Source organism: Pinus tabuliformis, chromosome 2_2 (assembly GCF_031772625.1).
Source record: "Pinus tabuliformis cultivar Carrire ecotype Pingquan chromosome 2_2, CPIR1, whole genome shotgun sequence".
NCBI classification, from domain to species: Eukaryota; Viridiplantae; Streptophyta; class Pinopsida; order Pinales; family Pinaceae; genus Pinus; species Pinus tabuliformis.
The window spans coordinates 1,079,711,753-1,079,783,841 of NC_142300.1; positions in this window are offsets into that span (position 1 = coordinate 1,079,711,753).

Below are 72,089 nucleotides of genomic sequence, written 5' to 3' on the forward strand. Positions count from 1 at the left end.
ACACAGTTCGAAGAAAAATCGTCCCTTATGTGTGGTGAATGGTTTGTTCCTTGGAATGACTTCTCGACAAATGATGGAGACCTGATATTTGATGATATGAAATGGCTTCATACCTTCTGATATCCATCATAACTCTTCTGCTTAGATATCTTTGAACAACACTTTTTCGTGTATTTTCCTTTGCTGTTCCCTACAAGGAACAACATTTTTTTGAGTGTTTTTGTTGTTCCTTCAAAGGAACAACACTTTGGGAGTATTTTCAAGAACAACCCTTCCTTCCTCTTATGGGATTATTCCTAATTCATCTCAACCACATTTTACTGATTCCCTTTCATGGCATGAAGTACACTACTTTTATGAGGACAAGAATTATGGATTCTATTGAAGCAAGTTAATATCATTCATGTTATGATCTTTAACAGGACAACTCCTTGATGATAGATTCTTTTCAAAAGGGACACAATTATTTATATACTACTTTACTGCATTGTTTTCTGTTGAACATGATATTGATTGATCATCTTAATACCATGCTGGTTCCACCCTTCCTGGTTATAATCTTCTCTGTCTGTAATAAATGAGATTATGGGTATATTTTTTTCTATTGACATGTTCAACTTCTTCCACCATCCCTGCTCTTAAGGAGCACTGAGCCTCCCTCTTTTTATCATAAAAATGTGTAATAACAACAAAATTTTGTTTGTAGATGGAGGATAGGGGGTCTCATTACAAGCCAGCCTACCATGTTCATAAGGCTGTAACGAAGTGACATTCCCATTATGGCCACCACACCAGGGTTATGACCCATTGGATAGCCAAATTATCCTTGGAACAGGAGGTCTCATCACGAGCCAGCCTGATCACTTTTGCTACATCCCAGTGAATGGCAGTGTGGTTATTTGGTTACCATGCTAGCACACTGATCTATTCTGTAGAACAACACTGGAACTCTCCATTTCTAAATTGAGGATCCTGTCTCAAACCAGTTAAAAAGCAACCCTGCCGAGGTTATGGATGCATGCTGACAGCAGAGGCTCTGCTTATGGTATTGAAGTTATATGTTATCGTAAATTAATACTATAATACCATTTTCTTATTTTATCTTTTTATCAAAGAAGTTATTTTCTTAAAATTTTCCCTGTTTTGAACCTTTATGCATGAGAAATTTTTTTCCAATCAATCACATCATTTTCAGCTAGAATACCATCAACAAAGTATCTTTTTGGCATATTGCTGTCTTTTTCTTTTTTCACATAACTTATCATCAATCCAAATCATCCTATCTCTTATTCATAACTATGTTTACACACTCTGCTCTCATTATAACCATACCTCTTGCTGTCCTATTATTGATATGTGCACTCTGCTTCATTTACTGCTGTATTGTTAATTCCCTTGCCTTGTCGTCAGCATAACACCTTTTATAGACTTCATGGTCATGGAATCCCTTTTCCAACTAGAGGGGGGAATGTATGCATTATGGGATAGCATGCGATATAAATATTGCACTCTACCATAACTTGTTGATTTGACACAATATTCGTATTGCATGTATACAAAAATTTTTCTGATTGAAATTTTTGCATGCATCTTATCTGTTGCTATTCAAAACTAACACTGTGGATTCAAGAACATTGTATGCAAAATAATGATTTGTTTACAGGAGAACAACAAGTATAGGGGGGAACTCTATTCGTAGCATGACCAAATTATTGCAACTAACAGAAGAGGCTCGAGCAACTCGTGAATGCGAACAATTGGTCAGACTTGATGTGCTTGCCTGGATTCTACCTTTTGCATCACTTTCAGCATAAACTCTACCTACATCAGCTTCAACAAATGCTAGTCCATACATGTCATTTCACATTTTTCTTTTTGGAGGTAAAACTTGAGGTAAAATAACATAATTTTCTGATTTAGTACGAATTTAGGAGAATTTCATGAAAATCCTTTGAGCATTATTTATCATCATTCATTCCACATCTTTACCATTTTTCAGCGACATATCATCTTTCAGTTTGGGGGAGTGTTGCTTTCATTCATTTCTTTCTTATGACCATGTCATTAATATTCTTTCTCATCCATTGATATTCTTATTCATTCTTAACACCTCCCTTATTCCATGTTGTTTTACATCAAGCATAGAATTCGACAAATGGTAGCAACCACCTCAATTTGTTTTCTAGCATTGCATGAGGGCATGCTAATTCTTCAGTTTGGGGGAGGAATTGCTACGCATGATGGATGTTTTCTACTTTCTTTCTCATTTAAGACATAATTTCATTTTTATACAGTGAAGAAATTAATTTCCATATATTTTTAAAACTATGAAGTCAATTCTTGTGATTCCTGGAAAACACAGACGTATCATTAAAATACACAAACCCAGATAATTTCAAGCTAAATTAGTTCATAAAACTTTGGAAATCATGCAATATCACCGACATCCATTTTGTTTATATCTCATGATCCGTGCATCAAAACGATCTGATTTTTGGATCATAGAAGCATTAATATATTATAAATCTACTTGCAAAATTTCAGCAAAATCTGGTTTGTAGTTTTTGAGAAAATGGTTAATGAAGTTTGTTGTTACTTATATCATATTTTGCTGCAACTTCATATACACATAAGTTGAACATCAATGTAAAAATTGTTACGCCTTCATCAAGATTGTTAAAATTGAATATTCATTATTTGAGGAAGAATTCATTTGTTCCATCCATTTCATGAGATTGGATGACCAATTTTTTATTGCTTGGTTAGCACAGAGTCTTTAGGTTGCATGAGGACATGCAATATATTCAGTTTTGCGTTGCATGAGGACATGCAATATATTCAGTTTGGGGGAATGTTGGGCCGTTAATATGTCATTATTATTACCACTTTTTAACGCCTATTTCATCCATTTCTACACTTCTTTATCATGTCATTTATCATGGTTTATCATATATCTCCATCTTATAATTATTTATGCTCTTATGGATAAATATTATTTCTTCTCCTTTATTTTTAATAAATTGATCATTATGCATGATTTTACCAATGATGGTTTATTAATAAATTGGTTGTGACATCACTCGCCATTTTAGCCAGCAAGATATTTTCCATATTGCAAATTTGATTTCCAGCTCATCATTAAATGTGCCAACTCAGAAATTCGCTGGAATAAGAAGTTACAGTTTTGTATTAACTGTTCCGGCAAATGGAGAAGAATCTGGAAAAGCCGAAACATGGGTTTTGTTCAGAACGAACCAAATTAGTTTTTTAATGAGCCGTTTTCCCAAATTCGGTCTGTATTAAGAGAAATGGAAGGTTCTCTGAAGACGTTTTTCTCAGATTCGCTGTTGTGGCCGTTTTCCAAATTATCTCAGTTGCAATACCAAATTCGACCTGTTCCTGTTGAATGTTGATGGAAAGATATTTTAGATATGATCTTGTTGATCAATTTGTTGTGAACAATCCAATTTTGTAATGGGAATCACATTGTAATCATCTCTGTTGTAACTGCTCTCTGCTCTCTGTGTATTTAAATGAAAACAAAGATCAAAGCAAGGGATGGGAATTATGGAGAATTAGATGGATTATTAGATTAGAGATAGATAGGATAGGATAGGAGGAATGGGAGAATTACTATTGAAATTGTAACTTTGATCATTGACTCTCGCTATTGAAGCAGAGCACGAACTTGCTATAACGATTATGCAATGATTAATATATAAAAACAGTTGTTGTTTCTTCGCATCTCCTGAAGTAATCCGACGGTATTCACCGACGGCTAAGGGCCCGGCTCCTGGTGGATCTACTTGCTGTTCTTGTACCATACAGTGTGGTTTGCCTAATTTCTGATTTCTGCAAGTGTGGTTTGTTTAATGATTACCTTTTGCAATTGAATTGCGTTGTTGTTCATTTCCCTCATAACAAGATCATTGCTTTCTGCAAGTATATTGTTGTGCTGTTCATTCTAATTACAGAGCTTCACTGTTCATTTCAGTAACTTAGTTTTGCTGTTCATTGCAGTCACATAAGCTTTGCTGTTCATTTCTATTATATAGCTTTGCTGCTCATTTACTTTCTGCAATCATCTAGTTTTGCCTTTTAGCATTCTTACAGTTAACAGAATTATCTTATTTACATAATCTGCAGTGGTATTGTTGATTTACTTCATTGTCATTTCCAATTTGGTTATTTAGTGTGTTGTGTGTGAGATCAACAACTGTAAAGAACATTGGCTATTGCTGTCAAAGCTCTCAGATTAGGGATCTTATTTATGCTTGATTTAGTTTCCATCAGTTAAACAAGGAATGAGTTATTGCTACTGTATCGTTGACTGATAATTGCTGTTACTTTGTCGAGTAAATATTTTAGTTTTAGAGCATTGAGTTTCCTTTAATTGCAAGTGAGTTTTATTTAAAGCATCCGTTTACTCTTGTATTTGAAAGCATTGTACTGCAATTTAGAAACATTACTCTTAAATAAATAGCCGCCACAAACTGTGTACACTCTTGAAATAGAAAATCTTGCCTGGATTGATAACTAATGTGAAGATAATTAGGAGTTAAAAGAACACCTTTTATCACTCAACACCATAATGAATCATTTTTCCAACTAAATGTATCAGATGTATTGGGATCTTGCTGCAACTTTTGAATGAGTGCTCACACTTCTTCGTCATTCTTCAATTCATCCCTTGCTTCGGTTATCCAATTTGGTTGGATAATAGAAATGACACAAAGAAATGTTTCCACATCCTCGTCCTTTCTTGAGAGTGCATTTGCAACAACATTTTGCTTCCCTTTTTTTATAGATGATTTCAAAGTCATAGTCCAACATCTTTGTGACCCATTTTTGTTGCTATTCAGAAGACAATCTTTGTTCTAAAAAGTATTTAAGACTATCATGATCTGTTTTTATCTTGAAGTGTCTTCCTATTAGGTAAGGTCGCCATTTCTTAGGTGCATGTAGTATTACCAACATTTCCTTCTTATAAACAGCTTTTTGTAAATACTTTCCTTTGATTGGACGACTTTCAAAAGAAATGGGTCTTCCTTCTTATATTAAAACAACACCAATTCCATTTCCCGAGGCATCACATTCCATAATAAATGTTTTTGTGAAGTCTGGCGTAACTAAGACCGGTGCTTGGCACATTGCCTCTTTAAGATGTTCAAAGGACTTTGTTGCTTATGGAGTCCAAGAAAATCATCTTTATTCAATAATGTTGTTAGAGGTGAAACTATTCTCCCGTAATTCTTAACAAACTTGTGATAATACCCTGTCAACCCGAGAAATCCTTACAGATATTTTATGGATGTGGGGATTTTCCATTCCTTAATGGATTTAATTTTGATAGGGTCTACCTTAACACCCTCATGAGATACAATATGACCCAAATATTCCATCTCATGTACTGCAAAGAAACATTTAGAGGTTTTTGTATATAATTGTTTCTCCTCCAATAGTTTGAGCACCCTGTCAACATGTTGAACATGATCCTTCCAAGACTTGTTGTAGATTAGTATATCATCAAAAAATACTAACACAAATTTTTTAAGGAAGGGTTTGAAGATCGAATTCATCAAACCATGAAATGTAGAAGGTGCATTGGTAAGGCCAAAAAGCATGACAAAAAATTCATAATGACCCTCATGAGTTCTAAATGATGGTTTCATAATGTTTTTGGTCTTCATTCTTATTTGATGATATCTTGAATGAAGATCTGACTTGGTGAAGTAAATTTCTCCATGTAATTCGTCCAATAATTCATCAATGGCAGAAATGGGAAAATTATCTTTAATAGTGAGCTTGTTGAGTTCCCTATAATCCAGACAAATGAGCCATGATCCATCCTTCTTATGCACCAATAATATTGGAGCAGAGCAAGAACTTTGACTAGGTTGACTTATACCAACCTCTAGCATTTTTGCAACCATGCGTTCAATTTCACTCTTTTGAGCATAAGGATATCTATAACGCTTGATGTTTGGAGGGACACTTCCTGTAATCAAATGAATAGCATGATCATGATCACAAATAGGTGGGAGGCCTTTGAGAGTCTCAAATACCTTGGAATGATTGTCTAAGACTTTTTGGAGATATGGAGAAATAAATGATTTCGCTGTTTGAACCTCTAGTGAACATAATTGTGCAATTATGCCCCGTTGTTATTTCTTTAGAAGATTGGTCATGCCATTAGAGTTGATTATATTTCTTGGTTTCCCCTGCAATACCCCTTAATTCAACTTTATTTCCTTAAAAAAAAATCAAGAAAAGTTCTTGAAAATTAGAAGCTATTGCACCCAAATATTGTAACCATTGGACTCTCAGTACAACATCAACACCACCCATTGGAACGAAAAGCATTGGGCTATTCAATACATATTCTCCCATGGATAGCTTGATATTATGGCACTTTCCAGAGTAATTTATGGTTCATCCATTTGCAACCATCAGTTGGAACTCTAGTGCTGGATATAGGAAGCAATTCAATTCCTTGGCTATCTTATTATGGGTATTACTTGAATCAATCAACACTATTACCTTTTTCTTCTTGATATGTCCTTCTATATTGAGAGTTTGAGGAGTGGTAATTCCTGCCAATGCATTACAAGATATTGTCAAATTCATTTCTTCTTTCTCTGGGGTTAGTTCCTGGTGTATATCTTCCTCTTTTGATGTTTCTTGTTCCTTTTCTTCCTCCTCTTCACAATCTATGTAGAACAATTTCTTCTCAGCACACTTATGACCTTTACTATATTTGCTATCACAACTGTAACAAAACCCTTTTTCTTTTTTTTTCCTCCAATTGTTGTGGTGTCAACCTTGTAAGTTGTGGATGACTAGGACCAACAACACTTCCATCTTTATAGTTGTGAGTGGCAGACTTCCTTGTTGCCATAATTTTGCTTTCAGCTTTTCTTGCCACCTTGAATGCCTTCTCTAATGAATTAGGTTCCCAAAGGTGAACCTCATGTTGGTTGTTATATTTTAAAGTCCCTAATACATCAATCCTATGCTCCTTTGGAATATAGGTTACCCTAATATTAAATTTTTGGAAGTATTCAATGTGCTCCACCAATGAACCCTTTTGTTTGAAATTTATCAATTGACTAAAGAAGGCGTTGCTCTTTGTATCTTTGTAGTGTGTTATCATTTCCTCCATAAAAATTGACCACATGACAAGTGGTTTACGAGAACAAAGCCATCTATACCATACAAACTAATTGGGTTCTAAATATAATGATGCAATATGTACCTTTGTGAGGGTTGCACATCATGTAGATCAAAATATTGCTCCATCTGTAGTATCCAAGTTACTAGATCCTTGCCATCAAAATTCCTCATATCTATCTTTGGAATGTGGTGGTTCTTAAACCCCACATTGGAGTCTCTAAAATTGTAATTGATATTCCTTTTTTCTTCATCATGATTTTCATGGATTGCCTTGTCACCACTGGGACACCTTTCTTCTAGCAACTTTGTCAAACCTTCCTTCAACCCCTCTATCTTGACATTCATCATTGCTTCCATGTCCGCTTTTAAACCATCATTAAAAAATCCCATGTCCCTTTTTATACCATCTATCTTAACATTCATCATGGCTTCCAATTCATTTTTTGTTACTTTTTGCGAGAGGGAAATTTGTTGCACTTGGTCTCGCAATTTTGATATATCATGTTGCATTTCTTCCTCTTCTTCATGTGTCATAGTAGAGCTTGCGGGTTGCTTAATAGGTGTTTCCATTTTCTTTCTTAGGGGCATCAAATAATGATAATTATGCTTCATTATTCCCTTTGAATCACTTCAAACTATTTTTTCAAACAAAACTTATGCAAATTTTAATAACTACACACCTTTCTTTTTTGTTTTTGCTTTGTAGGAGTTCGATATTGAATATGTTGTATCTCTATAATTTTTTATCTCCAAGGTCTAAACTTTCATCTTGTGGTATCCCTATGAGTCCTCTTTCCAACCCTAGAAGTTTGATCGAGATTGGATTCTCCAAGAAAGAGTTATCCCCAATCTCCCATGATGGCCTGATTATAGACTAGTTCAGTAGAGAGAAGTTGTACAAAGTGCCATGTGTCACTGTTTAGACCTTCGGCCTTGAAAATACTAACCAACAAACTATATTCCATCCTCTTTCTGTCACTTTTTATGAAATTTGAATACGATGCTCAAAGAGAAAGTTATGTCGCTTTTCCCAAGATCACCTATTTGAGATGAAATTTGGGAGCCTGCAAAAACCCTAACTTCCTTGGATCACATCTTCGAAAATATAGCGAGACAATATCTGAAATTCGTACACAAGGTTCACCAAGATTTCGGCTCCAGTGTGTTTTAATTTCAGCTTTTAAAGCTTCGTAGAAAAAAATTATAGCAAAAGTGCCACGATGGCCTATTTGCAACAACAAAAGCCTAGAATTCAAAGCTATGATACCAAATGTTATGCAACCAACTCACAAAATAGAAGAAGAAATAAATCAACGACTTCAAAATTAGCCTCTTTAAGGGGGAAACCTCCTTTACATTACATAAATGTACAATTCTTGGATGATTCAAAAGACAAAACCTTCTTTCTATATATAAGAGTCTAAGGGGTCACAATATAATCAGAGTCGACATAACAATAATAATGTAAGGGCACAACAATAACAATAGTGGGATTCTATGGGGCACAATAATAACAATATGGGTACTACATGGGCACAAAAATATCAATAAGGGGCTACATGGACAATAACAATGAGGGGCTACACTGACAATAACAATGAGGGGCTACACTGACAATAAAAATGAGGGAATATACTAGTATTATATGGACCTAACACATTGAACCCTTTTGTTTGAGATTTATCAATTGGCTGAAGAAGGTGTTGCTCTTATTATCCTCATAATGTGCTATCATTTCCTTCGTAAAAATTGACCAATTGACAAGTAGTTTACAAGAAAAAATCCATCTATACCATGCAAAATTATTGGGTTCTAAATATAAATATGCATTGCGTACCTTTGTGTGTGTTGCAAATCATGGAGATCAAAATATTTCTCCATCTATAGTATCCATGTTACTGGATCTTTGCCATCAAACTTCCTCATATCGATCTTTGCAATGTGGTTGGTCTTAAACCCAACATTGGAGTCTCTAAAATCATAATTAACATTTCTTTTGTTCTCATCATGAGTTTCATGGAATACATTTTCGCCATTAGGAAGCATTTCTTATAGCAACTTTGTCAAACCTTCCTTCAAACCTTCCATGTTTGCTTTTAAACCATTCATGTCACCTATATTTCTACTTTTAAACCATCCATGTCACCTTTTATTTCTGATTTTAGACCATCCATGTCACCTTTTATTTATGCTTTTAAACCATCCATGTCCCCTTTTAGTTCATCTTTCGTTGCTCTGTGTGAGAGCGAAATTTGTTGCATTTGGTCCCATAATTTTGATAAATCATGTTGCAATTCTTCTTCTTCATGTGTCATAGTAGAGCTTTCTAGGGGCTTAATAGGTGTAGAATTCTTTTGTTTTGGAGGAATTTTAGAACCAAATACTGATATTTATGCTTCAATATTCCCTTGGAATCACTTGAAATTTATTTTTCAAACAAAAGTTATGCAATTTTTTAAGAAATACACACCTTTTTCTTGCTTTTAGGAGCTCGATCTTGAAAAATTTGTACCCCAAAAATTTCCTCTTGTGGTAGCCCTATGAATCTTCTTTCCAATGCCAGAAGTCTGATCGATATTGGATTCTTTAAGAAAAAGTTATGCCCAATATCCCATGATGACATGATTATAGATTGGTTCACTAGAGTGAACTTGTACGTAGTTCCACGTGTCATTATTTCAACCTTCGGCCCTAAAATTGATATTATAAAAACTACATTTTGTGCAATTTTAGTCACTTTTTAGGAAATTCAAATCCGATCCTCGTAGAGAAAGTTATGATGATTTTCCCTTGGTCACCTGATTGAGATTGAATTTTGGAGCCTGCAAAAAACCCTAACTTATTCAAATCATATCTTAGAAAATATAGCGAAACAAGATCTTATTTTTTTACATGAAGTTCACCGAGATTTCAGCTCCTCATGGTTGAAATTTCATCTTCTTAAGCCTCATAGAAAAAATTTATCGTGAAAATACCAAGATGGTCTGTTTCAAACACCAAAACCCTAAAATCCAAAGCTTTGATACCAAATGTTATGCAACCAACTCACAAAACAGAATAAAATATAGATCAACAACTTAAAAATTATCCTCTTCGAGGGGGAAACCTCCTTTACGTTACATAAATGAACAATTATTGGATGATACAAATGATAAGATGTCTTTGGTATATATAGGAGTCTAAGGGGTCACAATATAATAAGAGCCTACATAAAAATACTAATGTAAGGGCACACCAATAAAAATAGTGGGCTTCTATGGGGCACAACAATAACAATATGGAGGATACATGGTATTATAAGGACCTAACACAAATAGGGTGTTTTTAACCTACCACATCAACGACTGGATGTGCTTGATGTCAATCAACGTTGGATAGTTTACTATGGTTTTACAATGGTGTTATAAACTAGGTTGAAATTTCGTACCACCTTATTCATTTTTTTGAAGTTTTCTTTCTGATCTTGCCACTCTACAGTTAGGGTTTCTATGACAATATCCACCAGGTTTTCTAAGCTTTTCTGTTAACATCATTGTTTTTCCTCCACCCGTTCATTAACCTTTTTTACTTTTTGTTATGTCGAGAGAAATGATTGCTTGTCTTCAACGTGTCGAGCTTGGTTGATAGAGGTAATTTCTTACATAATCCCTCCTCTTTTGGAATTTGTATCTCTGAATTTTATAGTTTGTAGATATTTATTTAAATTATGTGTAACATTTTGTTTGTAATTTCTGCATTGTAGATACAACAAAGGGTTTCTCTTTCTTTTTTCTTGAAGTTGGAAGCCATCTCTATTGACAATCATCTCCAAGAGTTGTAATAGATTGATCTCGTTGACACCCAAGTGTTTAAATCTCCCTATTCATCATTTTGTGAATTCCTTTTTCTAAAAAACTCTAGCATTTGCTAGGGTTTCAAGGAGATTTATTCTTCTCGAGAATTCATAAGTTCTTGTGGTTATTCGACAGGTTTTTATTTTTAATTCTTGTCACCAATATTTAAATCCTAACAAGAGTTTTCAAGTTTTTCCTGTTACGGTTTTCATTGGTCTTATTTTAGATTTTCTTTATGACGATAACCCAATATAGACCGCTATTGATTTTTATATATATCTCATGAACTCCTTTATTTTATTCTCACATCAATTACTTTGTTCATTTAGGCATTTTTTTAATGTTTCTATATATCATTAAATTCTAACTCCTTCCCTCTATTTACATAGAGTACCCAAGAGCTATGACTACCATGCAAGGTAATGACTTGTTTTACACCCGAAATTTTCCTTTTAATATTTCTTTTCGAACTTCTTTGTATACGTTCCACTGTGTACTAACTTCCATATATTGTTTCCTTATGCCAGGTATTGTATGTCTAGGTTGTCTATGAACAACTCATTTTTCGTAAAGCATTGCTGGAAAGGGTACTCCTAGATTTAATATTAAAGAATGACTTATTCATTCCCTTACTAGGTCAGAGGAATACTACAACCCTTTGCTTTCTTCTTTCACAAGGCGAGGTCTTTCACGTGAAGAAAGTTTTTCAAAATTTTAGCCTTGTCTTCTTTAGTTTTATTCCTTGAATTCTATAGGGTATATAGTTCTCTCGGAAATAAAATGTTTTTAATGTTTTCAGGCTTAAAGCCTACACAATATTTTGATTTATAATGGATTAATCATAATTTTATTTGTATATGGAGCCTCCCTGAGAGGGTGTTTATTTCCTCCTTTTATAATTCGTATTTATAAAAGTTTTGTGACTTATTTGCAAGGTTTCTATGTATGCTTATATATATAAATCACTCATAGATTTAATATTAAAGAACGACTTATTCATTTCCTTACCGTCACTGAGATTTGTAATAGCTTCATAAGCATTTCTTGTTGACACCCAAGTGTTTAAATCTCCCTATTCGTCATTCTGTGAATTCCTTTATCTAAACAAATCTAGCATTTGCTAGGGTTTCAAGGAGATTTGTTCTTCTCCATAATTCATAGTTTCTTGTGATTATTCGATGAGGTTTTTATTTTCAATTCACGTCACCAATTTTTAATCCCGACGAGGGTTTTCAAGTTTTTCCAGTTATGGTTTTCATTGGTCTTATTTTGGGTATGTCTATGATAATAACCCACTACAAACCACTATCGATTTTTTTATATATCTAATGAACTCCTTTGTTTCGTTCTCACAACAAGTACTCTGTTCGTTCAAACCTATTTTTCCTTTTATGTTTCTATATATCATCTAATTCTAACACCTTCTCTCTCTGTACAGAAATTACCCAGGAGCTACAACTACCATGTAAGGTAATGCCTTGTTTTACACCCAAATTTTTCCTTTTAATATTTATTTTCGAACTTTGTATATGTTCTACTATGTACTAACTTCCATACATTGTTTCCTTATGCTAGGTATTGTATGTCTAGGTTGTGTATGAACAACTCATTTTTCGTAAAGCATTGTTGGCAAGGGTACTCCTAGATATAATATTAAAGAGAGACTTATTCATTTCCTTACCACGATGAAGGAATACTACAACCCTTTGGTTTTCTTCTTTCACAAGGAGAGGTCTTTCATGTAAAGACAAATATTCAAAATTTTAGTGTTGCCTTCTTTTGTTTTATTCCTTGAATTCTTCAGGGTATACAACTCTCTCGGAACTAAAATGTTTTTAGTGTTTTCAGGTTTAAAGCCTATACAATATTTTGATTTATAATAGATTAAACAAAAATTACTTCTAAATTCTGTATATGGAGCCTCCCTGCGAGGGTGTTTATTTCCTCCTTTTTAATTCATATTTATAAAAGTTTTGTGAGGTATCTGCAAGATTTCTACATATGCTTTTATATGTAAATCACCCCACTATACTTTGACAATCATTACAATGATTATATTATAGATATCGTTTCAGATTATTTTAGTTTTATTTTTCAATAAAATAGGGAAACAATACGTTTGTATACCGTACATGTTCATTATGAGTAGTTTGTTATACTATTACATATTCATTGTGTATATTTGATAGTGGTTAAAATCTCTTCTTTATTTGTGCAAAATAAAAAGAGTATAGTTCCTTGTTATACATATATGTGTGTGTGTATGTGTGTTAAGACATGGGTCTATATTTGTTTCTCGTATGGTCTTTTCAAACGTTCTAAGGTCTATAAATATTACAAAGGATTTTATTGTAGACTCTTAGTTCTTCTTTTGGTATGTAAAAGAGTCTAAATTTTTATATTCATACTTTGCATGTAATGTAATTTAATCCTCCATTGTAGAAAATAGTTCTCGCTCAAAATTCTTTACTATTTTTGAACAAATCTATCTAATTTGTTTATAATTTATTCTCTACTCAGGTCTCTTGTCAATAACACAATTTCGCTACAATTTGGCTTTTTCCTGTTTTTGCTTCTCGCCATATTAGATTTAGAAAACTTCATATGAGATATAAAAGTTTTCGCTTATACCATTATTAAAAATAAACATTTCTAAACCATCTTTTCTCAAATTATAGGATAAATAGGATTCCTTCCATCTCTAACAAAATGGACCCCCATATATATATATATATATATATATATATATATATCGTAACATTCATATTCACTCGAAAAAACGCGCGCGCTCTGCTCTGTTCTGCGGAGTTGGATTTAGGTCTGCAGCCGCCATCGCTTGGACGCTGCCATGAGCGGGCCTGGGGGTGGGGAGTCCGCTCCCACCCCTCCATCATCCTCTGAAGAAGCTTTCCGAAGACTTTTATCGCAGAAGGGGAAGAAACTTCAGACTGCTGATGTGCCGAAATTCATAAAAAAGATCGAAGAAATTCCTGAGATAGCACTCCCAGAGGAACAGCCGATTAAAATCGCTCTTGCTCTGTCTGATAGAGGCCTGGTAGGGCAGTTTATGGGCCGCTGGCCTTCCACTAAAACTACGGACGACTGGATTCAGCGAAACTGGAGACCTCAGTTGAAAAACAACGTGATTTGTTATGCTGTGGGACGAGGCTATTTCATTTTTGAATTTACCACCAAAGAAGATCGTGATCTGGTGTTCAGAAACGGGCCGTATTTTATGGGAAACCAGGGTCTGTATCTTAACAAATGGAGCCCTGACTTCGATCCTTCTGTCGATGTCCCTAAGGAGGCGCCGGTCTGGGTTCGACTACCTAATCTCCCGATACACTGCTGGAGCTATCAATCTCTGCAGAAGATTGGTAATGGGCTGGGTCGTTTCATTGACAAAGCTGATCATAAGGGCCAATATACATGCGCTAGAATCTGCGTGGAAGTCGATCTGGAAGCCGGTCTGCCAGAAGCGGTCAAACTTACAGTTGGAGAATGGCAGCATTACCAGAAGCTGGACTACGAGCAGTTGCCGTTCAAATGCCGAACCTGTCATGAGCATGGACACTTCCAGCGAAACTGCCCAAAAGCTCCAACAGGGAACACGGTTGAAGAAGAAGGATGGAAAGAAATAAAAAATGGAAAGGCTGTTCCAAAGCCCCCGGGGCAGAACACCTCCGCTCCAAAGGGGAAGTCTCAAATTAATTCAAAAGCCGCTGCTGCTCCTAAAGATGGCTCCTCCTCAGGAGAAAAGGCGGTTGTCATGGAGATCCAAGAGGAAACAGAAAAAATGGTGAAGCAAGCGAAAGAAAATGAAGTCGAATCATCTGTTCCACCAGTTGATGATTGTCAGAGGGGAAATGAAGGCAATGAAGAGCACATCAGTCTAGCCTCAGACTCTGAGGGAGAATCAGAAGAGATAGATTCAGAAACTGATAACTCGCTAGTCACTCCTATCAAGACGACAAGGGGGCGGAAATCCAAGAAGAAACAGAGAGAGGAAAAAACCTATATAGATGTCCTCCAAGGATCCCAAAAAACCCTCAAAGGAATGATGAATACCAGATCAGGGCGCAAGAGTAACAGGGCTCCAATAGGAGCCTCAACCCCCCAAATCAGTAAATAATGAAATACGTCTCCTGGAACTGCAGAGGATTAGGTAGCAGGTTGAAAGAGGAAGCCTTGAAAGATATAGTGAGAATATACTCGCCTGACATCCTCCTCGTCCAGGAGACAAAGATGGAGGATCTCCTTCTCCTCCAATCTAGTAAAGCTTTTTGGCAAAAAGGTCATGGAAGAGCGGTTAGTGCAAGAGGCGCTTCTGGTGGAATAGCCACCTTTTGGAACAGCGCCATATATGATTTTATTCAAGAAAAAAGTAGCCCCCACTGGCTTCTCACTCAGCTCCTCCACAAAGATTCTGGTCAACAAGTAAGTATGTTTAATGTTTATGCCCCTGTATTGCCAGGCGAGAAAAAAATTTGTTGGAATTCGCTTCATTCTTTCCTTTCAGAGCAAAATCCTGGAAATATCATTATTGCAGGTGACCTGAATGTCACCCTTGCTCTTGATGAGAAAAAGGGAGGCTCCATTGTCAGGGACCCTGCCAGAGAATGGGTTGAAGATATAATGCTGGGCTGGGATCTGGAGGATATTAAACCATCTTCAGGTAAATACACCTGGTCCAACAGAAGATTAGGCCCCAATCACATTGCTGCCCGTTTGGATAGATTCCTTGTCCATTCTTCTTTCCTGACATGCGGTCTTATGGCCACTTCTAAAATTCTTCCAAATCTCACTTCAGATCATAAGCCCATCCTTCTCGAGCTTTCCCGGGATGGTAATCTAGGCCCCATTCCTTTTCGTTTCAGCCCTCTGTGGATTCAGCAAGAAGGATTCCAAGAGGTGGTTTCGGAATCCTGGAATAGACCTGTCCAAGGCTCTCCTTTCTTTGTATGGGAAGAGAAAATTAGGGGCCTAAAAAGAAACCTTAAAGAGTGGGCTAAAAGATTGAAAACCCCTACAGCCAAAAGAAAAGAAACTCTAAACAGTCTTGCTGCTCACCAATTAAATATGGAGCATAGTCCTGTATCTCAAAGTCTTCTCCAAAAAGAAGTCGAGCTTCAAAAAGAGGTTCACAGATCTAGCAGGGAGGAGGAAGAATTTTGGCGACAGAAGTCTAGGAATCTATGGTTTGTAGGAATTTACAGGGTAAGTTCCTTAGAAAGAATACCAAAAGGACACCGCTCACAACCAGATCTCAAATCAATACACCAGTATTTTTGACGTGGTTAAAACCCTCAAAGTGCAAGGAGGGAAACAGTCCACGGCCTGTCCCAACGTGGGTACTACAGGCAATTTATTATTCAAAGAATGAAAATTTACATAAGCTTCTCGTATGCATGGATTACCCGAACAATGACCCTCCATGCGCTTTAAATAGAACTCATGGACCAATCGGGTGTCAAGCCACGGATCAAGTGTCGGTAATACCGAGGTGAGAGTGAACCGTCGGATCACTACATATCGTGACCGTCGGATTGTAAGTTACAAAATGTACAACGGTAAAGAAACACACTTTACCTAACTCTAACCTAACTTTATACTAGACCAAGTTGAACTTAACTATATCCTATGTGTCGGAATATCCTAACATCCCCCCTTAAGAACAACTTGGGATAGGATTGAAGGATTTACAAATATGACACAATAGGAGAAGGAAGGAGGCACTAGAGCCTATCCCCCCTTAGTGACAACTTCCTGAACTCCAAGCATATATCGAAGTTTAGTGAACTTCGCCTCTGTGAGAGCCTTTGTGAAGATGTCTGCAACCTGATCATCTGTTGGACAATATTGCACTTCAAGAACATGGTCATGAATGAGCTTTCTGATGAAGTGCATGTGTAGTTCAATGTGTTTGATGCGCTGATGCTGGAATGGATCTTTGCATAGCTGAATGGCACTTTGATTATCACACCAAAGTGTGTTGGATGCTGCTGCTCAAAGCCAAACTCTGATAGGATCTGACGAAGCCACAAGGCTTCCTTACTAGCTTCCACGGCACCACGATACTCTGCTTCTGCTGACGAAAGAGAAATGGCAGCCTGTTTCTTACAAGCCCATGTAATAGGTCCTGAACCAAGAGTGAAGACATAACCGGCAGTAGACTTCCGATCATCAGGGTCACCAGCCCAATCAGAATCAGTGAAACCAACTAACAGAGGAGCTGCTTTGGCACTGTAATGAATCCCAAACTGTACTGTACCTCGAACATAACGAAGTATTCTTTTAGCTGCTTTCCAATGACTTTCACGGGGGTTTTGCATAAAACGAGCAACAAGGCCAACAACAAAGGAAAGATCAGGACGAGTATGGGTTAAATACAAGAGTTTTCCGACAAGTTGACGGTATAAGGTAGCATCAACTTCAGGAGAAGTACAAGAGACTGAAAGTTTGACTCCAGACTGAAAGGGAGAAGGGGCTGGCTTACAGTCTTCCATGTGAAAATGACGAAGAATATCACAAGCATACTTGGACTGGGAAAGGAAAATACCCTCTTGGGATTGCAAGACTTGAAGACCGAGAAAATAGTGTAAGTGTCCTAAGTCTGTCATTTCAAATTTCTTTTTAAGGCTGGACTTCACATGGTTTATAAGGTTGGGATCACTACCAGTAAGAATAAGATCATCAACATAAAGAACAAGGATGATAAGAGAGTTGCCCACTTTCTTGGTGTAGACAGTATTGTCAGAATGACACCTAGAAAAGCCAGATTCTAAAAGAAAGCTATCCATTTTGGCATACCAAGCCCGAGGAGCTTGCTTGAGGCCATAAAGGGATTTCTTAAGTCGACAAACAAGGCTGGAGTCTGTTTGTATGAAGCCAATGGGTTGTTCCATATAGATTTCTTCCTGCAAGTCCCCATGCAAGAAGGCAGATTTAACATCCATCTGATGGACTTCCCATTTTAAAGAGGCAGCAAGGGAAAGAACAAGGCGGATAGAGTTCATTTTGGCAACAGGGGAGAAGGTTTCAGTGTAGTCAATGCCTTCAACCTGTGAAAAGCCCTTAGCAACGAGACGAGCTTTATGTTTATCAACTTTCCCATCTGGTCCATACTTGGTTCTGTAAACCCATTTACATCTAACAAGTTTGCGTCCCTTTGGTAGAGGAACAAGATCCCATGTATCATTTGTCATCAATGAATGATATTCTTCATTCATAGCTGCTTCCCAATGTGGATGGCCTGAAGCTTCTGCAAAAGTGTCAGGATCATGATTTACTGGAGCTTGAGCCAGTAAAGAAGAGGCTCTTTCAAACTGAGAACGTGTACGTCGCTGATCTGTAGGATCACCGGCAAGATCACCTGCTGCATCCCGAGTAGCACGGACCCATCTTGGAAGTTGAGGATCCTGAGAAGGTGGGGGAGGATTATCATCCTCGCTTTCATCATCTGAAGAAGAAATGTTTTCAAAAGTAGAAGAGATAGGAAGAGGTGGCACATCCGCCGGACTAGGCTCGCAGGCCGATTTATTTTCATCAAATTTTACATCTCTTCTAATGATAACATTTTTGGACTTAAATGGAATAAGTCTATAACCTTTTACATCTTCAGAATATCCAACAAAAGTACATTTCTCACTCTTAGGTTCTAAAGCTTTATGCTTTTCATCTGGAATATGGGCCCATGCTTCACTTCCAAACACACGAAAGTGACTTACATCTGGTTTAATGGAACTCCAAGCTTCTTCTGGAGTGATATTCTCTAGAACCTTAGTAGGAGTGCGATTGATTATATAATTTGCACAATTAATTGCTTCGGCCCAAAAACTAAGACTGAGTCCTTTAGATTGCAGCATACAATTAGCCATTTCCTTTAAGGTGCGATTTTTCCTTTCAGCTACACCATTTTGTTGTGGAGTGTATGGAACAGTATGTTGCATTTGAATTCCATTTTCGGTGCAAAAGTTGATGAATGTGTTTTTAACATATTCTCCACCATTATCAGTTCTTAGCTTAAGAATTTGATGTCCAGATTGTTTTTCAACAAAGGCTTTGAAGGCCAAAAAGGTGTTAAATACTTCGCTCTTGAGTTTTAAGAAGTATACCCAAGTGCGTCTGGAGAAATCATCAATGAAAGTTAAGAAGTACTTGCAGCCAGAGAATGAAGCAACAGGAAGAGGACCACATAAATCACTGTGCACAAGCTGTAAAGGGGCTGAGGCGTGCCAAGAGGCACGTTTGTCAAAACTGTCCCGATGATGTTTTCCGAGTACACATCCGGAACAAACACCATCTCTGCAAGATACCATAGGAAGACCTGTCACCATATTTTCTTTACATAGATGCTGAAGGGAGCGATAGTTTAAGTGACCAAATCGCTCATGCCAAAGTTTGCTCACTTCATCATTATGAGCAACAAATACTGAGGGAAGATTTGATGACCCAAAGTTGTGAAACTTATACAACCTTTTGGAATCATCAGCAAGACCAGTAGCTAGAATCTGTTTAGGATCTTTTAGATCCTTGATTACAACATCATGAGGTGAAAATTCAACAATTTTACCTTCACCTGAATGAGTTATCTGATAGACAGATAGAAGGTTGCAGGATAAGGTTGGAACACATAATACATCATTAAACTGACCATTGTCTAGATGAACAGTTCCAGTCCCTACAACATTAAGAGATCTATCATCACCAATATATATATTTTTGGTGTTACAATCATTTAAAGAAGAAAACATGGCTTGGTTTTTTGCCATGTGACAAGAGGCTCCAGAATCAATGAGCCACTCATGAGAATGAGAAGAAGAAGAAGATACATTTAATGCATAACCAGACTGAGATGATTGACAATGACATGCAGAAAGTGCCATTCCGGAAGTTGAAGTTGAAGTAGGCTCCACATGGATGTTATGTTTCTTCATTGCGGCTTCCAAGGCTTCCATCTTCTTAAAGCATTTAGATTCTAAGTGGCCATCTCGATTACAAAAGTTACAATGTCTATCAGTCTTCTTCCATTTGTTTTTATTGGTCTTATCATTTTGCTGAAATGATCTTTCATTTTGAGGCTGAGATGGTTTAGGACCATTCTTTTGAGGATATGACTTCTTAGGATTCTTTGAATTTGGTTGCTGCTGGGCGGCTAACGCTTTCGTGGAAGAGTTTCCAAGATTAAGAAGACCAAGGTGTAAGAGTTTTTCTTGTTCTCTTATTAAGGAATCACAAAAGGAGTCAAAGGAAGGGGCCTTGTAGTCTTGTCCTTGACAAATGAAAGCTTCCCTTGTAGAATGGAAAGTGGAAACAAATACAGAGTAGGCTGGTCCCAACTTAGTAAGGATGGAATAAATAAGGTTACCATCTTCTTTCTTAACTTTAACACCTTCCAAGAGATATTTAAGGGTCTTGAATTTGGACAAGAAATCTTCAATGCAAGAAAAATTATTAGGATCCAAAGTAAGCAGCTCATTTTCAAGTTGATGGGCTCTAATTTCATTTTTAATCCCAAAAACTTTAGCAAGTTTTTCTAATGCTTCATGAGGAGTCTCAAGTTCTGCAATGTGGAATCTAAGATCAGGAGAAATAGACATCCCTATCAAACCACGTGCTTGATCTTGTCTATTTTCCCATTTTGCCGCCTTGTCTTCATCTTTTGGTTTCTTCTCTTGGTCTGTGGCTATTTTGAAGAGACCTTTACTTCTAAGTAAATCTTCGATGTAGGCTACCCATTGGAAGTAGTTAGTGCTGTCAAGAATGACTTGGCATGGACTTTCCATTTAAAAAAAAACTGAAGCTGAAGATGCTGAAAGTAAGTGTTCCAATGGATAGATCTCGAAAAAAGAGGCGGTTTTAAAAAAAACGGCTCTGAAAAAGGCTTCCGGATGAAGAAGTTATGGCTTTTTGAAAAAAATTGTTGACGTTGCCGGCAAAGTGCGCGAATGTGCGGGAATGAAAAAATCCGCCCCCACAAAATGGAGACTTGAACCCAAGACCTCTACTCTCTTAAAATAGCTTTGAACCAATTGATCTATACAAAAAATTTGAGAGAGAGAGAGAGAGAGAGAGAGAGAGAGAGGGGGGGGGGGGCCTTGGTTTGCGTGCTTGCCTTGAGAAAGCTCTTTTTCCCTACAAAACACAAAACACAAAACACAAAACCCAACACGAATATGCAAAGAAAAACGAACCTTGCGGCTCGAAGTTAGCTTTAGCCAAAAAAATAGAAATTAAAAAAAAAATCTCAAAGTTAGCTTTAGCCGAAATACTAAATATTTTTCTCAATGTTTCTGATTTTCCGAGATCACACTAAGGTGCAGGGAAAAGAGCATACACATGAGAAAAATCCTTCCTTTTTATTTCTGATTTGCCCAGATCGCATAGAGTCGCAGGGCAAAGAGCATACGCAGAAATGAAAGGTATAGATCCGGTTAAAAAAAAGGCTAAATAAACTGAGACCGAAATAAGCAGAGAGAAAATAACAGTAAACTGCAAAAAAAAACACTGTATACCTCCCGATCTGAAAAATGACGCAGCTAGGGCTACCGGAAACCTTTTCGCGTGGAACGAAAGGGGTTCCTCACTGGAACAGATGCTCTGAACGCAACAGAGCAGTCCTCTCGGCCCGAAAGCAGTCAGAAATAGCAGATCTAGGAAACGACAGCCGCATGCAGTTCTACCAGCTTCAAATTTGGATCACCAACGGACGCGGCCCTCAAATAGCTCTGATACCATGTAGGAATTTACAGGGTAAGTTCCTCAGAAAGAATACCAAAAGGACACCGCTCACAACCAGATCTCAAATCAATACACCAATATTTTTGACGTGGTTAAAACCCTCAAAGTGCAAGGAGGGAAACAATCCACGGCCTATCCCAACGTGGGTACTACAGGCAATTTATTAATCAAAGAATGAAAATTTACATAAGCTTCTCTCATGCACGGATTACCCGAACAATGACCCTCCATGCGCTTTAAATAGCACTCATGGACCAATCAGGTGTCAAGCCACGGATCAAGTGTCGGTAATACCGAGGTGAGAGTGAACCGTCGGATCACTACATATCGTGACCGTCGGATTGTAAGTTACAAAATGTACAACGGTAAAGAAACACACTTTACCTAACTCTAACCTAACTCTATACTAGACCAAGTTGAACTTAACTATATCCTATGTGTCGGAATATCCTAACATGGTTGCAGTCCGGAGATAAAAACACCAGCTTCTTTCATAAGCAAGCCGAAGCCCGTAAGAATTTCAAATCAGTCTCTGAGATCCAATTCCAAAACACTGTGGTTAAGGATTTTGATGGCATTAAGAGAGCTGCTTACTCCTACTTCCAAGATCTTTATTCGGCTCCTGAAGAACCAGCCATTGATCCTCATGCCTACCCGATTGAATTAATCCCCAAGTGCGTTCACGATTCGGATAATGCCATGTTGACAGCTCCGATCAATATGGACGAGCTTAAGAAAGTTCTGGACAGCATGGAACCTGATAAAGCCCCAGGCCCAGATGGGTTCTCTGTCAGGTTTCTTTTGACTTGCTGGTCAACAATAAAAAAAGATTTATTGAGAATGGTCAGAAAGTCCCAGAACTGTGCTAAGCTGGGCGGTGGCATCAATTCGGCCTTTCTCGCCTTGATCCCAAAAGAGAAAGGCGCCTCAGACTTCAGCAGATTTAGGCCCATATCCCTGTGCAATTCCAGTTATAAGCTGGTCTCCAAAATTATTGCCAACAGGCTTAAAAACATATTGCCAGACATCATCCCTGAAAATCAAGGCGGATTCATAAAAGGAAGAAAGATATTGGACAACATTGTGCTGGTGCAAGAAGCAGTTCACTCTAGCTGCCAAAGAAAAGAGAAAGGTATGGTGATTAAGCTCGATCTGGCTAACGCATTTGATAGGGTGAGACATGATTTTTTGTTCATTGTGATGAAGAAGTTAGGCTTTTCAACAGACTTCATAAACTGGGTGAAAGCCTGTATTGCCTCTCCATGGATCGCGCCGCTGGTCAATGGCCGTTCTACTGACTTCTTCCAAGCCTCTAGGGGCCTTAGACAAGGTTGTCCTTTGTCTCCACTTCTCTATGTTGTTCAGGCCTCGGTGCTTAGTTTCCAACTCGAACACAATCAGCAGATTCAAATCCTGCCTGGCCTCAGAACTACTCACAAGGTGAAAGACATTAACCATGCCCAGTTCGCTGATGACACCTTGTTGCTCGGAGGAGCCAGCATAATCTCTGCCAGATCCTTCAAGAAGGAGCTGGACATTTACAGGTTGATCTCGGGCAGCAAAATCAACTATCGAAAATGCTCTATCTATGGCTGGAATTGCTCGATCAAGGAGCTGTCAGATATTGCAAGGCTTTTAGAAATGGATGGAATTCGAAATTGGGAGTCATTTAAATACCTCGGGATCCCAATCTTCAAATCTAAACCTAAAGTTGCTCATTGGCTGCCTCTGCTCGATAAGATAAAGAATAGAATCCAAGCTTGGGGTGCCTCTTGGCTGAATAATGCAGGGAAAGTCATCCTTATGAAATCGGTCCTTATAAGTATGCCCCTATATCAAAACTCTGTTCTCCTTGCCCCCAAAACCTTTCTCAGCAAAATGGACAGTCTGTTGAGAAGATTCCTGTGGGAAGGCGGGAATAACAATGATAGAAGGATTCATTTAGTGAATTGGGAAACTCTCAAGAGACCATTTCTGGAAGGAGGCCTCCATCTGCGTAACTTGGTTGCTCAAAACCTAGCTTTGGGATCCAAGATCCTTTGGAATTTAGTCTCTGGAAACTCTAGCTGGAGTAAAAGAGTCATTTGGAAGAAATACTTCCAAGGGCAATGCTTGAGATGTTTGGATAAGCCTCCAAGATCTTCAAAAGGCTCTCCGATCTTCAATCTTTGCAGTTCTGCTAGGGAGCAATTCATCCAATATCTTTATTGGATCCCTGGTAATGGGAGAAAAATCAAAATCTGGGAAGACTCGATATTGGGTGATCAACCATTGAACCAAGTGGAAGGTCTTGCAAATATCAAAGGTTGGCTTCAGTCCTGCAATCTGCATACTCTGTGGGATATTTCGAACTGGAAGGAAGCTCCTGATAGAACCTGGGATTGTTGGAATCTGGGGGAGGTCCCCCTTATGCTGCAGGGGGAAGCTTCTTTACTATTAGATCTGCTTCAAGGCAAATCTCCATCAAAGGCCACTTCTAAAGACAAAAGAGGCTGGGGCTCACTCTCCGGCTCTTACACTGCTTCCGAAGGTTATAAAAGAATTATGGCTGTCCCATATGCTCCTCCTAATCCAGCTCAATGGAAATTTATATGGGATTTCCCCTCTCTCCCCAAAATTGACTTCTTCTGTTGGACTGTTGCACACCAAAGCATTCTTACCAGAGATAATTTGCGTAGACGAGGGATGGAAGGGCCTTCCAGATGTTCCCTTTGCTTGTCTGACGAAGAAACTGTCAATCATCTGCTGCTGCTATGTCCCTTTGCTCAAGTAGTCTGGAGGGGAGTTCTGATGTTAGGTCCAGCTAACCTTGATCTCCCAGATAGCATTCCCTCTCTGCTTCGAAATTGGGCCAGTTTATCTCCCTTCTGCCTTACAAAAAAAAGCCTTCTTAAAACAAGTTGGATGTGGATCCCTAAATTCATCTGCTGGAAGCTGTGGTTGGAAAGGAATAATAGAATTTTCCGAGGAGAAAGCTGCACTTCTATAAGAGTTATTTCTAAAATCAAAGCTTTGCTGGGCGAGGCTTTGGAAGCCAATACTTCCCCAAGGAATGAAACGAGTCTGGTCAAAGAGGAGGAGCAATGGCTAAAAGGTCTGGTTCCAAATCTGAAGGAAAGGTCCATCCCCCCTGCATTCGCCCATGCCAACTGGGAGATTAGGCTGGAGGAACTGGAGTTTATTAAGTGGAGATCGGCTCTGGATGATCACTGTTTATTCTTCGACGGGGCCTCTAAAGGAAACCCTGGGATTGCTGGCAGTGGTGGGGTTCTTCTGCGTCCTGGAGGTTCTCTGGATTTGCGGTTTCATTGGGGTCTGGGAATTGAAACCAACAACAGAGCGGAGGCTCTTGCATTGTGGCAGGGGCTGAAACTGGCGATTAACAGGAATATCCTCTCTCTCTCTGTCTTTGGAGATTCTAGACTCATCATCCAAACGTTGATCCATCCTACGACCTCCCATCAGGTTCATTTAGCCTCTATTATCAAAAAAATCCGGCTATTATTGCCCAAATTCAGTAAGATCTCCTTCTTCCACATCTTAAGGAATCTTAATTCTCAAGCTGATATGGAGGCCAACCTAGGCTCCCTCTGCAATCGGAGATCTCTGGTGGTCAACTCGATTGAATCCTCCTGCTCCATTCCTTAATGGTTCTGCTGGCCGGACTTCCTTTCCTAACTGTTCTTTGGGCTATCTCTTTTCTCCTCAATACCCTGATCTACGAAATTTCAACCCACTGTATATTCAATCTTCTTAAAATGGTGGTCTCAGGCCTGCTCTCATTCTCTGTTTGTCTTCCTATCATTGGCCTCTGTTTCCAGTCGATGACCTGCTTCTCAAAAGCCCACAATGGTCCTTCAAGATGGCACCGCAGTTCCAGTTTTGACCTTTTCTATGTTCTCAAACCTGAAGGCTGTTTCAGCATTACCAGAGCTTCTCTCCTCCGAAAGGCTGCATTCTCTGTGCGAAGTAAAATTGGGCCATGCGATGGAGCTCTTCCGCTACAGCAGTAGCCCCACCAAAGCAGTCGTGGATAGCCAGTATCTTCCTCCAATCAATAGCACGCAGCACTTATGTATTGCTCGATCAGGAATTGCCCGGGAAGTCCTCTGGCCCCCGCGCGTTGTTCCATACTGGTCTACAGCAAATCAACCAGCTCTGAGGGACTTCTTGTCAAAGCAGACGAAATGTTCAACCCCTGACTCTGATCATCTAGCTGACCGGTAATTTTCTGATAGAGTGGCGAACAAATCCATATCCAAACAGCTTCCTTGAGAATCATTCTCTGTCTTTGCTGTATTGTATGAGCATGCGGCAGCTTGTTTGCCGCCCAAAATAAAAATAACCGTTATTGTCGAAAAAAAAACATTCATATTCACTCACTTCCATATGTTTAAACAAACAAGTTATAATTAAAATATATATATATATATATATATATATATATATATATATATATCTATATATATATATATATATATATATATATATATATATATATATATATCGTAACATTCATATTCACTCACTTCCATATGTTTAAACAAACAAGTTATAATTAAAAGAATGATGTTCTATAAAATGCTTATAGATTCATGACTATTTGATTCCTATACCAGTTCAGAATCCTTCATAGAGAGTATTTCTATACTTTGTCATTTTGTACCATATTTAAAAAAACAGAATGTCACATCCCTGGTCAAAAATCCATGTAATAATAATTAATAAAGGCAAAATAATAACCATGATTGATAGGACATTATTCCAAGCTGAATGTTGGGTAAAAGCATAGTGATGGGGATCACTTGTGGTTGATTAATGACTAAGGAAATTGGCAAAGGCAATGACAAAGGCTTTGGAAAGACAAAATGGCATTTTGCCACATTTATTTACGAAAATATTGGAAATTAGGAGAAAAGGGAGGTGAAAGGTCACATCTTGCATGTGATGAGGAAAATGAAGAAAATAGAGGCCTCATTAATAAAAAGTATCCTGACGATCAATTCAAAAACTTTTGTCAGTTCAGTTTTGGAGCTCTCTCTCTACTCTCTCTCTCTCTCATGCTCTTAGATACTTAGAGTTTTTTGGGAGCACTCTTGGAGGAGTGTGGCATACTTGGAGTTTTGGAGCAAGAAGGAAAGGAAGAGATGGAAAGCGTAAGAGGACATTGGGATCAGCAACTATACCAAGTTTTCCTTACAGGTAACGAGTTGCATGTATATTTTCCTCACTAGTTTTAACATGCATGGCATATGCATGTGGTTTACTGGTCATGATCTGTCATTGGCATGGAGTATTGCCTAGATTGATAGTGGATTTGCCTAGCCTTGCCCTTTCCTAGATAGCCATGGTGTTGTGGGTTTATTTATTTGTTTTTTCTGGTTGGTTCTCATGTTTCCGTTAGCTTGGGTTGAGTTACTAGTTCCTGTATCCTTGGTTGGACAAACGCTATAGAGCCTTGTAACAACTTGGGTTGAGTTACTAGTCCTGGAGCCTTGGCTGGACAAACACTTTGGAGCCATTGGTGGGTTGAGTTACTAGTCCTGGAGCTTGGTTGGACAAACGATCTAGAGCTCGGAGGCATCTATGGGTTGAGTTACTAGTCCTGTAACAACTTGGGTTGAGTTACTAGTCCTGGAGCCTTGGTTGGACAAACACTTTGGAGCCATTGGTGGGTTGAGTTACTAGTCCTGGACCCTTGGTTGGAAAAAATGCTTTCGAGCCTTGGAAGGCTTGGGTAGGGACCAATATGATGATGGTTTGTGATGTCCGACCGTGAGGTGGAATCACTGTTTGATGGGTTGAGGTGATTTGGCCTCTAGAAGCCCTAGATGGTTTTGATTGATGTGTTTTATGAGATCCCACATTCATGCTTGGAATATGGCACGGGGGTGACTGGATAAAGAGAGATTTGGCTTAGCCATGTCTATGGTCGGGTGGTTCATGGAAGTCCCAAACTTGGTTGGCCTTTGCATCATTAATATGAGGTTATTTCTCCTTGTTATTTCATGAGGATTGTATTGGTTTATATGTGGATTATATGACTATTATTTCCTTGGTATTTCTATTGTTATTATGCTTGTTATGAACATGTATTATGATAGCGGCTATGTATGGCTCTCATCATGTTTTTACTTGTAAATGAATGAACAATGTATCTATGGCCTAATAGATGAAATTGCAGCTAATGTGTTGAGGCACCAATGCTTCTTAGCGATTCTCAAATAAGTATTAGACCCCTATGCTCAGTCCTGTTGTTAAGGCTTGTAGATTTTATGTTTGTGACATGTTTGACAAAATGCCTGTTATGGCTAGTAGGGGTCCAGTCTAATCCTTGTCAATGTTTTTGTAAATGTATCATTGTTTTATTGTGTAAATTCATTTATGAGCTTGTCATTGAGTTCTGGGCAGTGACTTGGGCTTGAAAAAGTGGCACAAATACCGAAGTCGCAGGCACAGGTATGAGGAGAAAAGTACCTAGATGCATGCATACATATGCTATGGGAGCATCTAGAGCCTCCTAGATGCATGCTTGTCCATATCAAGGGAGATTCCAGGGGTTTAATGGTCTAAAATCTTAGTGGGACCCTGGGGATATCTACCTAAGTTGTTGGGATGGCTCTTGGGAGTTCTGTTGCTGATGTCGAAGGTATGTATGGTGTGTTTCCATCGATTCCACTTCCTTAACTGACACATCGGGAGTGAAATCATACCATAGTAACTTCTCGTCACATGTTTACCCCGGTTGGCCAGTTACTTGGGTAGATGTGGGAGGAGGGTGTTACAGAGTGGTATCAAAGCATGGTTCACCCCTTAGACTGGATGGGTTGTGTTGGTCATGCATTCATGTCAGTTTCATATGTGTTTCTTGTGTTGTAAGACCATGTGCTTGTTGCATTTTTATGGTATGGGTTATGTTTGCAGTGAGCTTGCCATGGGAAGTTGATGGTGTCGTTGTGGAGTGTGTCATCATGAGTGCATGGTGAATTATACATTGTTTATGCATGTTAGTATTAACATTTGGTCAAGTGTACAATGATGTGGTGGTTGTTGTCATGCATGAAGTCATGGTATGTGTAGTTGATATGGTCATGCATTGATGACTGGACTCTACCTAGAATGATGGTTATATGGTTATATGCTTATGTGTTATATTTCTATATGATGTCATGGTTATCTTATACATGTATTATGCTAATTTGTTGTTCCTACAAATGAGTTATCCTCCTCGAATTATGCTAAGGTACGTTGGTTTATTGTGATTTGGTTTAGCTGAAATGATATACCTTGTAGGAAGAATATCAAAGATGACTAGCAAGATGGTACACTACAGTTCCCGAGACTCTCCCTATGGATAAGATCAACAACGTGGTATTGGGAACTCTTCTGATTTGGTAGACACACTAAGAATCTTAAAGGCATAAATAAAGAGTTGTAAGGCAGACAATGACATAATCATACATGCACAGGAGAAGCAAGCAGAGGTAAATGTAGTGATACTTCAGAGTTTGTCAGGACATAACTAATGGGGCATACAAGAGGACATAACTAATGGGGCATACAAGAAGACATAACTAATGGGGCATATGGAAATAGGTCTCCTGGTGGTTACAGGTCATATAGTTATGACACGATCAAAGATGACAGGTCCTTGGATACTCTGGACAAGAGAGGTGATGGATGCAAGTACTATTCTAGTTCTGGTTCTAACGGGAATTATGATTGGCATCGTTATCATCCTTACAGGACGAGTGATAGGGGATATTTTCCAGACCAGTTTAAGAAAGCAAAGCCACCTACATTTGATAAAAATGGAGAGATGAAGAAATCACAGGACACATATGCATGGTTGCTTGGTATGAGGAAGTTCTTTAGGTTGCATGATTACTCAGAGAACATGAAAGCCAAACTAGCTATATTCAGTCTCAAATGTAAAACATATATTTGGTGGAAATATGTGAATAATTTCAGAGGTATTCTCGAGGAGGACTTGAATTGGAATGAGTTCGAGAGACTATTCAAGAAGAAATACCTATCAGAGAGATACTTTTATTATAGGGAAAAATAATTCAATGAGCTAAAGATGGGATTAATGACATATGAGGACTACACTAGCAGGTTCTTGGAGCTACTGAGGTATGTGCCTTACCTCAAGGAGGAGAAGGCCAAGATTCAAAGATTCACTAGTGGATTATCGATTACATTCAATGATAGGATTGAGTTCGATGAGCCTATATCATTGGAGGAGGCCATCTGAAAGCTAAAGAATTGCTATGAGAAATCGAAGCACAAATTTGAGACTAAGCCAGACTAGAAAGGTAATGCAAAGAACAAAGGAAAATGGGACAATAAGTGAGCAAGACCTCAGGGTACAAGTAGTAAAGAGAATGAAGTGACATCTAAAAATTTAAATGCATTTGACAGAGGATAGGGATTTCGATCTAAGGAGTAGAATAAGGATGAAAGATGGAAGCCTTTGCACTATTGGACTTGTGGAGGAGAGCATCACAGGAGATATTTTTCATAGCATCAAGGTGGTAGACCACATATCTACAATGCATAGGAGGCACATACAGTGGGAATGTTGGGTAGAATATTCCTAGGATCTATGCAACGCCGGATAATAAACAAGCAAACCATCAAGCATCTATCATTGAGATGAATGGTAAGCTTTGTGATCAAGTTGTTTCTATTTTGATTGACCCTGGATCTAATTATAGTTATGTTAATCCTGACATGGCGGATAAATGTGGTTTGAATAAAGAAGTACATGCAAAGTCTTGGTTAGTGCAGTTGGCTATAGGTACAAAGAAGAGAGTTCATCATTAGGTAAGAGCTTGTGCATTTGATTTGAATGGTATTCCTAACTTAAGACATTTGAATGTATTACCATTGGGATCATAGAGTATTTTGTTTTTGGATTGGTTTTACCTTCATAGAACCAAGGTGGATTGTTATGACAAAGCCATTGAGTGCTTGGATGACAATGGGGAAAAAAGAGTTTTGTGAGGTAAGAAGAAAGCAACATCAGTTAGAATGGTGACAACTATGCAGGACAAGCATAGTCATAGGAAAGTGTTTGTGTTATTTGCAATGCACATTTCTAGTGACAAAGGTAAGGAATTTGAGGATGCAAATGTTTTGAGAAGGTACCCAGTTCTATAATAGTTTCAGGATGTATTTCCTGCAGATATTTTAGAGTTACCACCTCACAGGGAAGTAGACATTTCTATTGAGTTGGTGTTAGGGGAAACTTCGACATCAAAGGCACCTTACAGTATGAGTATGCCTGAGTTGGTAGAGTTGAAGTTTTAGTTGAAGGAAATGCTTGAAAAGGGGTACATTAGGCCAAGTGTATCACCATGGGGCACACCGGTACTATTTGTGTAGAAGAAGGATGGTACTATTAGGTTGTGCATTTATTATAGGTAGTTGAAAAAAGTGACCATCAAGAACAGGTATTCATTACCAAATATTAATGAATTATTCAATCAACTGAAGGGAGAAACAATGTTCTCGAAGATTGATCTGAGATCCGGATATCATCAAGTACACATTAAAGAAGAGGACATCTACAAGACAAATTTCTAGACTAGGTATGGGCATTATGAGTTTGTTGTAGTTCCATTTGGTTTAACTAATGCTCCAACTACCTTTATGTGCTTGATGAATAGTGTGTTGCATCTGTATTTGGACAAGTTTATTATTGTGTTCATTGATGATATATTGGTATATTCAAAAAATGAAGAAGAGCATGTTAAGCATTTAGCAACAGTGTTGAGATTGTTGAGAGAGCATCAGTTGTATGCTAAGATCAACAAGTGCAATTTCTTTCAGAATGAGGTACACTACTTAGGACATGTGGCTTCCAAGGATTACATAACAATGGACCCAGAAAAGGTAAGAGCTATCATGGAGTGGGCATCTCCCAGGAATATGGATGAGGTGAGATCTTTCGTGGGGTTAGCAGGTTATTACAGGAGGTTCATCAAGAAATTCTTGTAGATTTCTTATCCTATCACATCATTGCAGAGGAAAGTTAAGAGGTTTGAATGGACAAAGGAGTGTGCAACCAATTTGAGCAGCTCAAGTAGTCGTTGACACATGCTCCAGTGTTAAAGATTGTGGATTCGGACAAAGAGTTTGTAGTATGTATAGGTGCTTGCAAGAGAGGACTTGGTGGAGTCCTTATGCAGAATGGATAGGTGGTATGCTATGAGTCACAAAAACTAAATGGGCACGAGAAGAACTACTCGACACATAATATTGAGTTGGTAGTGGTCATACATGCATTGAATATGTGAAGCACTATCTTCTTGGTAGAATGTTTGTATTGATGAGTGATCACAGTGGTTTGTGGTATCTATTTGACCAATCGAATTTGAATGGTAGGTAGGTTCGGTGGTTGACCATGATCAATGAGTTTGACTTTGAGATTAGGTGTATCAAAGGTAAAGAGAATAGGGTGGAAGATGTTCTTAGCAGGCAGATATAGGTAAATCACATAACAACTATGAGCTCCTCCAGGATAAATTTATAGGATATGATTTTGCAGGTAGGTCAACAGGATGACAGATATATGGAGATTGTGCACAAGTTACAACAAAGTACATGTATAGGTACAAGTAGTGGTATAGGTAGTGGTACAGGCACATGTATAGGTAGTGGTACAGGTACATGTATAGATGCAGTTGCACAAGATGTGGACTATCGTCTCACGGTAGATGGATTTGTTAGACTTAGGGACATGATATATGTGCCAGATAGTAGTGAGCTCAAGAAGGTGATCTTGAGGGAGTTTCACATGAAACCATATTCAGGTCACCGAGGTTATTAGAAGACAATGACAACAATGAATAAATTCTATTATTGGCCGAATTTGAAGAGAGACGTAGCAAAGCTTGTGGCTAGGTGTTTGGATTGTCAGCAGATGAAGGTAGAGTGTAAGAATCCAGGTGGACTGCTAAGTCAATTGTGATTCCATAGTGAAATGGGAGGTCATTTCCATGAAATTTATCATAGGTTTGCCGAGGACAGAGAGACAACATGATTCCATCATGGTAGTGTTGGACATGTTGACAAAGGTAGCACACTTCATTCCAGTGAAGTCTACATTCTCAGCGAGTGATGTAGCACATGTCTTCATCAGGGATGTGGTCAGTTTGCATGGAGTTCCAAATAATATTGTGTCTAACAGGGATTCGAAGTTCACTTCCAAGTTTTGGAAGGAGTTATTTGTAGGTTTGGGCACAAAGTTGGCCTTCAATACAACTTATCATCCATAGACAGATGGATAAACAAAGAGGGTCATCAGGATATTGGAGGACATGTTGAGGATGTATGTGATGCATCATCAGTGGAAGTGGGAAGAGTACCTTCCACTAGTAGAGTTCACATACAACAATGGGTACCAAGAGTCATTAAGGATTAGTCTGTCTAAGGCATTGTATGAGCGGAGTTGTAAAACTCCCATCAGTTGGAGTGATCCAGTTAACAAGGTGTTGATTCGACCAGACATGTTGGCAAACATGGAGAGGGAAATGTAAGTAATTGAGAAGATTTGAAAGCAATATGGGATAGGAAGAAGAGCTATGTAGATCGAAATAGGTTGTACAAGGAGTTCCAGTTTGGAGAACATGTGTAGTTGCTCATTAAACTGAAGAAGAGCTCCTTATGGATTAGATCATGTGCCAAGCTAGCACCCCAATTTTATGGACCTTTCAAGATTCTTGAGAATATTATGCCAATAGTCTATCGACTTGCACTGCCTTCGACAATGAAATTCCATGAATTTTTCCATGTGTCATTGCTTAAGAAGTATGTTAAAGGTGATTATCATGTGATTCAATGACCTGTATTGTAGGTGGAGCCAAAAGGAGAATTACAACCGAAACCACAATGCATTTTGTAGAGAAATATGCTCATGCTCTGGAACTAAGCAATCAAGTAGGTTAAAGTGCAATGGAAGCACTTTGGGCCTGATGAAGCTACATGGGAGATGGAAAATCAGATGCAGGCTATGTATCCTTCCTTATTCGCTGGTTGAGCGAATGTTTTGGTATATGTCTTTGGTATATGTTTTTGGTACATGTTTTGGTGATGTTTGGTATATGTACATATGTATATGGATGTAAATACCTTCATGAGCTATGTTATAAAGATCCAATAAGCGGTATGGGTGTCATGTCATTATGATGTTATACTTGTTATGTTGTCATGTTGGTTTGCTTCTCAGCAAGATGATCATTATAAATACTGCAACGAGCTAAGTTATAAAGCTCCATGGGCAATATATTTTTCTTACAACAACCTTGTTGGTTGTAGGTGTTGTTGAACACCGAGGACAGTGTTCCCCCAAGGGGGGAGGGTAATGTAACATCCCTGGTAAAAAATCCATGTAATAAAAATTAATAAAGACAAAATAATAACCATGGTTGATGGGACACGTATTCCAAGCTAAATGTTAGGCAAAAGCATAGTGATGGGGATCACTAGTGGTTGATTAATGGCTAAGGAAATTGGCAAAGGCAATGACAAAGGATTTGGAAAGGCAAAATGACATTTTGACACATTTATTTATGAAAATAATGGAAATTAGGAGAAAAGGGAGGTGAAAGGTCACATGTTGCATGTGAGGAGGAAAATAATGGAAAATGAATAAAATAGAGGTATCATTAATAAAAAGGCTTATGAGGATTAGTTATTTTTATTTTTTTATTTTCAGTTTAGTTTTGGAGCTCTCTCTACTCTCTCTCTCATACTCTTGGACACTTACAATTTTCTTGGAGCACTCTTGGAGGAGTGTGGCGTACTTGGAGTTTTGGCGTAGGAAGGAAAAGGAAGAGCTGAAAAGTGCAAGAGGACATCAGGATCAACAACTACAATGGGTTTTTCTTGCAGGTACCGAGTTGCATGTATGTTTTCCTCACTAGTTTTGGCATGCATGGCATATGCATGTGGTTTATTGGTCATGATATGTCATTGGCATGGAGGATTGCTTGGATTGATAGTGGATTTTCATAGCCTTGAAATTTCCTGGATAACCATGATGTTGTGGGTTCATTTCTTTGTTTTTCTGGTTGGTTCTCATGTTTCCTTTATCTTAGGTTGAGTTATTAGTTCCTGGACCCTTGGTTGGACAAACACTCTGGAGCCTTATAACAACTTTGGTTGAGTTACTAGTCTTGGAGGCTTGGTTAGACAAACGTTATGGAGCCCTTGTTGGGTTGAGTTACTAGTCCCGGAGCCTTGGTTGGAAAAACGCTTTGGATGTTGGAGGCAACTGTGGGTTGAGTTACTAGTCCTGGAGCCTTGGTTGGAAAAACGCTCTAGAGCCCTAGAGGCTTGGGTAGAGACCAATATGGTGATGGTTTGTGATGTTCGACCGTGAAGTGGAATCATTGTTTGATGGGTTGAGGTGATTTGGCCTTTGGAACCCTGGATGGTTTTGATTGATTTGTTTTATGAGATCCCACAATAATGCTTGGAATATGTCACGGGGGTGACTAGATGAAGAGAGATTTGGCTCAACCATGTCTATGGTTGGGTGGTTCATGGAAGTCCTGAACCTGGTTGGCCTTTGCATGATTAATATGAGGTTATTTATCCTTGTTATTTCATGAGTATTATATTGGTTTATATGTGGATTAAATGGTTGTTGTTTCCTTGGTATTTATGTTGTTATTATTTTTGTTTAGAACATGTATTATTACAATGGCTATGTATGACTCTCATCATGTTTTTACTTGTAAATGAATGAACAATGTATCTATGGCCTAATAGATGAAATTGCAGCTAATGTGTTGAGGCATCAATGCTTCCTAGAAATTCTTAGATAAGTATTAGACCCCTATGCTCAGTTATGTTGTTAAGACCTGTAGCTTTTATGTTTTTGCATGTTTGACGAAATGCCAGTGATGGCTAGTAGGGGTCCAGTCTAGTCCTTGTTAATGTATCATTGTTCTGTTGTGTAAATTCATTTATGAGCCTATCATTGAGTTTTGGGCAGTGACCTGGGCTCTAGGTCTGAAAAAGTGGCACAAATCCTGGAGTCGTAGGTGTAGGTATGAGGATAAAACTCCCCATACGCATGCATACCCATGTTGTGGGAGCGTCTAGAGCCTCCTGGATGCATGCTTTTCCATATCAAGGGAGAATCTGAGGGTTTAATGGTATAAAAACCCAATGGGACCTAGGGGATGGCTACATGAGTGGTTGGGATGGCTGCTGGGAGTTCTCTTACTGACGTGGAAGGTCTGTATGGTGTGTTTCTATTGATTCCACTTCCTTAATTGACATATAGGGAGTCGAATCATACCATAGTAACTTCTCATCACATGTTTACCCCGATTGGCCGATTACTTGGGTAGATGTGGGAGGAGGGTGTTACACATAACACTGCAAATTTCATAAATTACTCAGTTTACAATTTCTAATTCTTCCTTGTTGTTATTTGAACAAATAAATAGGTCAAAAATACCGACTTGATACAAAAATTTTCTTATAGGAAATTAATAGATAAGAACTTGGCTCCACCCAACAATGACACTGCTACAGAACCAATGTCCCCCTGTATACCAGGCCTACAATTCTCATTCTTCTATTTTCTACTACTTGTTTCTCTTGAGTCTCTGTCTATTCTCTCTTAGAATAATGAGACAAAAAAGGGTAAAAACAACATATATTATCCATATACCACTCTTTTGGTGGTTAATGACCACCTCCACCTCACCAACTGGTGTCAAGTAGTTGTTTGCTCATTTATGAGCTCCTGTTTCCCACTCTTGAGGACTGTTTCATGTCTTCTAGCAAACATTTAATTTACTAATGTCAAAATTTCTTAATTAAATCAAATCACCCAAATTAGATGCCTAGGACTCATTGATGGATAATAATAACTCTCCAAATTAAATTGCAAAATAAAAAATAATTACATCTTAACAAATAACCAATATGAGTAATAAACTACTGATAATTAAAATGCTTATATGTCTTTCAATGTAGCATACCTAACCAAAAATTAAAATTATGCATAATTATTTACAAACACATCATTAAGCCAAGGGATATCACATCCTCCCTTGCTTAAATTTGACACCGCCCCTGTGTCTGGTCAACGTATTTTTTGGAAACACATTTCAATTTTATCAAAACAAGGAAGGATATGCTTCATTGAAAACATTATCCAACTCCCAAGTTGTTTCCTCTGGAATAAAGAGTTTCAACTGAACTTTCAACTGCGTTACACCTCTATTCTGGAGCGTAACTACCCTCCGGTCTAGAATACACAATGGTTCTACTAGGAACTCCCCTTCTAGCTCCACCTGTACAACATGGCAATCAATTACATGAGATGGATCATGTATATACTTTTTCAATAATGAAACATGAAATACATTATGAATTTTAATGTTGGTTGGTAGGGCTAGTTGATAAGCAACAGGTCCAACTCTGGCTAACACCTCAAAGGGTCCACAATATCTAGGAGATAACTTAGCACAACTACCAAGTCTGAGTGTACTCTTCTTAGGCTTGACCTTTAAATACACATGATCTCCCACATTAAATTCCTTTTGAGTTCTTTTCAAAATTGCATAACTTTTTTGACGATATTGGGTTGTTTTCAAATTGAGTTTCACTTATTTGACTATTTCTTCCATTTCTTTTAGCATGTCTGTTCTTAATACCAATATGTTTTCATCATGATCCTAACTTAGGGGTACCTTGCACCTTATTCCATACATAGCTTCAAAAGGGCTCATCTTCAAGGAGGTTTGATATCCATTGTTATAGGCAAACTCTACTAAGTGTAGGTAGTCCTCCCATTTAATTTGTTTGTCTTTTACATACATCCTTAGCATATCCTCCAATATCTGATTGGTCCTCTCTGTTTGAACACATGTTTGGGGATGATAAAATGTATTAAAATTTAACTTTGTTCCCATATTTTCAAATAACCCCTTCCAAAATTTGGATGTGACTTTTGCGTTTCTATTTGAAATAACAACCTTAGATATCCCTTGAAGTCTGAAATTTTCCTTCGTGAATATTCCTACAATATTTTTGCTTAAACGTGGATTTGAATGGGATAAAAAGTGATGATTTACTTAGTTTGTCAACCACGACCATAATGGAATCATGCTGTTTTCTAGTCTTTGGAAACCCAATGATGAAATCCATTTAAATGGTCTCTCATTTCCACTCTGGAAGGGGCAGTGGTTGCACCAAACCAACATGATGTTGATGATATGCTTTAACTTTTTGGCATTCAAGACATCTAGCTACATATTTGGCTGTATCATTTTTCATATTTGGCCAACAAAAATAATTTTAGCACAATAATAAACTTCTTATAGCCAGGGTAACCAGCTATAGGTCTATTATGTAGTTCATCTCAAACAAAATTCTTCAGATTTACATTATTATGTATACAACAACAATAAATCTTGGTTGTCTATTGAAAAATCATTCTTCTCCTCATATAATCTTTCAAATTTCTGAACTTTTTCTTTAATTTTCAGATACTCTTAATCAAAATTTGTAGCTGTTTTGACTTGTTCTACTAAGTTTTTTGACCAATTGATTGTTGATGTAGCATAAATCTGATTAATTTTTTTTGGTTAAGGCATCAAATTTTCTTTTTTTTCTTTTCCTCTGATATGTGTAATCTCAAAGTCATATTCGCTAATAAATGCTAGCCATCTTACTTTTCTACCATTTAAATTTGGTTGATAAAATAAGTATTCGAGACTAACACTATTTGTCTTCAACTGAAACTTTCTCCCTATTAGATAATGTCTCCACATTTTGAATGCATGAGTGCTTCCTACTAATTCTAGATCATGAGTAACATAATTTTTATCACGTTCTTTCAGGTTTTTGGACTCATAACAGATAACATGACCATCCTGCAACAAAACCCCCCTAGACCTTCCTTACTTGCATCTGTACATACCAAAAATTCCTTATTTTGATCAACCAATTTTAAAACTGGAGTTGTGGTCAAAAGTTGTTTTAGTTTGTTAAAACTATCTTGGCACTTTTGACTCCACTCAAATTTGATCCCTTTATTTTGTAAATTAGTGATTGCATATGCAAGATTATAAAATCCTTTTATAAATCTCCTATAGTAGTCTAGGATACCTATAAAAGATCTGACTTCTTCTACACTCTTGGTGTTGGTACACTCCATTATTTCTTTTATCTTTTCAGGAACAACAACAATTCCTACTTCTGATATTACATGTCCTAGATAATGAATTTGTTTCTAGTAAAATGAACACTTGTTGAATTTGGCATATAGTTCATTATCTCTTGGAGTTTGAAGGATCATCTCCAAGTGTTGGTCATGCTCTTATCTACTATTTGAGTATACCAAATATTGCCTATAAAGACAATTACAAAATTATCATGAAATGGTCTTAATACATTGTTTGTTAGGATATTCCGACACATAGGAAATAGCTAAGTACAACTTGGTCTAGTATAGAGTTAGGTAAAGTGTGTTTCTTTACTGTTGTACATTTTGTAACTTACAATCCGACGGTCACGATATGTAGTGATCCGACGGTTCATTCTCTCCTCGGTATTACCGACACTTGATCCGTGGCTTGACACCCGATTGGTCCATGATTTCTATTTAAAGCGCATGGAGGGTCATTTGTAGGGTAATCCGTGCATGAGAGAATCATATGTAAATTTTCATTCTTTTATTAATAAATTGCCTGAAGTGGTCGCGTTGGCTCAGGCCGTGGACTGTTTCACTCTTTGAGGGTTTTAACCACGTCAAAAATACTGGTGTATTAATCTGCGATCTGGTTGTGAGTGGTGTCCTTTGGTGTTCTATCTAAGGAATTTAACCTGTAAATTCCTACATGGTATCAGAGCTATTTGAGGGCCGCGTCCATTGGTGATCCAAATCTGAAGCCGGTAGAACTGCATCCGACTGCTGTTTCCTAGATCTGTTGTTTCTGACTGCTTTCGGGCCGAGAGGACTGCTCTGTTGTGTTGGGAGCATCTGTTCCAGTGAGGAACCCCTTTCGTTTCACGCGAAAAGGTTTCTGGTAGCCCTAGTTGCGTCATTTTTAAGATCTGGAGGTATACAATGTTTATTTGCAGTTTACTGTTATTTTCTCTCTGTTTATTTCGGTTTCGGTTTATTTAGCTTTTTTTATTACCAGATCTATACCTTTCATTTCTGCGTATGCTCTTTGCCCTGCGACTCTATGCGATCTGGGCAAATCAGAAACAGAAAGGAAGGATTTTTCTCATCGTATGCTCTTTTCCCTGCGCCTTAGGGTGATCTCGGAAAATCAGAAACATTGAGGAAAATATTTAGTTTCCGGCCAAAGCTAACTTTGAGTCGCAAGGTTCATTTTTGAAAATATTTAGTTTTTCGGCTAATGCTAACTTCGAGCCGTAAGGTTCGTTTTCTTTGCATGTCCGTGTTGGGTTTTGTGTTTTTTGTTTTGTAGGGAGAAAGAGCCTTCTCAAAGCAAGCACGCAACCCAAAGCATTCTCAAATTTTTTGTATAGCTCAATTGGTTCAAAGCTATTCTAAGAGAGTAGAGGTCTTGGGTTCAAGTCTCCATTTTTTGGGGGCGGATTTTTTCATTTCTGCACATTCCCGCACTTCGTCGGCGACTTCATCAACTTTTTTTCAAAAAGCCATAACTTCTTCATCCGGAAGCCGTTTTCAGAGCCGTTTTTTTTAAACCAGCCTAATTTTTCGAGATCTATCCATTGGAAAACTTATTTTTAACATCTTTAGCTTCAGTTTCTGTTGAAATGGAAAGTCAATACCAAGTTACCCTTGACAGCACCAACTACTTCCAATGGTTGTCCTACATTGAGGATTTACTTAGAAGTAAAGGTATCTACCGAATAGCCTCAGGCCAAGAAAAGAAACCAAAGGATGAAGATAAGGCTGCTAAATGGGAAAATAGGCAAGATCAAGCACGTGGATTGATAGGGATGTCTATTTCTCCAGATCTTAGATTCCATATTGCAGAACTTGATACTCCTAATGAAGCAATGAAACAAATCAATAAAGTTTTTGGGATTAAAAATGAACTTAGAGCCCATCAACTTGAAAATGAGTTGCTTACATTGGACCCTAATAATTTTTCTTGCATTGAAGATTTCTTGTCCAAATTCAAGACCCTTAGATATCTCTTGGAAGGTGTTAAAGTTAAGAAAGAAGATAGTAACCTTATCTATTCCATTCTTACTAAGTTGGGACCAGCCTACTCTGTGTTTGTTTCCACCTTCCATTCTACAAGAGAAGCCTTCATTTCTCAAGGAACAGACTACAATCCCCTTCCTTTGACTCTTTTTGTGATTCTTTAATAAGAGAACAAGAAAAACTCTTACACCTTGGTCTTCTTAATCTTGGAAACTCTTCCAAGAAAGCGTTATCCGCCCAGCAGCAACCAAATTCAAAGAATCCTAAGAAGTCATATCCTAAAAAGAATGGTCCTAAACCAAACAAGGGTCCTAAGCAATTTCAGCCCCAAAATGAAAAATCATTTCAACAAAATGATAAGACAAATAAAAACAAAGGGAAGAAGACTGATAGACATTGCAATTTTTGTAATCGAGATGGCCACTTAGAATCAAAATGCTTTAAGAAGATGGAAGCCTTGGAAGCAGCAATGAAGAAGCATAACATTCATTTGGGGCAATCTTCAACTTCAACTTCATCTTCAGGAATGGCACTTTCTGCATGTGGTTGTTAATCATCTCGGTCTGGTTATGCATTAAATGTATCTTCTTCTTCTCATTCTCATGAGTGGCTCATTGATTCTGGAGCTTCTTATCACATGGCCAAAAACAAAGCCATGTTTTCTTCTTTAAATGATTGTAACACCAAAAATATATATGTTGGTGATGATAGATCTCTTAGTGTTGTAGGAACTGGAACTGTTCATCTAGACAATGGTCAATTTAATGATGTATTATGTGTTCCAACCTTATCCTGCAACCTTCTATCTGTATATCAGATAACTCATTTAGGTGAAGGTAAAATCGTTGAATTTTCACCTCATGATGTTGTAATCAAGGACCTAAGAGATCCTAAAAATATTTTAGCTACTGGCATTGCTGATGATTCTACAAGGTTGTATAAGTTTCACAACTTTGGGTCATCAAATCTTCCCTCAGTATTTGTTGCTCATAACGATGAAGTGAGCAAACTTTGGCATGAGCAATTTGGTCACTTAAACTATCGCTCCCTTCAGCATCTATGTAAAGAAAATATGGTGACAGGTCTTCCTATGGTATCTTGCAGAGATGGTGTTTGTTCCGGATGTGTACTCGGAAAACATCATCGGGACAGTTTTGAAAAACGTGCCTCTTGGCATGGCTCAGCCCCTTTACAGCTTGTGCATAGTGATTTATGTGGTCCACTTCCAGTTGTGTCATTCTCTGGCTGCAAGTATTTCTTAACTTTCATTGATGATTTCTCCAAACGCACTTGGGTATACTTCTTAAAACTCAAGAGTGAAGTATTTAGCACATTTTTGGCCTTCAAGGCCTTTGTTGAAAAACAATCTAGACATCAAATTCTTAAGCTAAGATCTGATAATGGCAGAGAATATGTTAAAAACACATTCATCAACTTTTGCACTGAGAATGGAATTCAAATGCAACATACTGTTCCATATACTCCACAACAAAATGGTGTAGCTGAAAGGAAGAATCGCACCTTAAAGGAAATGGCTAATTGTATGCTACAATCTAAAGGACTTGGTCTTAGTTTTTGGGCAGAAGCAATTAACTGTGAAAATTACATAATAAATCACACTCCTACTAAGGCTTTAAAGAATATCATTCCAGAAGAAGCATGGAGCTCAATCAAACCAGATGTAAGTCACTTTCGTGTTTTTGGAAGTGAAGTGTGGGCCCATATTCCAGATGAAAAGCATAAAGCTTTAGAACCTAAGAGTGAAAAATGTACTTTTGTTGGATATTCTGAAGATGTCAAAGGCTATAGACTTATTCCATTTAAGTTCAAAAATGTTATCATTAGAAGAGATGTAAAATTTGATGAAAATATATCGGCCTGCGAGCCTAGTCCGGCGGTTGTGCCACCTATCCCTATCTCTTCTACTTTTGAAAACATTTCTTCTTCAGATGATGAAAGTGAGAATGACAATCCTCCCCCACCATCTCAGGATCCTCCTTCAGCTCCTCAGCTTCCAAAATGGGTTCGTGCTACTCGAGATGCAGCAGGTGATCTTGCCGGTGATCCTACAGATCAATGACGTACACGTTCTCAATTCGAGAGAGCCTCTTCTTTACTGGCTCAAGCTCCAGTAAATTATGATCCTGACACCTTTGTAGAAGCTTCAGGCCATCCAGATTGGGAAGCAGCTATGAATGAAGAATATCATTCATTGTTGGCAAATGATACATGGGATCTTGTTCCTTTACCAAAGGGACGAAAACTTGTTAGATGCAAATGGGTTTACAGAACCAAGTATGGACCAGATGGGAAAGTTGATAAACATAAAGCTCGTCTTGTTGCTAAGGGTTTTTCACAGGTTGAAGGCATTGACTACACTGAAACCTTCTCCCCTGTTGCCAAAATGAACTCTATCCGCCTTGTTCTTTCCCTTGCTGCCTCTTTCAAATGGGAAGTCCATCAGATGGATGTTAAATCTGCCTTCTTGCATGGGGACTTGCATGAAGAAATCTATATGGAACAACCCATTGGATTCATACAAACAGACTCCAGCCTTGTATGACGACCTAAGAAATCCCTTTATGGTCTCAAGCAAGCTCCTCGGGCTTGGTATGCCAAAATGGATAGCTTTCTTTTAGAATCTGGCTTTTCTAGGTGTCATTCTGACAATACTGTCTACACCAAGAAAGTGGGCAACTCTCTTATCATCCTTGTTCTTTATGTTGATGATCTTATCCTTACTGGTAGTGATCCCAACCTTATAAACCATGTGAAGTCTAGCCTTAAAAGGAAATTTGAAATGACAGACTTAGGACACTTACACTATTTTCTCGGTCTTCAAGTCTTGCAATCCAAGGAGGGTATTTCCCTTTCCCAGTCCAAGTATGCTTGTGATATTCTACGTCATTTTCACATGGAATACTGTAAGCCAACCCCTTCTCCCTTTCAGTCTGGAGTCAAACTTTTAGTCACTTGTACTTCTCCTGAAGTTGATGCTACCTTATACCGTCAACTTGTAGGAAAACTCTTGTATCTAACTCATACTCGTCCTGACCTTTCCTTTGCTGTTGGTCTTGTTGCTCGGTTTATGCAAAACCCACGTGAAAGTCATTGGAAAGCAGCTAAAAGAATACTTCGTTATGTTCGAGGTACAATTCAGTTTGGGATTCATTACAGTGCTGAAGCAGCTCCTCTATTGGTTGGTTTCACTGATTCTGATTGGGCTGGTGACCCTGATGATCAGAAGTCTACTACCGGTTATGTGTTCACTCTTGGTTCAGGACCTATTACATGGGCTTGTAAGAAACAAGCTGCCATTTCTCTTTCATCAGCAGAAGCAGAGTATCGTGGTGCCGTAGAAGCTAGTAAGGAAGCCTTGTGGCTTCGTCAGATCCTGTCAGAGTTTGGCTTTCAGCAGCAGCATCCAACTACACTTTGGTGTGATAATCAAAGTGCCATTCAGCTATGCAAAGATCCAGTCCAACATCAGCGCAGCAAACACATTGAACTGCACATGCACTTCATCAGAAAGCTCATCCATGACCATGTTCTTGAAGTGCAATATTGTTCTACAGATGATCAAGTTGCAGACATCTTTACAAAGGCTCTCACAGAGGCGAAGTTCACTAAACTTCGATTTATGGTTGGAGTTCAGGAAGTTGTCACTAAGGGGGGATAGACTCTAGTGCCTCCTTCCTTCTCCTATTGTGTCATATTTGTAAATCCTTGAATCCTATCCCAAGTTGTTCTTAAGGGGGGATGTTAGGATATTCCGACACATAGGAAATAGCTAAGTACAACTTGGTCTAGTATAGAGTTAGGTAAAGTGTGTTTCTTTACCGTTGTACATTTTGTAACTTACAATCCGACGGTCACGATATGTAGTGATCCGACGGTTCATTCTCTCCTCGGTATTACCGACACTTGATCCGTGGCTTGACACCCGATTGGTCCATGATTTCTATTTAAAGCGCATGGAGGGTCATTTGTAGGGTAATCCGTGCATGAGAGAAGCATATGTAAATTTTCATTCTTTTATTAATAAATTGCCTGAAGTGGCCGCGTTGGCTCAGGCCGTGGACTGTTTCCCTCTTTGAGGGTTTTAACCACGTCAAAAATACTGGTGTATTGATCTGCGATCTGGTTGTGAGCGGTGTCCTTTGGTGTTCTGTCTAAGGAACTTAACCTGTAAATTCCTACATTGTTCACGAGACAAATGAATGTAGCAATTGCATTAGTAAGCCCAAATGGAAGTATTACAAATTCATAGTGTCCATAACATGTGCAAAATGTTGTCTTATGTATGTACTCATCCTTAATTATGATATGAAATTATCCCCATCTTAGATCAAATTTATAGAAAATGGAAGCCCCTCTAACTTGATCAAATAAGTAATCTATTATGGGCAAAGGATATTTATTTTTGATGATCAGCTTGTTCAATTGTCTATAGTCTATGAACAATATCAATATACCATCTTCCTTTTTTACAAATAGTACTGGTGCTCCCCAAGGATATACACTTGGTCTTATGTACTTTTTGTCCAAGAGTTCCTATAATTGATTTTTCAACTCCATAAGTTCAGGAACACTCATTATGTATGGGGCCTTGGACACTTGAACAACACTAGGTATAAGATCAATAGTAATCAATATCCCTCCTTGAAGAAAGTCTTGGTATTTCATATGGAAGGACATTCTTATACTGCTCTAGTACATGGTATTCTTCTAATGATGATTTTTTGTTATTTTTAGGATGATCTTGTACCTGTACAATGAACAATGAACATCATTTTCTAGCATCCTTTTTCATTTATGTTGCAGAGATTTATTAAACAATTTTTTTTCTTTGAATTGCTTGAACTATGCAAGCTTCCCCTTTGTCATCAACACATGTAAAGTATTTTTCCAAGAAATTAAATATCACTTTGTGTGTCTCTAACCAGTCCATACCTATGAGGATATCATAAGATCCCAATGGTAAGATATTCAAATTGAGGGTGGGGAGCATTCCATTCAGATTTACTATGCAGTTTTTGTTGATTTCAGTCACTTTTTCTCTTAGTTCCCGCGGCCAACTGTACTAACCAGGGCTTGTATGTTTTTTCTTTTTCAAGTTTCCACTTTTCAACTACAACAGGGGAAACATAACTTATTGTAGATCCTAGGTCTATAAGTACAAAAACTTTTTTCTCAAAAAAATTACCTTGAATTTCAAATATGGTTGACTAATGATCTTCTTGCCTTCCATCTAATGTAGTGCTAATTCTGGCTATGTTACAAGCAAAATCATTCACAGTTGATGCTTCTTAAACATCATTTAATGTTGCCTTATTTTTCAATGGATTTTGTGGGCAGTCTCTCCACAAGTGGTTTTCACCACGACCCCAACATTTAATTGGTGGTTTTACTGATTCATTGAATTTTATTGTCCAGGCACTAGGTCCTCCTTTTTTCCCAAAACTCTTTTGTTGATTAGAATTTTTATTGTAATTTATTGCTTGCACTATTTTAGCAAAAGTAGGATTTTGAAACCCCTTTCTCCTGCTGTTAAATCTGTCAGTTTATTTAACACCCATCCTTTAGGGTTTTCTCCTTTTTGCTTGCTCTGATTGAAACATAATTTGGATTTTATAATGGTTTTGTCCATGGTTTTAGGTTGGTCAAACTCAATTATTTCTTTATATGAAAAAGGTATACAACTGATAAATCTTGGATTTTTGCCTTTTCCTCTTTCAAGTAGGGAACATATCTTAACAAACTCATGAATTTATTAACAAACTCATCTATGATATATTGTCCCAATTTCAGTTCATGAAATACCCTACCCTTTCATCAAATTACACCTTAGTCAAATATTTCTTCTTAAATTCTTTCTTTAACAATTTCCAAGTTAAATTCTTGCTTGTGATTCTTTTGAAATCTTTATTTTCTTCCCACCATAAAGCTTCCTTTCCAGTCAACTGGTAAGTTGCCAATCTTGCCTTCATATTACTTGGATAATTGTATACCTCAAAATATTTAGACATACAGAGGAGCCATGCTTCTACTCCTTATTTAGATTCACCATCAAAATTAAGAGGCCCGATCTTCTTAAACTTTACCTGTAAATGAGATGAAGATCTTTTTTTTTAGGCAAAAAGGTACTATTACTTGATTTTTGTTCCTCTTTATCACTAGACTCATTTGTTTGGATTTCACTAGAAGTTATTGAATTGGTTATGCTTGTGGGTTTACTTTTGGAACTTTTTGTATGAGTCTTTTTATTAACTTTTTCATTTTCCAGTATCCTTAATAAGTACTCATTAATCTCCTCTCTTCTTCTTTGGCTTTGACCGACCTTTCCTGATTTGTCTTTATATAATCTAGATGTGTTTTTAAACTCCTTATCATTTGCAATAATTCAGAGTCTTGTTTTTTTGCATTATTGGTTCCACATTAACCATTCCTAATTCAATGTCATGTTCTGCATCACCCCTTAGTGATCCTACAAAAGTTTGTCCATTAAATTCTTCAGCCATGCTTCATTTCTTTAGTTCTTTTATGCAATCTGTTCATGACATGTATAACTATTTCAGTTTTAGGACCCAGAAGAGGCCCAATAATGTAACTATAACTCTGATACCACTTGTAAAGACCCTCACTACAATGCAATTCTTTTTTGATAGTAATAATAATAATATTGACCATAGTATTAACATATCACTTCTTCATTCATTTGGTAATGATTCTTTCCACTCTCAAGGATTTTAGTTTCCTAATGGTAAAATACCAGTTAATTCAAAATCAGAATGTAATACCAACTTCAATCCCTTAGTATTATAATTGCCCATCATTTTTTTTACTTGGTCAATGCTATATTCATTTTTCCCCATTCCTTAATCACATATATTTAATATAAACATGTAACTTTAATAGTTTGTCACATATTTTCTCATTCCAACTTTATTGATACATAAAAAGGAATACATTTGATTGAGTATATGATAATGTTTACCTAATGTGATTTCATCATTATATTGTGCTTGGTGTTTTATGAAAACTTTACACCACATATGATATTAACTCTAGAAACATATATACATATGTATTTACTCGACTCATTTTCTATGCATAAGGGATTCCATCTATTATGTTTAAACTCCTTGATCGGTCACCATGCATATGGTTACAACTCTTGTAATTACGAGAGGTTACCTCACCATTTAAATGACGCTACTTCTAACTGTACCTATGTATGTGGTATTAAATTAACTATATACCGATTGTCATATCACATTTGAATTACATTATATTGATGTTGAGATGTGTGGATATTTCTGATGCTATGCGTGGATTCAACTTATTCTTCCATGTTGTTATGCAACCACCTAACAAAACATAAGAAAAGATAGATCAACAACTTAAAAATTAGCCTCTTCAAGGGGTAAACCTCCTTTACATTACATAAATGAACAATTCTTGGATGATACAAATGATAAGATCTCCTTAATATATATAGGAGACTAAGGGGTCATAATATAATCAGATCCTACATAACAATAATAATGTAAGGGCACAACAATAACAATAGTGGGCTTCTACGGGGCACAACAATAACAATATGGGGGATACATGGTATTATAGAGATCTAACATGCCCTTCTCCTTCAAAAAAGTGTTGTCCTCAATGCTTGAGTAGTTCTAGATGCTTATGTATAAAATCATCATCCTCCCATGTGGAATCTTCATCGGGTAAGTTCTTCCACTTAATGAGATACTCTAAAATTGATCGATTCCGTAGCTGTCTAGTTCTTGATTTTCGTGGCTGCTTCAAGCTAAAATATGTTTTTTCCTTCTTCGTCAAGTTTTGGAAACACTATTTAAGCTGGGAGCTTGTCACCAATAACCTTGTTTAAGAGAGAATCATGGAAAACTAGGTGTACTAAGGAAGATGCATGCAACTCCAATTTGTATGTTATAATACCAATGTTTTGCAACACCCTGTAAGGACCATAATACTTAAGTGCTAATTTATTATCCTTCTTAGCTTGCTTGAGGGACATTTGTTTGTATGGTTGTAGCCGTAAACATACCCAATCACCTACATCAAAAATTCTTTCACTGTGTTATTGATCTGCTGGTTGTTTCATTCAATTTTGTGCTAGAGTGAAGTTACCCTTTAAGAGTTGGAGAACTTATTGTTGATGCTCGATGTGATCTTCCACTGCTTTAACCTTAGAATTTTCTCTTAAATATGATGTGATGGATGATGGATGATATCCATAAAGTGCCATAGATGGGATAATTTTTGCTACAATACGGAATGGAGTGTTATACCACCATTCAGCTAGAGGTAACCACTTGAACCATTGTGTTTGTTTATCAGATACAAAGAAACCAAGAAATCCTTCCAAACATTTGTTCACTATCTCAGTTTTCTCGTCAAATTGAGGATGATAAGAGGAGCTATGAGCTAATCGAGTACCAAGACAAGAAAATAATTCCGTCCAAAAATTTCCAGTGAAAATGGGATCTCTGTCACTTACAATAATCTTTGGGTTTCCATGTAGCTTTTGAATTGTTTCCATAAATGTAGTAGTGACTATGTTGGCTTTAAAAGGATGAGATAATGCACAAAAGTGTGCATACTTGGTAAGTATATCAACTACCACTGCAATGACACTCTTTCCTTCAGACTTGGGTAAACCTGTGATAAAATCCATTGAGACCTCCTCCCAACGCTAATTTGGAATGGCTAAACGTTGTAACAGACTTGGGGTCTTAATTGTCTCAAATTTATTTTGTTGGCAAACCAAACATTCTGCCACAAAATTCTGAATATCAGGTTTAAGTCCATCCCAAAAGAAATTCCTTCTTGACCTTGTGGTAAGTTTTTAAAAATCTTGAGTGCCCTCCTAAGGGGGAGGCGTGCAATTCCAAAAGAATCTTTTGTTTGAGTTGGGAATTCTTACAAATATATAAATGACCTTCGTAGCATAATGATTCATTTTTCCAGCTAAATGTACCAATCTATTGGGATCTTGCTGCAAGTTTTGAGTGAGTGTACACACCTCTTCATAGTTCTTCCATTCATCCCTTGCTTCGGTTATCTAATTAGGTTGGATAATAGAAATGACACAAAGCCATGCTTCCACATCCTCATCCTTTCTTGAGAGAGCATCTGCAACAACATTTTGCTTCTCTTTTTTGTAGATGATTTCAAAGTCATAATCCAACATCTTTGTGATACATTTTTGCTGCTCTTCTCAAGATAATATTTGTTCCAAAAAGTATTTAAGACTATCATGATATGTTTTTACTTTGAAGTGTCTTCCCATTAGGTAAGGTTGCCATTTCTTTAGTGCATGTAGTATTGCCAAATTTTCCTTCTCATCAATAGGGTTGTGTAAATGAAATGCCTAGTTTAATCTTATCTTACAAATTTACTAAGTGTTTAAATTTCCTTACAATATTGGCTTAATACTATTATCAAGAAATATTGGTACATACCTACATGGGTGAAACTGTAGATTTATTTCTCATATAAGTTTTGTTCTTATTCAATTCACAACTTACCACCTCGAATTTACATTTTGATTGGATATGGGTTCCTCCCATTTTGCCAATTATATAATCATATCTCATTCCCACATTTTCCTCTTATGTTTACTTGGGGGGAAGACATGGTCCTTTCCCATTTTACCAATTATATAATCATATCTCATTCCCACATTTTCTGTTGAAAATGGCAACAAGAAATGCTAAAAATAGAAATGCTAAAAATAACATTGCTATAAAGAGCATTTAAGGATATACTCCAACTTAGTTGGAAATAGCAAAAAATAGAAATGCTAAAAATAACATTACTATAAATAGCATTTCAGGATAGATTCCAATTTTCATTAGTCCCTGAATTAAAGTTGAGAATTAAAATTTGAAATTAGTCTCACTCGTTGTTTGAAAAATAATTAATTAATTCATCTTGAGTTAATTAGTTAGAGAAAATCAAACATGAAGTCTATGTGAAGACATGCAACAGTTATCCCTTTGATTGAGGAAGTTATCCCTTAATTAAGGAGATAAGGATGAGTTGTATTTGAGTTGTAATTAGTTAGCTCAGTTAACTGAGTTAAGTCCAGTTAAATTAGTTCCAAACAGTTGGAGGAACTAATTGTGAGTTCAGTCAGTTAATGCATGCATGCATGCAACTAGTGTTCTCCAAATAACTGAATATTCTCTCATAAATAACTCATGCATGTCAATTCAGAGAAAGACCCAGTTGAGATTAAAGGAAGGGACAATGTACTATCAGTTGGAGGAATTTTCCTATAAAGGAAACTCATCCATGCAGAAGGAATTATCTCCTTCAGGATTGCACAGTTATTTCAGAGGTCAGTGTTGTGTGTGAGAGGATTATTCACATAGGTTGCAGCCAGAGGACCCAGGAGAAACTGCACAAGGAAATAGGAGGCTTGGAGGACTGAAGGAAGGCATATGTTGTGTCTATTTAGTCTATGAGTACATTGAGGGATTGTATTGAGAGCTGGATAGCTTGTGAGCTAAAGCTTTGTGTAATCCAGAGATATTTCCACTTGTATGATAATATAGATAATGGGGTTTTTAGCTGAGGCTTTCCCCAGGATATTATTTTGTGTTCATGTGTGATTGTTTCTTCTTCATCTGTTATATGTGTTCTATTTGATCTTGCTCAAAATCGATTAAGCTTCCGCAAGTTTGATTGTAGAAGTAGATTAAGTATTTTGCTTTAGTACATTACATAATCAGATTAATCTACAATCAGAATTTCTACATGGTATCAGAGCTAGCTGATCTATAGAGAAATTTCTACATGGTATCAGAGCTAGATGATCTATAGAGAAATTTCTACATGGTATCAAAGCAAAGGTTAGCGGAGCTGTGAACCATATACAAAGAAGAGAATTCGAAGTTTGAAGTTCGGGGTTGCAGGTGAAAATCGAATTCAAGGACAAGCTTCGAAGAATCAAGATGAAGAAGGGATCCTTGAGAGGATCAGAAGGTGAGGCATTAGCCTCTCAGTTCAAGATGGACTTCACCCTCATCGCATGCATGGTTTCATAGATGATGGGTTGTGGTTGGTTTCTTGACAGTGGAGCCTCATTCCACATGACCATCGATAAGAGTTTGTTCAGTACCTTGGAGGAGAAACACCTCAAGATACTCATAGAGATGGGTAATGATGAAAAGTATAGTGTTTGAGGAGTGGGCACAGTTTCTTTTCAGAGGGAGCATGGAGCTCGCATTACCTTGACAGATGTGAAGTATGTGCCAGGACTGAAGAATAACTTGGTATCGATCGCGATGCTAAAGGACAAAGGCTATGATGTAGTCTTCAGTAAGGGAAAGGTTTTTCTTAAACACATCACCACGAGACAAGTGAAGCAGATCAGTTCACAAGTCAAGAAATTTTATGCTTTTGAGGTTCAAGATGCATGCAAAGCCTTGAAAAGTAAGGCAACTGTTGGAGACTTGGTGGTTGAGAGGGAGAGCACACTACCTCTCAACATGCAATGCCAGAAGAAGTTTCAAACAATTGTGGATGAGCCATAATTGGTGAAGCATCTTCAGGAGGTTGTGGAGCAGCCACAACTGGAGAATTCAAGAGGAGATCGAGTGGAGGCATCCACTCATGCAGAGACCTCCAGCAGGGGGAAATTTCGAGCCAAGTGAGCATAGGGATCACATGTAGCCATACCTCCAGGTGTGAGGTGGGGCGATGTGAAGTGATAGTCCCAAGAAGGCTGAAATAGGGGCAAGATCCTTGAGGTACCCAACCTCTTGGATTAGAACTTGCTACGGGAGCCTCGACGAGGAGTAGCAGGACTGAATGAGTGGGTAGAGACGGATGCGAATGGAGTGATAGAGAGCTACAGTGCAGGAGTCCTATGATAGCACAGAGCTAGCAGGCCGCAGCGATGTGAGAGGCACAGGAGTGTTGCACTAGTGCAAGATGGCACAAAGAGGTGTGCAACGATGTGAGATGCAGGGAGTTGTTGCAGCAGCGCAGAGGTCAGAGAGGGAGCACTTGTCAGTGGCAGAGGGAGCTTCAACATCAGAGGGTGTTTCTAGCCCAACAGGGAGGTCAGTTACTTACTTCTCAATAACTGAGTTGCAGTGTAGCAGTGAGCAACATGATGCAACATGATGAGAGGAGGAATCAGTGGGATTGATGCAGTCAGAGATCAAAGTGACAGAGGCTAGAGCAGTCAGATACTGAAGAGCACAAAGGTGCAGAGTTTTCAGTTGACAAAGGCAATAACAGTCAAAGACTTTGATGACATAGGCATCATTCTGATTCAGGTTGGATATTTTTTGTTTCTGGAGTTGCTGGAGCAACAACACTTGGGAGAAGTGTTGCATGCAGAACATTCCAAAGGCTCAGGATCGGGTTCGAGTTGAATGCATTTCTTGTTGAGAGGGAGTGTTGAAAATGGCAACAAGAAAAGCTAAAAATAGAAATTCTAAAAATAGCATTGCTATAAATAGCATTTCAAGATATACTCCAACTCAGTTGGAAATAGAAAAAAATAGAAATGCTAAAAATAACATTACTATAAATATCGTTTCACAATAGATTCCAATTTTAATTAGTCCCTGAATTAAAATTGAGAATTAAAATTTGAATTTAGGCTCACTAGCTATTTGAAAAATAATTAATTAATTCATCTTGAGTTAATTAGTTAGAGAAAATCAAACATGAAGTCTATGTGAAGATATGCAACAATTATCCCTTTGATTGAGGAAGTTATCCCTTAATTAAGGAGATACAGATGAGTTGTATTTGAGTTGTAATTAGTTAGCTCAATTAACTGAGTTAAGTCCAGTTAAATTAGTTCCAAATAGTTGGAGGAACTAATTGTGAGTTCAGTTAGTTAATGCATGCATGCATGCAACTAGTGTTCTCCAGATAACTGAATATTCTCTCATAAATAACTCATGCATGTTAGTTCAGAGAAAGACCGAGTTGAGATTAAAGGAAGGGGCAATGTACTATCAGTTGGAGGAATTTTCCTATAAAGGAACTCATCCATGCACAAGGAATTATCTCCTTGAGGATTGCATAGTTATTTCAGAGGTCAATGTTGTGTGTGAGAGGATTATTCACATAGGTTGCAGCCAGAGGACCCAAGAGAAACTGCGCAAGGAAATAGGAGGCTTGGAGGACTAAAGTGAGACATATGTTGTGTCTATTTAGTCTATGAGCAGCATTGATGGATTGTACTGAGAATTGGATATATTGTGAGCTAAAGCTTTTTGCAATTCAGATATATTTCCACTTGTATGATAATACAGATATTGGGGTTTTTAGCTGAGGCTTTCCCCAGAGTATTATTCTATGTTCATGTGTGATAGTTTCTTCTTCATCTATTATATGTGTTTTATTTGATCTTGCTCAATCGATTAAGATTCCGCAGGTTTGATTGTAGAAGTAGATTAAGTATTTTTCTTTAGTACATTGCATAATCAGATTAATCTACAATGAGAATTTCTACATTTTCCTCTTATGCTTACTTGGGGGAAGACATGGTCCTTTCCCATTAATTATCAATATATGTATATTCATATCTCATCCCCAAATGTCCTCTCATATCTTGGGGGAAGATAAGCCAACTGTAAGGAAGAGAGGGTGGTTATGACAATTAATGAGAGGAGGTTGAGGGGGTGGAGCAGAGGGGCATAAAAGGGGAAGGATGAGGGGAGAGAGGGGATCTCTTGGTCTGGTTTGGAGGGGGGGGGGGGGGGGGGGGGGGAACTTGGCCTTGCTTTGGTGGGGATTTGGTGGTGGTTTTGGAGAAAATTATTGCGGAAGAGGAGGAGAGAAATGTTTTGTTGAGGGCACACTATATCTGGTTGGACTTGGGCTCGGAGGGCTAGGGAACCGGTGGAGGTTTCCTAGGCTAGGATAAACATCCTAGTTGGCTGGGAGATAAATCCAGTTGGTAGTCAGGAGGAGCATTCCAGTAGAATCAACAGCTCGAAAGGCATCTTCACCAAACTAATGGTACAGGTATTCCTAAAAACATAGATTACTCATATCAGTTATTGAATCGAAATGTTCACTGTTAGAATTATAGGGATGGGAAATCTAAATAAACGGTAAATTATTATCTTAAATGTCTTATCAGAAAATAAATCATTTCCTTTTATTGAGTTTAAAAATATAAGAGTTTAGATCTGTTAGAGGACCGAGGCAGGGAGGGACCTTACATGTGGTATCAGAGTGAGTTTCAAAATTTGGACCTTGGATCCCACCCAGTGGCCGCGCTTATAGAAGAAATTTTTTACTGTTGAGTTCCTCTGTGGATGCTTAAATAATGATTAATTTTTTTTTAGTCAAACCTGTTTGTGGACCTGAGCTCACATATGATTCGGCACGTTTGACTGGCCAAAACACGAGAAAACTCTACCAATCGCCCTTCCTTGAAGTTTTAGCCACCCTCCGCTAAATTTTGATTATCTCACTTAAGCGGCGGAATAAAATATTTTACGTGGAACATTAATTTTCCGTGGAACTAAAAAGACTTAACATTTTGATTCATAAACCCGTTGGGTCCACCTTAGCTGTGTGTGAGCCGTCCGATCACTTTTTCAATCAACAGTCTAATTCGTCGGAACTTACGAGTTGGTAAACCCATTTGAATTAACCTTATTGCATCCACCTATTCAAAGCTCTGTTGACTCCCACAAAGACCCAATGAGAAAATATACCACCAGTTAATAGCCTATCAGGTTCGACTTTGGCGCTAAAACCCGATCATTTCTCCGCCCGATATCCGTTGGATCCTGCCCTCTTAGATGAACGGCTGAGATTGGCCTGGACCTCAACGCATTACATTAGAACCTATACCCTGTCGTGTCTACCTTTTGGATTTTCATGGATCTGACATAAAAATGCAATAATAGCTGAATAAAGCCTTCAGGTCTGAAATCTTAAATAAAGGGTAGGAGGCCCACCGTGGGGGTAAAAACTGTACGGGGGTTTAATCGGGTTGGAACCCCCGCAATAATTCTGGGCTGTAGATCTCAGTCAGAGGTGCTGATGTCATGGTCAACTGCGGGGGTTGAGCCTTGAGCTCATCGACGCGCTTGTTGCTTCCCCACAGCACGTCCCGATGAACCTATTGAACTATCCCTTGGTTGCGCCACCCGAACCTGCATACACTTTAGACAATGGGTCGGGTTAGATATTGAATATAAATTTATGTGTTTTAGGTGGTCTAGAGGTTGGAATTCCTATTTATTAATAATACGCGGCCTTCAAAAAAGGGTAGGTTTGGAAAATTTAGTAATTCGGGGGGGGGGGGGGAGGGGGGTAAATATTTCTTGTATGTGCTTAAGAAATGCACAAAGTCTTGGGTTTTACGAATAGTTTCAAATAAAAAGGCTCTTTTGTAAATCCTTTATACATATATGTATCTAGGTTCCCTTCCTTTATACTATAACATGGTTATGAGGGTTATGGTCACAATACATAGTCTTGTTCAAAAGATATCCTGTCTAACACATGCTTTAATAGAAAAGGTTGTTTATTGTTCATACATACACATATGTATATATATTTCCCATCCTCACAGTATATCATGGTTTACCGTGTTTTACAGTTTTCGTATAGGATTCTTATGAACATTACGTTATAACACAAACATGTATTAATCCTACCTGGGCCCATGATTCACATGGGAAGCAGTTTATAGGCACCTTGCCTGAAAAACCTGGACTATTCAATTTATCGAAATACACATGAAACACATGAAAACCTGACTTGAACACCAAGGCGGATCTCAAATAAAACAAAGCTGCATTCATAACTTTCGGGTCCGTCCCTTCACCGAACTCTGATGGGTTCAGTCTCTGCCGTTGATCTCTTCCTATCAGATCCGACGATCAACACTCCACCCGATCAACAAAACCCATTGGGATCACTTTGCACCGTCGATCTCTTCCTATTAGATCCGACGGTCAACGCTCCACCCAATCAACAAAACCCGTCGGGATCACTCTGCGCTGTTGATCTCTTCCTATCAAATCCAATGGTCCTGACTTAACCCGATCAACAAAACAAGTTCGTTGATCCTCCACCATCAATCAACCGCGCGCTAGATCCCACGGCTGATAACGATATCGGGTGGCGAACTTACACGACCTTTAACGGGGCTTTCGGATCCGATATCAAATTATAAACCCACTCTAATAAAGTTCGGGTCCAATCCTTGAGATAACCGGTGTGCAACTTATGACTCGATATCTGTCGATCTATGGATCGGATGATCTAGATCAGTCCTCATCTCGCCTTGCCTTCCACCATCGATCGTTGATATTCACCGTTGATCTATAAGATCCGACGACTGCTGTTCTCACCTGCCTACACCATTGAACTTCTCGTCTATTGGGGGAATTCACGTTAAACACAGGTCCTATGCCACCTCTTTCTACACAACCAACACCATATAACAGTTAATTAGGAGATAGAATTATTATTAGTTAGATCGCCATCGATCCAATAGTGATCGATGGTCGATCATCAAGCCTGCAAACATGAGATTTAACTCATCAACGCAAAGGTACACAGATACATGAATTCCACACTCAGATTATGCTATACAGGATTAGATTACATGTAAGGCATTTCAGCCTTAGAAGCAAGTTCTCCAGGGCAGTGATTCTGTGAATTCTGAGCTTTATAGTATAAAGCAGAGAAACAAAGAAATACGTGTTTCTCCCAAAAACAATTAAACAGGGGCAAAACGAAAAATTCACAGCATCACCATATAATCACTTGGCATCTCAGCCCTTTGGCTCGATTACAACCATTATATTAAAATTTTAGTTTATCAATCGAAACCTACCTCAACTGTGCTTAACGAACTCAACCCCTATCTTAAAAATAATCTGACAGTCTCGTATCACTTCCCCATCCAAGCCCACTTCCTGTGAGTGATATTTGAGCTCTTAAGTTAAAGCAGATATCTCTTGATTGAACAATAGAAAATTTCTGCTAGATGGTATTGTTGAAGCCCCGAAAATCGGGTCTACAACAAGGGGGACACCCGCCCGGTCTGGACCTTGGTTGGCAACTCCTTTTCCGTTTGGTATAGCGAGTCCGACTGGGGATATGGGACCGGTTTCCAAATTTAAGTGTGTGTGTGAGAAAGATTGATATTTTTGGTATAACAGTTCCTAATTAAGATGCTCTAATTCTAACTTTAATCTAATGACATGAAATTGTATTCTAATAAAACAGAAACATCTAAATCTACACTAACCCGGGGTGTAATCTTTCTGTTATGCGATCTAAAATGATTTCAAATAACAACTAGTAATAAAGATCATTCAGCTATTATGAGAAAAGAATTCAATAAAGATGAACCACTTCGTATAAAAAATTAGACGAAATAGTTGTGAAAGACATATCGCATAATAAGCTACTCATACATTAAGCATAAATAAATAGCTATCACCGTACAAAAGTGCCAAATGATAACTCAGGCATTCACACATTAATATATAAACAACTGAACTTGGATATCACTTTAACACAAAAGATAGAAATAGTTAAGAGATAGAAGTACCATTTATAACTAGTCCTACTCATGAGCTTCAAGCGATAATGATTTATCTCCTCTTGATCTAACATCCACTAAGAGTACAGAAGTGCAACATCAGTAGCAGATATCAAATGCAAATATCAATAAATCCTGTTCCATTCATTCATCAAAACCTCCTCAGAGGGTACAAAAGTGCATGTTCTGGGGATAAGTTTTTGATAAATTTCTGGACCCTTCTCTAAATGCATGAGAAGGGTTTAAATACTACTAACTAAAACTAAAAATAACTTATTTACAAAAATTTAGGATACGGTTTAAATGACCGTCCTTTCTTTAGGCAAAAATAAAGAAAAACTATTTCTAAAATTAAATCTAACATCTAACTATTTCTGTATTTGCTCCTTAACGTCGCAAGCATTCAGTATTTGCTTGAGTAGTGACCAACTTCCGATTTTAGCTGAGCTAAGCAAACAAAATCGGCAAGAGCTGGCACCATCTTCTCAGCAAAATTGATGATATACTTGAGAGTCATCCACTGACTATGTGGCTTTACCAAGTATGCCCAGTAATAATTCCAGTTCAACTTGGTTAACCCTTGGATTGTTTCTGCCTTTTGTTACACTAAAAAATGTCACCATGGCTATTTACAGTCAGTATGGCTCAATCAACAGTCATACTACCCTTTTGAGCAAGTCTTAGGCCTCTGCTATTCATGTCAAAATCCAAGAAAGAGAGAAAGTCCTTGTAAAATATGTTTATCTCTGGGTACGCAGGTTCTCTCAAGCCTTGCCTGCGGGTACGCACCTTTTGTTCACAAGGTCTGCGTCCAAGGACGCTCTGTATCTAAAGGGACAGGTGCGTCCCTCTGAAAAGGTTAAAATGCGCGAGTTTCATCTTCAAAAACTTACTTGTGGTCACTTCTAGAGCTTTCTAGAAGATTCTTGGATGAATATTGAGCGCCTCCAGATGGTTCATGCACTCCTATCAAAGAGGAACTTATCCCATCAATAAGGGAGTGATCCCATCCAAAGAGGGGACTATCCCATTGATGGTGGACCTGATTAACTTCCTCTTGAGCACTATAAAAAGAGGCATTGAGCCAGAAGGAAGAGGGTTGAAAGCTATAGATTTCTAAGGGTAAATGCTGCAGGAATTAGGACTCCCATTTAGAAGTTTGTGAGGAGAGATTGTCAACCTTACTTGTTCTACTTGGAAGTGGGTGAGCTTTGTCAAAGTAGAGGAAGACTCTTGTGGACCCTGGAAGGAGCTTGCACAACACCAAGGCTCAGGTTGTAATGGTTCCTTTTGATTACCTTTAATGCAAATTGGTCCATTCTTCTCAATAACTTGTTGTTAATGGGTTATTTCATGTACTCCTTGGTCTATATGTTGAATATGCTTTGTTTTATGTTATAATCAGGTGCTATTTAATTGTTTGAACTGTTGGTGATTGCAGGTTTTGGAGAATGGGAGGAGCTCATCTGGATCAACAAAGCTTGGACTTCTACAATAGCGTTTGGACAGAGGTAAGAACGAAACACCTTGATTTCTCATATCATAATGTATGTTTAGAGAAGGATAGCTCCAGTTTGTTTTGTTTGTCATTAGAATGTCTTAGACTTCTAGGAAGGTCAGCTGTGTCCGCACCCTTGACCGATTCCGTGTGACAAATTGGCGACTCCGCTGGGGATAATTTCCATTAATGAAAAGAGTCCTTTCTTTTGTTTGAACTTTGCTTTGAGAAAATTGATTTCTTTTTCTGGTTTTGGCTCTGTGATCTTGTCTCTGGGTGGGTTAGCTTAGGATTAGTTTGATTTTTGGTTTTCTTGAGTTTTTCAGTAGGACGCACCCTCTGAGTGCTGCACAGTGCGTCCCTGGACGCACTTTTGCTGTGTGCACAGAGCGGGCCCGCACCTGTGCTAACGGGTTGCCTGCGTCCCCTGCCAAAATTTAAGAAAATTCCATTTTTTGCCTTTTTTGCTCTTAGATTTTGTTTTTTCTTAGTTTTTTCTGCCCAGATTCATCAGTCCCTTGTCCAGAATCTTCACCTGAACTGGTTTCATTAGTATTAAGTGTTTTAGTGGATTTCGTTGAAGTGTAAGCCCTAGGGTTTGATTTTGAGTAGGTCTTGTAGTGACTTTAGCGGTAGGAATTGTCAAAGCCTTAGATCTCTCTGGTTTTGTCAACTTTCTAAGAAGTCAGACCTGTTCTAAAAGCCTACCTATAGAAGTAACTTACCATCAAGTTGTCTTTTGGGCCATTTTCGAAGTGCTTGTTATTTAAGTCTTGAATTCCATTTTACGAAAAGAACAAAAAGATTTGAATTTTGTTTTGGCTAGTCTTTTGATTCTGCATTAGCTAGCCCTTGATTTGCTTTTGATCAAGTAAAACATCCTAGAATCGCCTTTATGAGCTTTTGCCTTGTTAGGTTTACTTAGAGTAATCTCTTTTTGGTTTGCTTGTGAGTCAAAATTTCATAGTTTTATAGCTTTTGAGATTGTTTTTTGTTAAAGGTAGGTTTACATGCTTTATTGAAAATAGAAAATACAAAAATATCTCCTTTGAATAGTTTTGTTTCAAGTAGCTTTAAAAGTTTTTGAAAGAAAAAGAGTTTTTCGTGCAAGTAAAGAGTGGTTATGTTTGTATGCTCGAAAAGAAAAAAAGAGAATTGTTTCTTTGATTGTCTTTTCTAAAGAAGTTGTTTCCTCTAAAAATTGCATTCTCTCAACTCTTTTAGTTAAAGATTTTCATTGAAAAAGCAAAAGTAGTCTAGATCATCTTAGGTGCATCTTTATAGTGGTTGGAGTCGAGTCTATACACCATCGGTTTCACTTCCATCACCTTGTGACTTTAAAGAACAACCTTAAAAGTAACGCTTAAAGTAAAATTGAACTAGTAACTTTTATTTTCTAGGGCTCTAAAGCACCAACATAGCTTAGGCTAGTGTCTTGGAATAGGTGAGTACTTAACTCTCCAAGGCAGTAAAACAAACAAGTAGTCGATCTTGTGATAGAATCAAATCCAATTGTTACATTTACACTCTGGGAAAGCTCCTCTTAAAGGAGAAGCACGAGCTCGTGTCCGAACCAGTGAGGGGATCATTCCCCCCTCGTTGGGAACGACGCCAGGCAGTACGTATTACAAACGGTAAACCTCAGATTAACCATTGTCGAGGAGCCAGGGGTCACTTATCGGTAAACCTTGGATTATTGTCAAGGAGCCGGTAAGGGGATTGAGCTTGCTACTCTGCCCTTGCGTGCTGTCGGAGTTTAGACTGTTCCCCCAGGTGTACTTGTGGCCGTTGGTAACCTTAGTGACCATAATCTCTAGGATTCTACCCAAGGTGACGGTGGAGGGAAGGTCCCACTGTACCTGGAGCAGACGTCGACTATACTCACTTGGATTTTCTGGGGGGTTCACTTCACTTCGAGACGGTTAAAGTGGAGGAACTTGGTCCAGTCTATTCATTAAGCAGGTTGTCGGCGTAACTGTTCCACCCACCATTTCTGTACTGAATCATGCGAGGTTGGACCTAATCACCAACTAGCGCTTTTGGTCCGGAAGATACTGTTTGTGTTTGGTTTGACGCTCTAGATTCTTTAGGCGTGTGATTCAATTTGTTTGGTTCTTTAGAGGCTTTAGGTGGTTTGATTTGAAATTTTATTTTGTTTTCGTGTGTAGTAGTTAAAAGTTTTAGCTGTGGCGGAATTACCGAGACAGTCCCGTAGAATTCGGGGCAAGTCTCCTGAGATTGTTACCGGAATAGATTTGTTAAGAAAACTCCGTAAATCGTGGGGTGAATCTCCTGAAGACATTCCGGGTCAGTACGAAGGGTTAAAGGTCCTTGTAACTCCTCCTAGTGACAGTAGAGTAGGTTCACCTGAAGAAGGAGAATCTTCCTTGGTAGTCCATCCAGATTACCAAAGTTTAGAAACAGGTTACAATCCCGAAACTGTTACAGTTTCCGAGCTTGCTGGTAGTTTTTCATCTGCCAGTGAAACAGGCGAAGAACCTGAAATATCCGAACCTGTTACTCCGACTCCTAGTGTTCCTGATTCACCGAGAATAGAAAGAATTATCACCGAAAATCTTCCTGTTGGTTTAATTGCTATAGAAGAACTTGTTCCAGAGGAAGAAATAGGCGTCTCTGATCCTGAAGATCAAATTACCCTTGATCTAAGGGAGCGTGAATCCATCTTTTACAGTCCTCCTAGAAGTACTACTTGGTACCTCTCATTAACCAATTATTTAGACAACTTTGGTTTTTCCACACCTCGAACTCCTTTTCCACCTAGAGGAATTCATACTCCTGTAAATATGTCTGGTCAGTCATCTGTGTTTACACAAAGTCCTGAATCTTTTTTACATGGCGGTCCTTCTGTTCCTACTGGGTATCAATCTCTTTCTGGTACCTTTGCGGGAGCATCTCCTCAACCCATTGATCATGGGTTATTAGTTGGAAACAGTGGTAATGTACCATTGAGTGTAGGAGACATTTACATGATGTCAGGTTCAGTTCCCGTTACCCAACCTCAAGGATGGCAACCCCAAGGGTATCAACCCCAAGGGTATCAACCTCAAGGATACCAACCTCAAGGTCAAGGTCAACCCCAGTACCCGTATTTACCTCAAGGTTATCAACCTCAGGGTCAATACTCTGGTCAAAGTTATCAACCACCTCAAGGGCAATCATATGGGACTGCACCTTACAATTATCAACCCTATCCTCAATCCGGCTATGGATCTCAGTATCCTCAACCTGTTATGGGTCAATACCCTGGAATGTTAGTGTGGGATCCGTCACAGGGTCAACAGATGTTGCAACCAAGTATACAGTCGGTACCTCAAGCAGGACAACCTGTAGTTCCTGGTCCACCCCAGCAACCGCAACCTGTCCAGTCAAGTGTTCAGACCCCTGTAACTTCGGTAGTTACTCAGCCGCCAATTGCACCTGGTACTCCATCTCAAACGGCTGCAGCAACTACCGCCACATCTACCATACTTACTTCTGGAGTATCGACAGCTCCGGTTTCTACTGTCCCTGTAACCACTCCTCAGACATCTGTACCGTTGTCTGGATCTACGATTCAAACCACAGTCCAGATGCCTGTAGGCCAACCTGGTATAAGTACGGTTGTTACTACTCAACCTCAATTTGTTCAACCTCCGTACCAGGGACAGTATCAACCTGGGCAAGCTGCCCAACAACCGGTTTACCAGTATCAACCGTATCCTGGGTACACTTATCAACAACCTCAGCAACCCCAGTACGGTCCGGTTAATCCTGGTTTTCCAGGAGGATATAATATCCCAAATGCGACTCCTGTTCCTAGTTATCCTGGATATCCTCCTCCTGGGGCCGGTATTGTGACCCAGAGTTTTAGAGATCCTAACCGGCAGTTACCGTTTATCGCAACTTTGGATTTACCAGACTTGACGCGCCTAACGAACGATCCAATTCAATATCTTCCGTTCTGGCCGTCAATGCCAAATAAGTTGCCCAGCGATATACCCAAGTTCGAAGGTAAGTCTGGAGAGGATCCGTCCAATCACGTGATGACTTACCACCTCTGGTGTGCTTCAAATTCCATCTCGGATGATTCGATCCGTTTACGTCTTTTTCAGCGTACACTCATTGGTCTCGCGGCCAAGTGGTACATTGAGTTACCACGGGCCTCTTTTTACAATTTTAGCCAGTTAGCTACCTCGTTCTTAACTCATTTTCAGTTACCAGTCAGATACGATAACGGTACAGAGTTATTAACTTCACTAAAACAATCGACCTCCACGTATATTTCAGATCACATCCATGAGTGGAGACGTCGAAGAAGACTAGTGAAAGTTTTTATCCCGGACCAAATCTTAGCTGAATGGTTTGTTAAATCATTATTACCAAGAATTACTGAAGATGTAGCTAAGGCCGGAGTAGTTACTGAGGAGCAAGTCATTGCTCAGGCACAATACCTTGACTTAGTTTACACGCAGTCGGGTACATTACACGAGAAGATTCCGGATCTTCCAAAGTCGAACCAAATCGCTGCTGCTCCTTCGGGATCTCATGCCGCTGATGGTATGATTGGTATCGTGACTACAAAGAGCAAGAAGAAGTCTTCCAAGGCTTCAACTACTCCTATTATCACTTTGCCCGATTCCCCGACAGGAGAGTCTTCTCCTGAACTTACCGCCGATATTCACGCTGTAGAGTCATCTACGGCCAAATCAAAAAACGGTGGGAAGAAGAAAGGAAAGAAGAAGGCTAAAGCAGACAAGGCTCCAAAGGAGAAAACTGAAAAGTCGGAAACCAATGACGAAAAGCGCAAACCTCGATATCCTTGTCTCATTTGTGAAGAGGATCATTTTACGAGAGACTGCCCTCATCGGGCCGAGGTAGTGAAAATAGTCAAAGGTTCTCCCACTCCTGCTGTGTTAAAAAATCCATTTCCGGAGCAGGAGAATAAGATGATAGGTTCTTCCTCGAATGCCAGTGAAGAACCCATTTTGATGATGTCTCATGTGAGGATTGCGACTCGATCGCAAGATTATGGTAGTAAGAATCCTGTTGATGGCAAGGAAGCAGAATCTTCTCACTCTAACCCATCAACCTCAGCTCCTGGTTCCGATCCACTACAGATCGAGAAACCTAACCCAGACTTAGTAATTAAACCGCCCGCCAAGGGTGTACTTCGAAGGTCTGCTTTCAATCCACATGCGAGAGCGGCCCAGAATTACAACATTGTTGAGGACTTAGCTGTTTCACCCTCAGCAATGTCGGCGTTAGAAGTGCTGCAATCATGTCCAGCACAACGAAAATTGCTTTTGTCGGCTATAGGAGCTGTTGACGTTCAGGATCCGAATCTAATGATCTTCGATCTAGAAAATAGTACACCACGACTCCCCCATCAAATGGCTTTCCAAATTCCAGTGATAGTCAAAAACAGGCCTATTCATCGCACTGTGATTGATGAGGGAGCTTCTACGTGTATTATGTCCATTCAATGTTGGAGATCCCTTGGTTCTCCTTCGTTGAACCAATCCCCCACCATCCTTAAGGCCTTTGATGGCCGTGGGTTCCGTCCGTTTGGTATTTTACAAGAATTGCCTATAGGGGTAGAAGGTAAAACCGTTAGTCTGGATGTGGAAGTGGTTGATGCCCCTCTAGACTACAACCTTCTTTTGGGTCGAAGTTGGTCATATGCTATGACAGCGGTCGTTTCATCGGTCTTCAGAGTAATTAAATTTCCACACAACGGTAAGATCGTGACAATTGATCAGCTGACATACTTTTCATCCGACCCAGCCTCTTCAGAGAGTATCCAGCATGTCGGTAAGACGACAATCCCTTATAAGGACGTTGGTGTAGGTTTAGTTAAGGATTCCGGTTTACTGGGAACTTTTCCTCTCCCTCCACTCAGCGTAGAACCTTCGTTTGCAACAATTCATATGATCACGTCAGAAAACATTATTTATGATGATCCTTGGTATGTTCCATCTGACTCTGAGTTAGACTCATTCGGTGATGTTATGCCGTTGAGTCCGTATGAAATTGCTTATGAAGCTCTTATGTCTTTTACCGACTTTCATTCAACCGAAGTCGACCAAATGAATGTGGTCAGTGAAGAATCACTTTTCACCTCAACCTTAGAACGGATAACGTTTCCCGAAGTCGTGTCATCTGACGAACAACTTCGCGAAATCCTAAGTGTAGACAATCTACCATGGGAGGATCTCCATCACAGATCTTCGTTTTTACCTAAGGATGATGCATTTGAAAATGATTTTTCATCTATCTTTACCGCTGAATATGTCAAAGACGCTCAGGATCCAACGAAACATTCTGATTCAGAGTTGAATTTAGGGAATATTTCTCGTACTATTCCCATTGATATTTCAGTGAACCCGGAATTGAGGAGAACATTCATATAGGTGCCTCATGTACAGAAGAAGAAATCCAAACTTACAAGGCCCTATTCCAAGAATTCCGCGATGTGTTTGCATGGTCTTACGAGGAAATGCCGGGAATCGATCCTGCCATTGTTGTTCATGAAATCAAAACCTACCCGGATGCTAAACCCATTCGGCAACGGTTGCGTCAGATTCACCCTCGAAAAGCGGCTGCGATTAAAGCAGAAGTCGAAAAGCTGTTGAAAGCAGGTTTCATTTATCCGATCCCGTTAACGGATTGGGTATCGAATATTGTTCCCGTCAATAAGAAACAAGGAACAATAAGAATCTGTATCGACTATAGGGATATCAATCGAGCTTGTCCAAAAGACAACTATCCTACGCCTTATATCGATCAAATTATTGATGATTGTGCCGGAAGTGAAATGTTTTCCTTCATGGATGGTTTTTCGGGCTATAATCAAATCAATATTCTACCTGCCGACCAACCAAAAACGGCATTCATTTGTCCATGGGGGACATTTGCTTATTGCAAATTACCTTTTGGGCTTAAGAATGCCGGAGCCACTTTTCAACGGGCGATGTCTTACGCATTTCACGACATCAAGCACATTGTGCAACCGTATCTCGATGATTTGCCTGCTCATTCTTTACGACGAGCTGATCACCTTGACCACCTACGAGCAATCTTTATGAGGTGTAGGCATTATCGAATTCGGTTGAATCCCCACAAGTGTGTTTTCTGTATAGAAACAGGTCGATTGCTGGGATTTGTTGTTTCAAAAGCCGGCATTCGCGTCGATCCCTCGAAAGTCGAAGCGATCATCAAATTGCCTCCTCCTTCGAGTTTGCGCCAACTCCAAAGTTTGCAAGGGAAAGCGAACTTTTTACGTCGATTCATCCCAAACTACGCCGAGGTCACTAAAGGTTTTACACGGTTGTTGAAACAGAACGTTCAATTCTTTTGGGACGAGATTGCCCAACAATCTTTTGATGCACTTAAACACGCGTTGACCCATGCACCGTTATTGCATCCTCCCAACTACAACCAGGACTACTTCTTATACCTCGCAGCTTCACATTCCACCATTGGGATGGTGTTAGTTCAAGAAGATGAATTCGGAGCTGAACATGTGATATATTATCTTAGTCAAACCTTAAATCCCACTGAGTTAAAATATTCACATGTGGAGAAATTGGCCCTGGCAGCCGTTCAAGCTGTCCAGCGTTTTCGTCACTACATTCTTCTCCGTAAAACTACAGTCATTTCGGATTGCAACCCTATGATTTACATTTTGACAAAACAATTGCTAGGGGGCAAGTACTCTAAATGGATCGTTATCCTGCAAGAGTTCGACTTGGAGTTCGAGAAGTCCAAGTCTAAGAAATCTTTAGTTTTTGCGGAATTGATGTGTGATTTCCCGCGTACTGACACAGAGACTGTGGCAGAAGAGTCCATTGCGGACGAATCTTTGTTTCTTATCAGTACTTTAGATCCGTGGTTCGGGGATATAATCATCTATCTCCAAACCCAAACCTTTCGGCCTGAAGCTTCCAAAGAGGAACGACGAAAAATTAGGTTTCAATCCCAGCAATACAAAATTATTGGAGATACACTTTATCGCCGGGGGGCAGACTTAGTTTTTCGACGTTGTCTAACTCACGAAGAGGCTGAGAGAGTTTTGAATGATTGTCACTCTGGAGCATGTGGCGGTCATATGTCTGGGTATGCCACAGCTCAGAAGGTGTTGCGCGCTGGTTACTTCTGGCCATCTATGTTTAAAGATTGTATCATTGCAGTCCGGAAGTGCCACAACTGCCAAGTGTTTGATCGAAAGATGCGCGCACCACCTGCTCCTCTCCACCCTATAATTGCCGTTGGTCCATTCGCCAAATGGGGTATCGACTTTATTACTTGTAACCCTCACTCGGCCGGGGGGCATGCGTATATCATCCTCGCGGTTGATTATTTCACTAAATGGGCCGAGGCGATGCCTACATTCGACGCAAGCGGCAAAACAGCTGCAGTTTTCATATTCAATCATATAATAACTAGGTTTGGTGTCCCACAAGCAATTATTACTGACCATGGAAGCCATTTTCGAAACACCATGATGACTGAACTTACAAGCCAGCTTGGTTTGCGCCATGACAGCTCTACTCCTTATTATCCGCAAGCCAACGGTTTGGTTGAGTCTATCAACAAAGTTCTGGTTATCATGATCCGACGAACCATTGGTATTCATCGGTCGAATTGGCATAACATGTTATTTTCGGCGCTATGGGCATACCGAACCTCAGTGAAAAACTCAACAGGGTTCACTCCTTTCCAGCTAGTTTATGGCTTAGAAGCAGTGTTACCCATTGAATGTGAAATCCCATCACTTCAAATGGCTGTCGAATTACTTCCAGCTACTTCCGAAGAGGAGAAACGTTTATTGTACTTAGCTAAATTAGATGAGACTCGACGTGACGCTACATTGGCAATCGAGACTCACGCGAAGCGAATGAAAGCTCAGTATGATAGAAATGTGACCCCTCGAAATTTTTCGGAGGGAGACCTAGTGCTCTTATATGATCAAGCTAACGATAAGCTAGGTGCTGGAAAATTCGTTCCTATGTGGCATGGACCCTATATTGTAAAGCGAAAGCTAGCAAAAGGGGCTTATGAGCTAGTAGATTTTGATGGGGACTCTTTGGATAAACCCAGAAATGGGCTTTACCTAAAGAGGTATTATGCTTAAATGGTGGGTATGGAGATTTTTTAGTTAGGTTAGGTTTTCTTTCTAGCTAGTTTGATTGTTAGTTAGTCAGTGTGCTTAGTTTAGTGAGTGTGTTTCGTCGTTATTATGGCTTATCTTGGTTTTGCTCTTGATATTGTAGATGTCGACGCCCCTCCAAACATACATTGGATTTGCTGATGGTGCTTGTCGTAATACACGGAATATCTCTTCCGCAGCTTGGGTTATCTATTCACCCTCTGACGAGTTAGTTTCTATGCATGGGGTAAGCCTCGGTCAAACAACGAATAACATTGCAGAATACAGTGCAGTGGTTGAATTATTATCCGAATCTATTTCATTTGGAATTCGACGTTTGATAGTGAGGTTAGATTCTGAACTTGTTGTATTACAGCTTAATAGAGTTTATGCCATTAGAAATCCTGTGTTATTAAGGTTGTTTTTGAGAGTGCGTCTCTTGGAACGTGAATTTGATTACATTGAATATCAGCATATTCCAAGGTCCTTAAATACATTAGCAGATGCAATTGCTTCTCGAGTGTTGGACAGACATTTACGATAATCATGCAAGTAAATTTAAAAAACATTTCATCATACATGTTAAACAAGATAAGCCGGTAATAGTGATATATATATAGGTAGAAGTGTGTCAAAAAATATATACATCGTCTTCGATCATAGGTTGAAAAACACCTTATGATCGGCAAAATGATAAGTACAAAAAGTCAAAATGTCACATGTGTCCACAAGTGACTAGCTAATCACTGGTGGTGCTCCCTGTACGACACCACTGCACGAGCTACCTTGCGCAAAAATCTCCTCAACGGTCCAGGGACCGCGACTACGTAGCGCTGCAGTCTGATAGGAATGTCATCCATAGATGTCTCTGGTATATCTGCCGTCAGACGCTGTAGATCATGCTCCAACTCAGTCAGTACCTCCGCAGCCGCCGCGTCCTGTGGGGCCGGTAGCGGTGCAACTGGATGTCGCCTCTCAAAAAGCCGGAGGTTGGCTGGACGCTGTGGACCAACATCTGCATTTTGAAAATTTTACTGTCAGTTTGAGACGATATATATAAAAAACAAAAAAAAAATACATAATTTGAAAACTCGTGAAAAATAAAGTACCTCTGTCATCCCATTGTTCTCCCTGTGGAAGAACCATGTCCGGATCACCTCGAAAATCTATTCCGGCATACGGAAAATCCTGGATCGCGAACACCTGGTCCTCTAACCAGTGAAAATAACTGTCAGTGAATCGAACAACTGCCGCACCCTCGTCCGGATGCCGGGCCATCACAGCAACCCATCGTACCAGCTTTGGCTCCTGAGGACCCGAAATATCAACAGTGAGATGCTGAGGGATCAGCATTGGTACCCTCTCTAAGGCAAAGCTCACGACTATAGGCCCATATCCAAAGGTCTTTAGTCTGCCGGTCTTTGCCTTGGTCAGTTGGACTTTCAAGTTAGCCAACAGTGCATCACACCAGTTGAAAATGGTGCCTTGGAGACAATCAATTGCCATCCGAAATTGAGACCCAGTAGCAATATGTAAAGTGGCTGAGCCACAAATTCTGGTCACAGTGAAAGCCAAGACCATGAGTTCACGTTGAGAGACATATTTGATCTCTATGCCTTTCTTGTGCTCTCGATCAGGTAGGCACCAATCTGCTCGGAGACTATCAAGGGATTGGCCACCCGGCCTAGTCCCAGCCAGATTGAGTTGCTCACCTCTGTTCGGCAAGCCAGTAAGAAAGTAAATGTCAGCAGGCTCTATCTCGAGTTTTTGCCCGCCGATATAAAAGCATTGTTCCTGAACGTTCCATCTCTCAACCAGCCACTCCAAGAACCTTACCTGAGCTCTCATACCGGGAATGGACCAGTATTTGTATAAACCACATCCTCTTAGGGCATCGAGGGAGGGTTGATGATTGATTGCAGCTTCATCAACCTCCTCATGCTCTCTTTCTCTCCAATCCAGCATGATAAGTGCCCTACACATGATTACACAGGCATTAAAATTAGTTTTGAGAAATTTCATTGGTTGGTTTGGGAGTTTGGGGTTTCAAAACCCGCGTTTTGCGGAGGACGCACCCCGCGTTTGGCACACAGTGCGCCGGGACGCAGGTGGCCTGAAGGCAACCTGCGTCCCCCGACCTTTTCCCTGTGTAGGAAAAAGTCGGGGGACGCAGGTCAGCCTTTAGGAAAGCTGCGTCCCCCGCAGGGCGGTTTCCAAAACCCAAAACCCCCTAAAAATAAAAATGAAACTTAAAACAAAATTCTAAACGGATGAAATTGACAAGGAGGATGTTGTGAAATACCTGGAAGAGACGGCGTTCGATTCTAACGGTCAGATTTTCCGCAGCGACCACGGGAAGTTTCTTGTCAAAAGCTCCTTTTTCAACCTCAACAGTCAAACGGTAAAAATGACATGGTAAAAAGTCTTTTTATAGGTTTTTTGGATGAATTTGTTCATTTTTCACCATGAAAAGATGTTTTTCGATGAATTTTTGCCTATCTTAAACAGGTATGAGTAATGTGTCGCTTTTGTGCAGGACAAAGGGACTTAGAGGGAAAATTGTAATTTTTCACAAACAAAATATCAGAGTCATCTTTTAAGCCCTTTTCTGACTCCTAAAACATGAAAAGATTGCCGAGCGTTTCTTTTACACTCGTTAAAACGGAATTAAAAGACGGTCCCCTTATAGCTCTTTTCTGACCGTAAAATCAGGAAAAGATTGCCGTGTTTTTGTCGTTTCAAACTCGATACGGAAATAAAACGACGTGTCCTTGATCGCTTTTTACTTTTCAGGTCATTGACACTAACTATGAAAGTACTCCTTGGTCGCAAGATCAAGCGGTTCCCCCAGGTATTATTTTATACTTTTTCGGGCTTGAGGGACACAAATTTACGAAAAAGTTCAACTTGGAGTTTCCTTAAGTTTTTCAGAC